At 49.7% G+C, this 71,097-nt stretch overlaps 1 protein-coding gene across 1 annotated transcript; it reads right to left on the bottom strand.

The window, feature by feature from the left end:
- Positions 1 to 25,022: 25,022 nt before the first annotated feature.
- On the bottom strand, positions 25,023 to 30,198 carry LOC144248749 (uncharacterized). The gene is made up of 8 exons (XM_085565026.1): positions 30,120 to 30,198; positions 29,641 to 29,678; positions 28,610 to 29,360; positions 28,324 to 28,387; positions 27,989 to 28,124; positions 26,323 to 26,432; positions 25,359 to 25,568; positions 25,023 to 25,062 (listed from the first exon to the last, which is right to left on the bottom strand). Exons 1-8 carry the CDS (start codon positions 30,196 to 30,198, stop codon positions 25,023 to 25,025), a joined length of 1,428 nt encoding a protein of 475 aa, XP_085421152.1.
- Between the last annotated feature and the right edge of the window lie 40,899 nt (positions 30,199 to 71,097).

Below are 71,097 nucleotides of genomic sequence, written 5' to 3' on the forward strand. Positions count from 1 at the left end.
GATATTCTTCAGGAGGACCCTTACTCTGTTTTTGTTGCCTCTTTTTGAATGATTCCCAGCTTTTATCCTTCACTTGTGGTGAGTCACACTGAATCCCAGGTAAAGTTTTCCAGCAATTCCCTTTTATAATTTGAACAATTAGGGGAATTGGTTCATTGGAGTGGAAACAACAATTTTCAGGCCTAGCCCCCTTAGTAAACACCTCCCACCACTCTTGGATTCCCTTGGTAGGGTCCCGTTCTCTTCTCCAATCCTTAGGACTGACTTTATCAGTTCTCTTTCTAACTGATAACACCTTTACAAATACCCCTAGGAGGAGTGCCTCTGTAACTATGGACCCACCACCGTTCCTGCAAATTTTACAAATATAGCATACAAAAGGGTAACAATCACAATCCTTCTTTGTACCATATACTCTAAAATCATTAGTTATAGGATACCCATAGTCCAATATCTCACTCTACCAGCTGGTTCATACAATACTACTGAGTCCATTCAGTCCATTTAAATGTGACCTTAAGGTCCCCGGGCTGGCTGGTTTTTCTCCAGGGCTCTTCGGCAGCAGCAGGAATCGCTCCCTTTATTCGGCTCGCATGGGTCCACCCCTTCTCGGCGGTTCTGACTGCAGTTTCTGTAGTGAGTAAAACAACATAGGGGGCTTCCCAATTTGGGGGTAGTGAGGTTTCTTTCTAGGTTTTTTATTAACACCTTATCACCTGGATTTATATTATGGATTGCTAGGTCTAAAGGAGGTTGTTGCACTAGTAACTCGGCTCTTCTAAGCCCTTCCCGAGCCTTCACAAATTGCATGACATATTGGTTAATTTGTTGATTACTTATTTCAGGGTGATCTGTAGGAGAATCCATGTCATAAGGCATCCCATAAAGCATTTCAAATGGAGAAATTCCAATATCGGTTCTGGGCAGAGTTCTTATATTTAATAAGGCTAAAGGCAAACATTTTTACCCAGGATGATTGTGTTTTATACATCAATTTAGTTAGTTGTTTCTTAATTTTCCCATTTATCCTTTCCACTTTACCTGAGCTTTGTGGATGTCAGGGGGTATGATATTGCCATTTTGTTCCTAGAGCTGTAACTACTTTTTTAATTTATTTTGAAGGCAAAGAGTGGCCCTCTCTCTGAGTCTATTACTTCTGCTAGTCTGAAGTGGGGGATTATCTCTTCTAATAGTATTTTTACTACTGTTTGTGTAGTTGCCCTGGAGGTAGGGAATGCCTCTACAAAGTGAGTCAAGTGATCTATTATCACCAATAAGTGTTCATACCTTCCTACTTTAGGCAAATCAGTAAAATCTATTTGAACGTGGGGAAACGGTCTATGTGCCAATTCCTGTCCCCCCCATTTCCCACACCACTCAGGATTTCTCACACCTGGGTCTACTCCTGGGTCAGGGGTCTCTTCAGCCCCTCTAGAAATCTCAGCCCTCATTCTAGAGAGACTGCAGACTGTAGAGAGAACGTTACCAGATTAAACACCAGAAAGATGGTCTCTTTAACAGTCAGGGGAAACGGAACATTCTCTAATAGGGAGCTGAGAGATTCAGAGGAGAAGAAGGAAAGCAAAGGCTGAGAAGCCTCATCCCCTGCTTCCCCTCTAACAAACTGGCTGCACAACCATGACCATGAGCCATGCATTCCTGGAACAGACTTCAGCACCTTCCTAAACCCCCTGGATGCCATTACACCCAAGCCCAACCCGATGGATATTCTGGTCAGTGCCCTTCTACTGCAAAAACTACGTATTAGGGACAATACCAGAGCTATTCCTGGATAAGAAAATAAACCTAGGGACCATAGAGTGATTAAGATCTAAAAAAACCCTAGGGACCAGAAACACATACAGGCCTCCACTCTAAAAAGACACTATGAATTCAAACAACATAGCCAGGAACTGCTCCATACTAACACAAAGTAATTGGAACCAAAATATGATTAGAACAGGTTGGTTTTTTTTCACTCTCTCCAGCCATGAAATGGGCAGCAAAATATTTGTCCTAGTTTAGGGCAAATTTGGGAGAAAAACCTCTGGAAGGAGCCACCAGAAAACCAACCCCCATGGCCCCTCCCCACCCACCTGATTTGGGAAGAATTTTCTCTGAGAGAAGTGGAAAAGAAGTTTCTTTAACAAACATAACCCTTCCCAGCACTATAAAAATGAACAACACCAGATGACAACAAAACTCCTTCACCACTCTGCAGAGATGACAAATCCAGAAAGTCTCTCCTGGGGGTGGTCGCCCGGGTCTGGGCACTGGGGATTGCTCTGGGCACTGGGGATGGCTGCTGCAGATCACAGAGCGCAGGCTCTCGGTGCTCCTCGGGGTTTAGAGGGTCCCAGTCCAGAGCAGGCTGGATGGTATTCAGGAAAGGGAAAGGGAAAAGAAACAATGCAGGGAAAGAATTGGACTGCTTAACAAAACTAATTTTAAAAAGCAAAGGCAAAAGCAGAAGCAAGGAAAAAAAGCAAAGCAAATCAAGGAAAAGCCAGCAAGCAAAGCAAAGCAAGCCAGCCAGCACTGGCCTCTTCTAGACAGCAGACCATGGGGGGAGGTGAGCCAGCTGATAACAAGGCAAAACAAACCTTCACTTTCTGAGTCAGTTCTGAAAGCACAGAACAGAATATCAAACATAAACAGAACACACGACTGGAGATACAAACACCATAACATCACCCTCGGACATTCCACCCCTTATCTCCATATCTTCAACATCATGTAAAAACTCCATCAAGTTAAAACTTCCATCTTTCACTTACTCAAACCTTAAACACTTACACATTTCCTTCTATTTCACTTGCTCAAACCTTTGACACTTACACATTTCTTTCTGTCTCATGTCTGTGTGTTTTCATGTACAGACGCTGGCAGTAACATCCAGCAGTGATATTTGCACATGAGTCTCACCCCACAGTCAGATCTCCCTGAGGTACACATCGTGTTGCTCCATCTCTTGCATTATCCACCATGTACAACCTGGTTCCTGAGCAAAGACAATCCCACAAATGGGTTTGTCTGTACCTGAGGCAGAATTGATCCACACTGATTTCCCTAACAAACCTCTGGCATGTGCCACTGGGACTTTATCTCCATCTTCTATATTCAGGGGCTCAGACTGGGCAGGACCTGCTCGATTGGTGGAACCTCGGCTGTTAACTAACCAGGTGGCCTTTGCTAAATGTTGCTCCCAATTTTTGAAAGATCCTCCACCCAATGCTTTTAAGGTGGTTTTTAACAGTCCATTGTACCTCTCCACTTTGCCTGCAGCTGATGCATGGTTTGGGATGTGGTGCACCCACTCAGTGCCATGTTCCCTAGCCCAGGTGTTGATAAGGCTGTTCTTGAAATGAGTCCCATGGTCTGACTCAATCCTCTCAGGGGTACCATGCCTCCAAAGGACCTGCTTCTCAAGGCCCAGGATGGTGTTACGGGCTGTAGCATGAGACACAGGGTCGGTTTCCAACCACCCAGTGGTGGCTTTTACCATGGTGAGCACGTAGCGCTTGCCTTGGCGTGTCTGGGGCAGTGTGATGTAGTCAATCTGCCAGGCCTCCCCATACTTGTACTTGGACCCCTGCCCACCATACCACAGGGGCTTCACCTGCTTGGCCTGTTTGATGGCAGCACATGTCTCACAGTCATGGATCACCTGAGAAATACTGTCCATGGTTAGATCCACCCCTCGGTCTCGTGCCCACTTGTAGGTGGCATCTCTGGCCTGATGGCCTGAGGTATCAGTGGCCCATTGTGCTCATAGCAACAGCCACTGGTTGAGGCTTACAGTCTGGTTTAGCTGCTGGCTTAGGCTCACAGTCTGGTTTAGCTGCTGGCTTAGGATCCCTGTCTGGTTTAGCTGCTGGCTTCAAGCCGGGGCTGTTGGCTGCAGCCTGAGTGACTGGGATCGCTGCTGATTTATCTCCCTGCCCCCCTTCCTCTATCTGCTGCCCTACAGTATCTAGCAGGGTGTGATAAGCACATGCCAGGGCCCAGCTTGCTGCAATGATCCCAAAACTACTTCTCTTCATGGATATAGAGCTTGCCCTTCCCTTTCTCTTTCCCCCCTTGTTAGACTATGAGTAACACAGCAATTTTCCTCAGGGACCGGCTCTGGGATTTCTACCTCTTGGTTATCAAAATCTCCCCCTTGATCTAAATCAGGGTAGACTGCGGGTGGTGCTGGTCGGGGTGGAGGAGGAGGAGGTATGTATGGTAGAGGGAGTGCAGTTGGAACTTCCTCAGGCTTTTTATTTTTCTTTTTCCCTCCATGGGTGCTTAAGGCAAAAGGTTTTGCTCCTGTTTCCCCCACTATCCAGAGAGCAGCATACTTGCTCTCTTCCATATCAAAAGGTTCTCTAGAGTTTACATAAATGTTTAATGCCTGGTAAATCCAGACCTTGAAGTTTCCAACCACTGGCCAAAACAAATTATCACTACAGATGTGTTTTCCTCCCCATTCTTTTATACAATAATGTATCATTTTTGCCCTAGCCTTCCCTTTCCTTGAAAGATATTCATCCCAAGATTTTATCATTAGACCTAACGGACTGTCAGGGGGGATCTGGGGAAGCGTTACCGGGGTCCCCGTCCCCATGGAAGCAGAGGGCTTGCTTTTCCTCTGTCCCATCTCCCAGGACACCTTCAGGCACACACACACTCGCGGCCCCTGTTGGTGCCCAGCCCCTCGCGGGCTCTGCAAACCGCACTACTCAGAGCTCTGCCCGTGCCTCGTCCTACAAGGACGTCTCACGCGTTATGTCCTGGGATCCCAGCCCAACCCAGCGGATCCCCACTTTTATACTCACGCTGTCCTGCATCTTCGCCCGGCTTTGTGCACAAAGATTACGGGGTTACCAGTATCCCTTGTGCTCAATACCGAATTTGGGTTCGTCGGTAAGGGCCTGGGAAGGAAAAGCCTGCACCAGGGCCACTGCAGAGGCAGCGGGGCGCCTCCCTGATTAGGAATTCCCACCCGGTCGCCCTTATCTGAGTCATGGCACCAAATTTGTTATGGACAAATTCAATTGGGGAGGCTAATTATAGATAAATCAATTAACAAGAATTTATTAAGCAAGCAGTATTAAGCAAAAGAAAAGCGCGGGGCAGCCAGGGAGCCTCTGCTCTGCCACGGAGCACCTTCCCCCTTTGACCTTTTTGTTTTTATAGTCCCTTTTTATTTCCAGTTGACGTATTTTCTCTTGATGCACTCTGTGCTGGTGCAATTGGTTCCTGGGTGGGTCTTTTTTTCTGCCCTTGGTGGTCATAGCAACAAAGGCTCCTCATCTTCCTTGCAGATTGTCCTTGGCCTAAAAGTCAACTTGTATATAATTAGTTACACAGTCTTCTATGCTAGTTGCATTCCCTACTCAGTTCAAATTATCTCCTTTAACACTCATTTTGATGAACAACGACCTTTTTATTTATTACACCCACTCTCTCCCAGTGCCCCCCAACGTGTCCATCTCGCTGGTGCCCTCGAGCTCCTAGCCCAGCCCCGGCCGCCTGTTCCCATCCAGCTGAGGTGGTTCCAGGGCCAGCAGGAGCTCTCTGTGGTGGCCACCGACGTGGTCCCCAACGGGGACTGGACCCACCAGCTCCTGGTGCTGCTGGAAACCCAAACCCGGGCCAGGCTCACCTCCACCTGCCAACGACGTCAGCCTGGAGCACCCTGTGAGCCGGAACTGGGGTATGGGGGAGGAACTGGGGGTGCTGGGAGCAACAGGGAGGGAGTTGGAGAGAGCCTGGTTTCAACTGGGAGAGGAGGTTGGGGGTTTAGAAGGGCTAAGAAGGGGTTTGGAGAATACTGGGAAGGGTGGGATGAGGTTCTGGAGGTCCTGTTGGGCACTGGGAGGGCGTTTGGGTGCGCTAGGTTTAAGTGGGAGGGAATAGAGTGAGCCTGAAGGAGCTGGATGGAGATTGGGGATGGAAAAGCAGAGATTGGGATGAGGTTGGTTGTGCTGGGAAGAGACTGGGAGGGCTCTGGCTGAGTCCTGGTGGGGCTGGGAAAGGACTGGGATAGGCTTTAGGGGTCCTGAGGCAGTGGGGGTGACTGTAAGAAGGCTGTGGGATCCTGAGAGGGACAGGTGGGGCTTTAGTGGGTCCTGGGGAGGTCAGGAAGGGATCAAGAGGGAGGTTTCAGGGGATCCTGAGTGGGCTGGAAGCAACCAGGAAAGTGCTTGGAGGGGCTTGGGTGTCTGTGAGTTTTTGGGAGATCCTGACCCCTGCGGACCACCCAGAGATTCTGCTGGATGCTGCCGCAGCAAGATGCTGACAAGAACTGGGGACTCCGAGTTGGGCTTCATCTTCCTGGCACTGGGGATCAAGTTTACCTGCACAGGAAAGGGGGGTCCCGGGGGTCGTGTCCCCCCTCCCCTGGAATGTGAATGCTCCCCCGGGGCCCCCAGCCCTGTGTCACCCCCCGTTCTCTGCCCACAGAGCTCCTGAGCCGCCGGCGGCCACAGCCCCTCCCCGTGACCTCGGGCCCGGCAAGGACCCCCCCACTCCATCCCCACGCTGATTTTGGGGGGGTCGAGTGTCCCCCAGCCCTGCTGCCACTCTGCCCCTGCCCGCCTGCTCCCAGTGTTCCCAGTAAAGCTTCCCAGTTAAACCCAGCCCAGTTCATGGGGGCACTGGGGAGGGACTTGGGGGGACCCCACGGCGGGGCCGGCACTGGGCAGGGAGGGCGGGTCCAGGTGGGGAACACTGCCTGCTGCGGGTCTGCCCGGCAACTGGTGAGTCATCAGCCCCGCTCTCGCTGATTGGCTGACTCTTCTCCACCGCGTTCTCTCATTGGCTGAGGAGAGGCCCGGCAGTGCAGAGAAGGAACGGGAGAGATCCCGCCCCGAGCACCGGCACGGGGACAACAGACCCGGCCTGGGCACAGGGAGGGAATTTATTACCAACCAAACCACGGCAGCACCAGGAGAAGGGAAAGAAATCCCTCCAGCACCTTCCCCCACCCAACGGGGATCACCCACAACAGGGTTATCCACCATGGAGAGACGGGGACATCCGAGTTTAGAACAAAGCCAATTCTATTGACTGTACCAGGTGTTTATACAGGGATTTACTTGTATGGTGCTTATATAGGGCTCTGTTTTTGGTAACAATTTCTCATTCGTTACACATTCTTCGAGACATCCAGTAACCTGGGAACATTTATCTTATCACAAAGGTTTCTGCTCAGTCAGGCCTCAGATATCGGGCCCCTTGATCAGCTCCATTGCTTTACTCTCTGTTTTATTCCCCATACGGGGGCACCAGGGCTCTGCCCAACGGGGGTCACTGGGGATCATCCAGCCCGGATCCTCCCATGGGGGATGGAGCTGCAGCAGCACACCAAGCTCTTCCCTTACTCTCTTCCCTCACTCCAAGCTCTTCCCTCGCTCTCTTCCCTCACTCCAACCTCTTCCCTCACGCGGGGCACTCACAGGGCTTCCCTTACTGGTGCCTCCGTTGGTGCTGGGTCAAGTGAAAGCTCCTGGAGAAACTCTTCCCACACTTCCCACACTCGTAGGGCCTCTCCCCGGTGTGGATGCGCCGGTGCACGGTGAGGCTGAAGTTGTGCTTGAAGCCCTTCCCACAGTCGGGGCAGCGGAACGGCCTCTCCTCTGTGTGAATCCGCTCATGCTTGAGGACACTGGAGCTGGTCTGAAACCTCTTCCCACACTGGGGACACTCATAGGGCCTCTCCCCAGTGTGGATGCGTTGGTGTATTCTCAAGGCAGAGCTCCACCCAAAGCTCTTCCCACATTCCAAGCACTCGTAGGGCCGTTCCCCAGTGTGGATAACCTGGTGCTGGATCAGGCTAGACCTGTCTTTGAAGCTCTTCCCACACTTCCCACACTCATAGGGCCTCTCCCCGGTGTGGATGCGCCGGTGCACGGTGAGGCTGGAGTTTTGCTTGAAGCCCTTCCCGCAGTCGGGGCAGAGGAAGGGCCTCTCCTCTGTGTGACTCCGCTCATGGAGGAGGAGAGTGGAGCTTCTCTTAAACCTCTTCCCACACTCCCCACACTCGTAGGGCCTCTCCCCAGTGTGGATCCTCTGGTGCCGGATGAGGCTGGAGCTCCACCTGAAACCCTTCCCACATTCCAAGCACTTGTGGGGCTTCTCCCTGCCATGAGGCTTCTCCACCAGCTCCGAGCTCCGCCTGGATCTCCGCCCGCCTTCCTGGCTCAGGGGGGCTCTTTCCTCCCCGCAGCTCCCTGAGCTGGGTTTGCAGCTCCTCCTCCTGCTGCATCTCCGGGGCTTTTCCTCCTCCTCCATCCAGCCACGCCCTGGCAATGACAAATCCTGGTTTGGGGAAAAAACAAGAGAAGAGCACCTTGGACTGGAGGTTCCTCCTTGCCCAAGTTCATCTCAGGAAGTCATTGGGAATCTTGTGTCTGTAAGAACCTCCAAAGCACCAAGATTCAGCCCAAAAATCCTGTAAACTTCCAAGACACAGAACAAAAACACCCCAAACATCAAAAGCCAGCAAAAACCTCCTCCAAAAGATAAATATTCAGCTGCCACATAAAACCAAAGCACCAACATTTAATCCAAGAAAGCTCAGAAACACCAAGAATCACCCCGTGAAAATCGTGGATCCCCCTCCACAGTCACCTGCTGCATGTGGGGGGAGCAGCACTCCTGGGGCTGGGGGGAGGCTGCACCTATAAGGACTGGTGGAACCTTCTGCTGCTTCCTCTTTCTGCTCCTCCTCCTCCTCCTGTGTCTCTACTCTTCCTCACACTCCTCTTCCTCCTGCTATTTTTCCTTCTCCTGCACAATCCCACACTCTCCTCTCACATCCATCGTTTGACCATTCTGTTCCTCAGGCCTGCTTCTCCTTCCCTTCTCCTCCTGCCCCCAGGCCCAGCACCCACTGCCGGCTCCCTCTTCCCCCCAGACCCACAGCATCCCAGCGCAGGGGCAGGGATGGAGCTGGGGCAGGTCGGGCTGGGGCAGCGCTGGGCTCTCGGCCGCTCCCGCCCGCACTCGGTCCCCACTGCAGCCGCTCCCGCCAGGACAGCGCGGGGGGGCCCGGCCTTGGCGCTGCCCCACTCCCACCTCCCCAAATTCCCCTCGCGGGGCCATGGGGCCGAGGGGGGGCGCAGGAGGGGTCCAGGTGGGGAATGCTAAGATAACTTTAAGAGTGGGTCCCCAAGAAGAAGAATTGGAATTTGTGGTAGACACAGGGGCAAAAAGAACCTTTATGTTAAATATTCCAAAAGGTTATAGTGTAAGCAAAGATACTGTAAAAGTAACAGGAGCAAAAGGAGAGAGTTTCACAGTACCCATTATTAAAAATGTGGTAATAGAGGGAGAAACTAGATTTTGGATGAGGGATGTTTTCTTGGTCCCAGGGGCAGGTAGCAATTTATTGGGATGAGATTTACAAGTGAAATTAGGAATAGGGGTTGTTCCAGAAGATGGGAAGATGACAGCTAGACTTTTAAAACTAGGCCAGGAGGATGGAAGAAGAATTAACAAGGAAGTTTGGGCTGGGGAGGGAAATAGGGGAAGATTAAATATTGACCCCATAAAGATTACAACTGAGGAGAAAAAAATACATGTCCCATACATGTACGGCAGTATCCTGTATCTTTAGAAGGACGGGAATGTTTAAAGCCAGTAATAGAAGGACTAATAAAGGATGGGACATTAGAACCTTGTATGTCTCCCCATAATATCCCAATACTCCCAGTAAAGAAGCCTGACGGGAGCTATAGACTGGTACAAGCCTTAAGGGAGGTTAACAAAGGAACTCAGACCCGCTATCCAGTGGTACCAAATCCTTATACTCTTTTCAGTAAAGTTCCTCCCCAGCATCAGTGGTTTAGTGTAGTGGACCTTAAAGATGCCTTTTGGGCTTGCCCATTAGCCCAGGAGAGCAAGTTATCTTTGATTTTGAATGGAAGGACCCACTAACTGGAGAAAACAGCAATTAAGATGGACAAAACTACCACAGGGGCTTACAGAATCCCCAAACTTATTTGGACAAGCTTTAGAAACAATACTACAAACTTTCCCCACTCCCCCTGAAATACAAATTATCCAATATGTGGATAATCTTTTACTTTCTGGGGAAGCTGAAGCTGGAGAGGCTACTATAAAGCTTTTGAATTTTCTTGGGGAAAAAGGATTAAGGGTATCAAAAGGGAAGCTGCAATTTGTAGAATCAGAGGTAAAATATCTTGGACACTTGCTTAGTAAGGGTAGTTGGAAGCTCAACCCAGACTGAAACACAGGGATTCTATCCCTTCCCCCTCCCTCTTCAAAGGGGGAAATCAGAAAGATACTCAGATTATTGGGATATTATAAATTGTGGATTGAAGGATATACACAGACAGTAAAATTTTTGAATAAAAAATTGACAGAGGGAGATGATATAAAATGGATCAAAAAGGATAATGAAAAATTAAGAAAAAAGAAGTTAAAACTAGCCCCAGTATCAACTTTAAGCTCACCTTCACTAGCAAAACCCTTTCATTTGTATGTAAATGAAAAAAAGGGGGTAGCTCATAGGGTTTTGTTTCAAGAGTGGGGAGGAGTAAAGAGACCCGTGGCTTATTTATCAAAGATGTGGGATCCAGTAAATCAAGGCTGGCCAGTGTGTATTCAAGCTATAGCAGCTACTGCAATCCTAGTAGAGGAAAGTCATAAACTGACTTCTAGAGGTAAATTAATTGTGTGCACACCTCATGCAGTACTAAATTTCTTCCAATTTGCATTGTGATTTTTATCTTGAAATACATAACTTACTGTACTCTAACATTGAAAAAATAGTTTACAGCTGTGACATAGCAAAACCTGCTATTAATTTGAGTCAATGCAGGCTGTTCAATCAAGTGTTCTCAGTGTGTAAAGTTAAACTAAAGGTAACACCAGCTGCTTGGTAGGTCAAGCAAACAATTTTCCTTCCAACCAGTCCTTTTTCATGTACCCAAATGTGTTTTGCTTTCTTAGTTTTTTTGTTTTGTTTTTTTGCTAGTTTTTCTGGAAGTGCTAACTACTTGCATTGTATCTAGAACAGCAAATAAAATTGTGCATACAAAACACTTGTAAAAAAATAGGGCTCATTTTTTCCCACAATGGGAGGTGGCTACATATAGAAAAGGGAAACTACAAAGCTAAATGAAGAAAAAGTTTCAGTATCTTCTAATGTAAACAATTTGTTACTTCCAGCATCACAGTGGGTGTGTGACACACACATATGAAAAAGATGGTGAGGGAGATCTCTGTTTACTACAGTTTCCTATTTCTTGAATGAGTTAGAGAGCTATGAAGCAATTGTGATTCCTTGTGTGGATTACCCAGGCCTGCAGGGAGGGCTTGGCCATGGTTCCCTCTGTGCTGCAGGCAGCCCTGCAGCGTGGCAGCAGTGGCTTGCCTCTGGTGAGTTTGCAGGCAGGGTGCTCCAGCACTGCAGTGCTCAGGGGCAGTTTCCTATTTTGACAGCAAAGCTTAAATTCAAGAGTACCTCTTCCCATCCAGTTATTGTTTGTACCGTAAGAACCTCTTCAGAGAGTGTCTCCTGGCAGTCAAAAAGAGAGTATTGCAGAGATAAATTCCTTACTTGCTGTCTCCCCCACTGTATCCACATTTTGTCTATTCCCTCTTCAAATTATAGATTGGTAAAACTCATGCTCTGTGTCCTCAGATGCCCTTCCCAAATCAAACCTTGGCTTCTTTGCAAATTATATTGCACTAACAAGCATTGCCTTAAATTTTTTATTGCAGGCAAGATCACTTCAGAAGTAAGTTTTTGTTTACCTTGTTCCTACAACCCTTTCAAGCTTGTGAATGGAAAATTGTGACAGCAAAATAAGTCTTTAGTTTTAGCACTGTCAGCTGTGGGTAGCTGGTAGCCCTTGGTGGAGGGTGCCGTGAATTAAAGGCCTGCAGAACACACATAAAAACAGTAATTAAATTTGTAAGGAAGTTGAAAAAGGAGGGAGAGGTGATTGGCAGACTCACCTCTCCAGGATGTAGGACTAATGTTAGAAAGTGGACTGATATTGGAATGTGGATGTTGAAATGTGAAGAGAGAAAAAGAGAGCGAAAGAGAGAGAAAGGGAGAAGAGAGAAGAAGAGAGAAAAAGAGAAAGAGAGAGAAAGGGAAAGAGAGAGAAAGAGAAAGAGAAAGAGTGAAATACACCCCAAAGTCCCCATACCGTAGCTATTTGTGAGTTCTCCTCTCTGCTAGACAGAGTGACAACAAGGGGAGGGGAGTGAGGAAGTACAGTCAAAGGCAAAGCTGTGAAAAAGAGGGAGAGCTGGACCACCAATAGAGATAAGATCAAAGCAGAGATAGCTGACTCTCACAATGTGCTTTATTTTTTTAAACAAGACTTCTTTTTTTTCCTTCTGATTTTTGTTGTTAAGGAAAGGAGGCTTTTGTTCCGAAGAATGGGTCTGTAAGACTAAAACAGTTGGATGTTGCCTAAAAAGCAAAAAACCAAGAGATGTGATACATCTTGTGTTAAATTTGGGCTAGTCTTTTTTTATTTAACTAATTATAGCTCACATGAAGAAGAATTGGCCTCTGCAGCAATTAGCACAGCTGGATACAAGAAGAAGAAGCAGCTATAGAAAAAGTTTTTAGTTAAACCCAGAAAGTTTTGAAGAAAACTAATGGTGAAAGTTAATGCAGTATTGTTTTTCTTCTTTTAACACTGTGTTATTAAGAAGTCCTTTCCAGGTACTACTAAAGCAGCAATCCCAACCATGGAAAAGAGGGTGAATTCATGCCAGCAAAATAAAAGAATTGGTGAAGAAACGTGAGGAATGGACTATCACATCTAAACCAGGTGATACCAAATTGACTTTCAACCAGGACTGGGTGGTAATGGTTTGGGAAGACCCAAAGGATCCAAGGCAGGTACAAAGAGTAACACCTAACTGAGAAATAAGGCAAACCTTGCATCACTGGTTCTAAGCCCTGCCTGAATAAGCCCTGAGACGCCTCCGACACCTCCTTGGCAGAGGAACACTGCCACTTCAAACAGGAGGATCGGGAGTGTTTGAGTCAAAGAGTTCTGATAGTCTGGCCTTAGCCTGTGACTTGTACAGGGAAGAAGGGAAATTGCCATTAATACTATGCTGTATACTTTATTTGATTCATCCCCATATTGGACATGGCAGCTGGGTTATAAGTGAATGTTTAAATTATGAGAATAATTGGCATTGTAGCTCACAAAATCTATGTTCTCGTGGCAAGAAGTATTGAGTACTGAATCAATCCCCTATACAGAAAGACCTCAAAAATTGAAGTAATAAATTGCTTTTGTAGATGGGGATTATCAATGCCTGTGGACTGAGAGATACCTGAGGAATGGTGGAAAACCACAGTTAAAAGGTGTCAAAAACAATTTGCCTGGAAATGAGTAAAAAAGGAGTGACAAGGGAAACAGAGGGCAAGCCTGGATTGAGCACTGCACTCACCAGCGAGAAGATCACACGTACCTGCTGTGGGCAGCAGCCCCACAGGCAGGGGAGGTGGGGGTATAAGCCATGCCAGACCTCTGTCATTCCTGTTTCTGTCTCTCATTTGTTGTCTTTTCCCTTCTGAGATAGCAGCAAGATCGTGTCACAAATGCTACAGAAAGTATCACATGGAAAGAAACCAAAGTTCCTTTTTAGTACACACACCCATGTCAACAGCCACTGTTATAACCCATCCAAATTAAGTACCTGCAGGAAAAAGGGGGAAAATTATCACATTACAAAGAATTTAGGAAAAAGTAGTAATACTTGGGGCATGGAATGTCCAAAAGGAGAGAGATGGATTTGTTTTACATTTGATCTTAGAAATATAGTCCAAGATTCGGTAAAGAGACAGTTAGTAAAAAAAAAAGGTAAAACAAGCACAGCAGTCTAGCTCTGTGTTAACCCCAAATTATATCCTGAGTCATATTAAATGACTCCAAGCAGTTATAGAGAAGATAATAAACAAAGCTGCCCAGGAATTGGAATTAATATTGAGTCTGCAAAGCCAAACATCACCTGCAGTGCATTAAAATAGGTTGGCTTTACGCTAGTTATTGGCTAAAGAATGGGGTGTACAGATTGTTGAAAATAGATGGCAATGAGGATGTCATCCTGGAAAAAACAAAGGATATCAGAAAAAAATTATGACCCAGGTATCAGTCCAAAAATGGGAAAATAACGTTAAAAACTAGCAGGTGGGGTAATGTATTGAGAATGGGATGGTGGAAGAAATTAGGATTCTTCCTTTTATGTGTTGCAAGTGTTTTGATATTTCTTCTTTGTTTAATCCCATGTTTTATTTGATTACCAACAGAGTCCAAAGAATGCAGGAGGACAGGAAATATTCTTTATAAATCATTTGGCTTGAGCAGTAAGAGGTGGGATTGTGAAAAATGCATATTTATGATTGGCTTTTCACAAATGTTACAATGAATATTATATGTGCAATGTTAGAAAGTTATGCTGTATTAATTCCCTTACATATTGTGTTAAGTGTAGTTTTAGGTTACAACATAGTGTTAAAATAGAGACAATGTATGTGGGGGGAGTTTTCTTTTTAGGAATGAGATGCTCCCTTCGAAGAACACCTAAATCTTCCAAAGGAGAGGAATTTATGGCTTCTTATCAGGAGAAGCTAATTTCTTCAGGCCTTGCTCAGACTTGAAGACACCAGGGGATTAAAGGGAACAGTTGACATACAACAGAGTTTCTTGTTTAGAACAGAATGTATGCATAACCATGAAGGATGTATGAATATGCAACAACTGTCTTGGTTTAAGGGTGATTCCTTTGTTCACAAGTCAAGCTTTTCTTGACTTAGGGTCCGAGAGCATCTGGACATCCGTAATTCTTTGCTCTTTTTGTCTTGTAATTGTCTTAACTCTAATTGTATTATTATTTTTATAACCATTTTATTATTATTAAACTTTTAAAATTTTAAAAACCAAGTGATTAGAGTTTTTCAAAATTTTCAAAACTAGATGAGATTTAAAGGTGACCCTTTAACTCATAAACAATAAATAGATGATTTGAAGGAAAACAAAAAAGCAGCAGGTTGTGGGGGGGGCACAACTGAGGCTGCTGAAGGCTGCTGTGGAAGAGAAGCTGCATTCCAGGCACCCAGGAGGAGCTTCAGAAATGCAAATTAACACTGCTGGGGCAAACTGGGGACAATGTACCTGGCTCTTCTTACCTGGGGAAGGAATTGGCTGATTCTCTCTGCCCCTCACCCCAAGCTCTGCCTGCTTGCACAGATGGAATCTGCACAGCTGAAGGCAGAGCCCATGCTGAGGATCTCTGACTCTGCAACAGAAATGGCTGAAGCTGCAAAGGGAAACAGCAAATGGAGAATGTTGTGAAAACTTCACTAAAATAAGGCGGAGATCATCCCTCTGCCCACTCCAACATCTGCTGTCACTGTCTGTGCTGTACAGGGTGTATCAGAGCACTGGGGGTTTTGCTAGAACAAGTTCAGGGAAATCAGTTGGAATTCAAGTATATGATGAAGGAGTAAGAAAAAAAATGGTCAATTGATGCAGCCCCAGCTTGAGGGAGCGCCCAAACATGGGGAAAAGATGAATGGCCACCAGAACAAATCCTACAACACCATGGACCAGCCCCTGGGAACCAAAATGATTTTGTGAAAAATGCATGTTATATGGCTCTGTGCAGATAGTAACTACATGTATTATGTTATATTGATAACTTGTGCTGTATGAACATCTTAATAGTATGGTAAACGTAGCTTTGTAGATAAAATGAAGCTTTAGTAGTTAAAAGAGAAAATATGCATGTGTGTGTGTGTGTGGGGTGGGGGGGGGGGTTAAGGAATGAGAACACCTAAATTCGCTCAAGGAACACCTAAATTCTCCAGAGAAGAGCAATTTATGGATTTCTTACTAGAAGAAGTTAATTTCTTCAGGCCATGCTCAGACTGGAGCATGCCGTGGGGATTAAAAAAAATAGCTGACATACAACAGACAGAGTTTCTTGTTTTAAATAAAATGTATGCATAACCATGAAGGATATAAGAATATGTAACAGCGTATTTTTTTAGGGGCGATTCCTTTATTCACAAGGTATGCTTGTTATGGCTTAAATGCCCAAGAGAGCATCCGGACATCTGTAAGTCTTTGCTTTTTAATGTCTTGCAATTGTCCTAACTCTAAATTTTTTATTAGTCTAATTGTATTCCTACTTTTAGAACCATTTTACTAGTATTAAACTTCTAACATTTTAAAAAACAAGTGACTGGCGTTTCTCACAAAATCAAATAAGGAGACAGAGAACCCATTTATCATTTCAATGGCATCATTACATTACAAGCTGTCCTCGGAATAAGAACCAACCAGACAACTCCAGCTCCTGACCTTCCTGCCGACCAAGCCACCGAAAGAGGAACACAACATTTCACCAGGGGATGGGATCAGATTATCTCTTAGCAGAAAAAGCAGGAGTTTGTGGAAAACTAAATGGCTCAAACTGCTGTTGGCAAAGAGATGACAAAGGAAAAGTGCTGAAAAAGATAAGAAAGGAAATAGGAGAGCAGTTTATGTATTGGTCCAAACATGGAAAGGATGGATATAGGACACAGTTTCGTGGCTCCCTGGCACAACAGGGGTTAAACGAATGCTGCTTCTCCTCTTCTGTGCTGCAGCAACTCTCATCTTTTTACCATGCTCCACACCTTGGCAGTGCAGCTCATCCAGCAGCTGAGCCAGGGCATGCAGGTGGCAGCCAGGCCTCCTGATCCACAAACGGCTACAAAAGGACAGGGAATGAGGGCACCGAGAACAATCCCAAAACCAAAGAGGACCCGGGAAGAACAAAACAGAGTCAAGGAGTGAATCTGCCTGGAGATAGGGCCAGGGAGTTGTAGATAAGAGGAGAAACCATCCGTTCCAATAAATGTTCCAAATTGACCCAGACAGCTGCTCAAAGTCCCGCTACATTCCCGAAATTCGCCGAGAAGAACAAAGACTTAACAGAGCCATGAATATCGGCTGCTATACAAAAGGAGGGTGCACATTAACGAGGACAGGCTCCAGGCGCATCGGGAAGTCGGAACCTTCCAAGGAACTCAGCCGGTGGGCAAAGGCAGAGGGAGATCGGCCGGGAAAATGAGGATAAAAAGGAGGCTGCGGACTACAGCCACGGCAGAGAGCGCACGGCAAATGCCCCACGGCCTCTGCCCCTGCTCGGCAATAAAGTCACTTTGACAGGACTCCTCGCTCTCCGCCGGGCACACGAACCTCCGGCGACGGGAATTTCCCCGCCCGCTCCCGGCCGCGGGGCAGCCCCTCTGTCCTACCCACAGCAGCCGGGCCGAGCCAGCGCTGCTCCGGCAGCGGCTCCTGCCCGGCCCCGGCGGGAAGGAGACCGCGGGCAGCCGCTCCCGCAGCGCCCTCAGCCCGGGGCCGGCACGGGCCGGACACGGCACCGGCGAGCCGCCGGAGCCCCCTGCCGCCCCCTCCGCCCGCAGCCAGCCCCGAGCCCCCGCAGAGCCCAGCGCGGCTCCCACCTGCGCCGGGGCCGCCTCCGAGCTCCGCCGCCGCCGCCTCACCGCGCTCCGGCCGCTGCCGCCGCTGCCGGGCCCGCACAGCCGCTCGGCCAATGGCGGCGCTGCGCGGCCACGGCCGCCCTCAGCCCGCCGCCGGGGCCGCGCCGCGCCCCGCTCCCACCAATCAGCGCGCCGCGACCGCGACTGACGGCACCGGCGGCCAATGGCAGCGAGCTCGGGGCGGGCTCTGCGCACGGCCCCGCCTCGCCCCGCGCTCTCGGCGCCCCCGGGCTGCGTGAGGGGAAAGCCGGAGATGAGGAACAGCCCCGGCACGGGCCCGGGCCGAGCCGGGATTGAGCTGCCCACACAAACAAACTTCTCCGCGCCTCCCGCCACGGCTTTCCCGGCTCTGCGCCTCCCGTGCCTCCGCCTCTGCGGGAAGCCCAGGAGCCTCACTTCTCCTGCCCCTCGTTAGCGCATCAGAGCTTCGCTTTGATTTCCCCCGAAAAGGGAAACCTGCCCGAAGCCCTGTGGGTGGGTGGGGCAGGGGAGAGATTTCTGGCGGAAAACTCCAAAGACTCGGAGCAGGAGAAGGAGAAGCCAGTGCAGAGCCTTAAATGCAGCTTTCCCCACGCCTCCCTGCTCCCAGCTGCACCTCCTCCCCCGGCAGGGCAGGAGACAGGGAATGGGGCCATGCTCAGCTCATCCCCCGGGGCTTCTCCCTCTGCTCAGGGACAGGAGTCGTTCCCTGCTGCACCCTGCGCTCTCTCCCGGCCGAGACTTCTCCAGGAACTTCTCGGAGCGGAGTCCATCCCCTGGGCACAGCCCCCTCCGAGTGCTGCAGCGTGGGTCACTGTGCCACGGGCTCAGTCCTGCCAGGACAGGCTGCTCCAGCGGGGCCCCTCTGCCCGCGGGCTCACAGCCTCCTCTCAGGCATCGCCGAGCTCCAGCCCGGCTCCTCCAGGGGCTGCAGGGGATCTCTGCATCCCCATGGACCTGCAGGGGGATCTCTGCATCCCCATGGACCTGCAGGGGATCTCTGCATCCCCATGGACCTGCAGGGGGATCTCTGCATCCCCATGGACCTGCAGGGGATCCCTGCATCCCCATGGACCTGCAGGGGGATCTCTGCATCCCCATGGACCTGCAGGGGATCCCTGCATCCCCATGGATCTGCAGGGGATCTCTGCATCCCCATGGACCTGCAGGGGGATCTCTGCAGCCCCATTGTAATATATGTTATGGAATAATTCGTGCTTATGTAAAATATACATCAAGTCAGTTGTCCTTGTACAAAAAGATTCTTAAAGTTTTAAATGACCGGTGGTTGCATCCCGGGCTGGAGAAACCACAGATGGCAGAGAAAGAAAGACCTAATTTACAAATGAAAAAAGGTGTCTCTGCAGAGATGGGCTCTTTCCGGGGACAATCCAGGAGACACCCAACGTTTAACCCCTGGTCTGCCGGGGAGCCAGGAAACCGTGTCCCATTCCCATCCTTTCCATGCTTGGACCAATACATAAACTGCTTTCCTATTTCCTGTATTATCTTTTTCAACACTTTCCCCTTGTCATCTCTTTGCCAACATCAGTTTGAGTAATTTAGTTTTTCACAAACTGCTTTTTTTTCTGCTAACAGATAATCTGATCCCATCCCCTGGTGAAATGTTGTGTTCCTCATTTCAGTGGCTTGGTCGGCAGGAAGGTCAGGAGCTGAAGCTGTCTGGTTGGTCCTTATTCCAAGGACAGCTTGTAATCGAATGATGCCATTGAAATCATAAATGGTTTCTCTGTCTCCTGATATGAATTTGTGAAAAATGCCAATCATTTGGTTTTTAGAATTTTAAAAGTTTAATAATAATAAAATGGTGAGAAAGATAGGAATAGAATTAGAGTGATAAAAATTTAGAGTTAAGACAATTACAAGACAATAAAAAAGAAAGAATATCTGAGGTCCAGATGCTCTCAGGCACTTAAGCCAAGAGGAATGTACCTTGTGAATGAAGAAATCACCCCTAAAACAATACACTGTTGCATATTCATATATCCTTCATGGTTATACATACATTATATTTGAAACAAAAAACTCTGTCTGTTGTATGTCAGCTGCTTTCTTTAATTCCCACGGGGTCTTCAAGTCTGAGCACGGCGTGAAGAAATCAGCTTCTTCTAATAAGAAAACCATAAATTGCTCTTCTCTGGAGAATTTGCGTGTTCCTTGAAGCGAGTATCTCATTCCTTAAACCCCCCCCCCCCAACACACACATACATAGTTTCTTTTTTAACTACTAAAGCTTCATTTTATCTACAAAGCTACATTTACCATACTGTTATATGTAGCAGATATAATTGGCACCATTTCTAATATGATATATGTGATATTGAATGTTTGTTAGATTTGTTAGAAAACTGTAACACTCTACACGTTTGTATAAGCATTCCCTCCCCCACCCTCGCAGGTGAGACCGGGTGTATATTGGAAACTGATTTACAAGTAAGAAGGTGTGGCTCCCCACGAGATGGGCCATGGCTGGGGAGATGCAGGAACCCCCGGTGCTGATCCTTGCCTGAAGGACCCGAGATGGATATCATGGAAATCCTTGGGCAGACACAGGTGAATGCAGCCTTCCCTCCCGTAAATTTCATCAAGGGATTCAACAAACTCCAGACACTGAATTGTTCTCCCTCATCACCAAAGCAGAAAATCTTATTAACATGTGGACTCTGAAGAGAAGAAAAGACTGATTACTGAAACCTTGCCCTCAGGCAGAATTTTCCCTATAAAAACCGCTTGTGCCAGGATGGAGGTGTGTAGGCATAGAGGAAAACCTCTGCTGAGGCTGACCTCTTTGTTGCACACCCAGGGCCGACCCCAGGCTCGGCTCTGTTCTTTCCTTGTGGCTGGCCTAGATAGAATTTGATTGCAAAATAAATATTTTATTTTTTCATATTAATTTGGCTGGACAAATTTTCATTTATAACAGTTGTAATACATAAAAGGAAGAATCCCCATTTCTTCCACCATCCCATCCTCAATACATTACCCCACCAGTTAGTTTTTAACACTGTTTTCCCATTTTTGGATTGGTGTCTGGGTTGTTTTTTTCTAGGATGACCTCCCCGTTGTCATCTATTTTCAACAATCTGATATATTAAACTTTCCACAAACACCCCCTTCATTAGCCAATAAACAGTCTAAAGCCAGCCTATTCTGGTACACTGCAGTTTTTCCCCATTTTCCCTGCAGGTACTTAATTTGGATGGGTTATAACAGTGGCTGTTGACATGGGTGTGTGTACTAAAAAGGAACTTTGGTTTCTTTCCATGTGATACTTTCTGTAGCATTTGTGACACGATCTTGCTGCTATCTCAGAAGGGAAAAGACAACAAATGAGAGACAGAAACAGGAATGACAGAGGTCTGGCATGGCTTATACCCCCACCTCCCCTGCCTGTGGGGCTGCTGCCCACAGCAGGTACGTGTGATCTTCTCGCTGGTGAGTACAGTGCTCAGTCCAGGCTTGCCCTCTGTTTCCCTTGTCACTCCTTTTTGCTGATTTTTCTATGCAAGTCCTTTTCAACACTCCTTTGGTGTGTTTTGGTGTTGCCCATTTTAGATGTGATAGTCCATTCCTCACGTTTCTTCACAAGTCCTCTGCCTCTGTTTCCCACTTTCTCTAACAACCTGAATACCACCTTCTTTCAACTACTCAGAAAGTCCTTTCTCTCACAATACCATTCAACACAATCCACCTCCCTCCAAGGAGATAAAGTAAAGCTCAAAAATAAACAATCTACATTATATATACTTCCATTAATCTACATTTACTCACTTTTATTTTTCACTCACTCTCACATACAAGGTACCTTTTACTTTCAAACAGTCTACATTACATATCTACACCCTGAGTGCTCATGGAATGTTAATCCATCAACCCAGCAGGTTTAATCCTGGATGTCTCTCAACCCAGCAGAATTTTAGGTGTTACTGTTTTCCAACCCCAGATCCCCTTGGATATTTTTAACCCTCAGTCCAGCTGTGTTGTCCAACCCCAGATCCCCTTGGGCATAACCTCAATCCGCAACCCTGAGTGCTCTTGGAATGCAAATCCCCCAAATCCTCCTCTGGAAGGAGCCCCCAGAAAACAAACCCCCACGGCTCCTCCCCACCCACCTGATTCGGGAAGAATTTTCTCTGAGAGAAGTGGAAAAGAACCTCTTTATTTAAAAAACAAAACACTCCCCAGCACTAAAAAAAAATGAACACCAGATGACAACAAAACTCTTTCACCACTCTGAAGAGATGACAAATCCAGAAAGTCTCTCCTGGGGGTGGTCGCCCGGGTCTGGGCGCTGGGGATTGCTCTGGGCACTGGGGATGGCTGCTGCAGATCACAGAGCGCAGGCTCCCAGTGCTCCTCGGTGTTCCCAGGTCCCAGTCCAAAGCAGGTTGGATGGTATTCAGAAGAAGGAAAGGGAAAGAAACAGTCCAGGGAAAGAATTGGACTGCCTAGTTAAACTAACTAACAGGAAAAAGCAAAGGCAAGAGTGGAAGCAAGAGCAAGCAAACAAAGCCAGCAAAAGCAAGCCAAGCCAGCCCGCACAAGCCTCTTGTGGAGAACAGACCATGGGGGGAGGTGAGCCAGCTGATAACAAGACAAAACAAACCTTCACTTTCTGAGTCAGTTCTGAGAGCACAGAACAGAATATCAAACATGAACAGAACCCACGATTGGGGATACAAACACCAGAACCTCACCCTGGGACACCTGGGTTTCCACATCAGCAGGAGACAGTTCCTGACAGTCGAAGGGTCAGCGGCAGGGTCCTCAGCACACCCGTTCCTTAAATGTTATCTGGCCATACAGACGGTTTTAGCTACTTCCACAAGTACTTTAAATCAACATTGGCTGTTTCACAAATACCTCTGAGTTATTACTGTCAGTTAGTTACAAAAATAAAAGCATTATTTATTATTTCACAACTACAGCTACTTCTGCAAAAGTTAACATTCTATTGCACAACACACGGCATCCACTTCAATATTTTGCAAAAGCCAAAACTAGTATGTATGTTTTTCACACTGTGCACAAACTAAACTATCATCCATGAATGATGTTCTGAGGATATGAGCTACACAGGGGCCAGGGCATTGGCAACAAAAAGCTGACAAATTATACTAAAGCAAAAGCAGTTAAAAGTGATTACAAACTGTACTGTATCAAAATCGTTGTGATTAAGAATAAGTTGCAGAAGTCAAGACATAAAAGCAAAAGCCACCAACTACATAGTTCTCTATAACAAACCCAGGGCAGGTGTTTCCCTTGCAGGGAGCACTGGGGCCTTCCCCGGGCCCCTTCTGCCCTCTGGCAGAGCCGGTGGCATTTTCCAGCACACGCAGTTTGTAACCAAGAGTCGGGTGCAGCCCAGAAGGCTCCGAGCGCCTCCTCCCAGGCTGACTCTGCAGATCCGAGGCTGCTCTGGGCTCTGCCAGGGCTCTGCTGGGGCTCAGCTCTGGGCCAGGCTGGGCCCGCTCTCCCCTCACATTGCTCCGGGCAGCCGAGTCACAGAGGGAGGAGGAAGGGACACCTCAAGGGAGTTGAGGTTTAAGAGAGTTTTTATTCAAAAAACTGCCATACCAAACAGGCTGTCATAAGAGCCGTAACAAACAGGCTGTCCTAACTACCATAACCAACTAGCACTGCTAACTACCATCACTAACTAGTTGTCCTAACTAACTACTGTAACTAAAAGCTGTCCTCCAGTGTTTCATCTCCTCCGCTGCTCCCTCAGTTGCTTTGCTGCGGTGATCAGAGGGGTCAGGCTGGAGAGAGGCTTGGCTGATGATAAAAATGGGTGCTGCCCAAAGGATAAAAAAGAAAGAAATGAACTGTTACTTTCCAGAGTCAACTTCCTCACAGGCTCTGTTGCAACAGGACAAAGGGAAATGGTCAGAAACTCAGGAGAGGGAAGCAGGCTCAGGTTAGATCTAAGGCAGAATCTTTTTGCCAGGAGAGTGGGGAAACACTGACAAAAGGTGCCCAGGGATGTGGGAGGTGCCTCCTCCCTGGGAACATCCAAGCTCAGGCCAGGCAGGGCTCTGAGCACCTGACCTGCCTGAAGGTGGCCCTGCTCCTTGTGGGGCACCAGGGGCAGATGCCCTCGAAAGGACCCTGCCAAGCCAAACCCGGCAAGGATTCTGCTTGCTTTGCGTGTGGAACGCAGTGAGGCTGGAGACTATCGGAGGGGCCCCAGCAGAAAACCCCTCCCTGGCACTGCTGCTTCCCCTCGGCCGCTCGGCATTCACCTGCAGCAGCTCCTGGGCAGACCAGCGCTGCTCCTCGTCCGGCTCCAGGCTGCACTCGAGGAAGTCCCGCAGCAGAGCCGACAGGCGCCGGGGCTCCTGCAGCTGCGGGGTCCCGTTGTGCCGGATCAGAGCGCGAGCCTGCAGGAAAAGCAAACTCAGCACTCTGCCAGCTTCCTTCCCACCCACAGGTGCTCACAGCGACCCCGGGTTCTCAGCCCCAGCTCCAGGAGCACTTTCCTCCCTGGCAGAGATGCTGCTCACAGCTCATTTTCCTGTGCCAACCAAAAAACCCAAACCCTGGTGCTGCCACAGCCATTGGAAAGAGCTGATGTACTTGCTTCAAATTTTCAGGTCATCCTTACAGACAGAAGAGCTGGAACAGCATAAATCCCAAAGCAAATTGTTGTTGGAGACTGCAGAATATTTGTCTGTGTTGAGGTTCAAGTGCTCTGGGAATTCCCTTCCCCAGGTGCAGAAACCTCCAGCTGCTGCTCCCAGTGCAGGGTCACCCTGTGCTCACAGGGCTCTGCAGCCCCTGGAGAATTTGCCTCTTACCATGGCCCTCGTTTCCTTGAAGTAAGGAGGTTCTCCTTCCACCATCTCAATGGTCACAATGCCAAAGGACCAGATGTCCACCTTGGGGCCATAAGGAGAACTGGTCACAACTTCTGGGGCCATCCAGTGAGCAGTGCCCACCATGGAGCTGCACCGGTCCTGCTCAGAGCTGAGCTGAGCACAGAGGCCAAAATCAGCTGAGGACAGAAACAAACACTGTCAAAGGCAGCTGGAATGAGGAAACCAAGCACCAAGACTCCCCATTCTCAGTCTGAGAATGGAGTAGTGAAGTGAGCTGGAAAAGTGCTCAGGGCTGTAGCCAAGGGAAGGTGGAACTGGACCCTTAAAGAAACCCTCAGCTTTCATGCAGTGGCTTTTACTGATTCCCTTGAATCTTTAGATTCCAACTCTTGCCCCTCTGGCAGGGCCATACCCAGAGCAAAGCCACCCCTGGCACCCTGCTGCTCTCCGGAGCTCTCTGCAGGGGCAGCCGCTCTCAGCTGGCAGCAGGGGCCGGGCAGTGCCCCCAGCAGCCCTTGTGGGGCTCTGGCCGGCACTGGGAAGCAGCCCCACAGCCGCACCCGGGAGCGCCGTGCCTGGCCAGGAACACCCACCCAGCTTGACAGAGCCGGCCATGCCCAGGAGGATGTTGGAGCTCTTCAGATCTCTGTGGATCACCTGGTTCGCATGGAGGAAATCCAGGCCCTGCAGGCACTGAGAGAGAACAAGAAACACCAGGACAAAAACCAATGGCCGGAATCTATCACACAAGAAAGGACAGGTCCGAATTCTGCCAGTAGCAGCTTTGCTGTGACAGGCCAGGAGTGCAGAGCAGACAGGCTCCAGGCAAACGGTTCAGGGCAAAGCTGAGAACAGCACATCAAATCCAGAACAGACAGAGAGTGCCACAACAGCAGGAAAGAGAGCAAGAACAGAGCAGAAGTGCAGCAATACTGGCAGGCCATTCACTGCAGAGGCTCTTTCTTCTCCAGCTCATGAAACCAACAAACAGAGCCCTGAGCATGGAGCCACTCCTGTTCTCACGCCTGTATGGAAGGACCATCGTGTCCAAGCCGTGGCAGCCACAGGCAGAATCCCTCACCTCCCGACTGACAGCTGCCATCTCTCCTTCAGCCATGCGTGTCTGTCTGACAACGTCCTGCAAAGTTCCTCCATCCATGTATTCCATCACCAGCCAGAGATCTCCGCCAACAAGGAAGCTGGAAGAGGAAAGCAGTGGCATGGAGTTGAATGTGCAGTGCTCAATTCCCCCATGGAAAAGCCTGGAGTGGAGTTTTGTTTCCAGGTCACTTGTCCATGAGGACAGAATCCCATGGAGAGACATTCCTGCAAGGCTGCAGAGTCCTTGGAATCTGCACAGTCTAAAGGAAGAGACACCTGTGAGAAAGGAGAGTCCTTAGATGGCAAGCAGGTGAAAAATGCAGTTTAGCAACAGCCCAGATCAGTGTGGAACCACAACACTGGCCCCCAGCTGGTTCAGCTTCTGAGCTCATCAGTTCCACCATTCCCTGCAGAACAAGGCAACACAACTCCCAGGGTTATCCAGGGGAGGAGGCTGTGCAGCACTTGGGACAAAAGCAATCAGAAAACCTTTCAGAAAGTCCCTTCAGAAACAGGCAAGGCCAGTGCAAAATGGGCAAATGAGGCATTTCTGGAAACAAGGACCTGGTCTTCCTGGCATCCGCAGCAATGGAAAAGGGCTGGGAAGAAGAAACCAAGGGAAATAATTTCTGCTGTGGTTTATCAGCACTTGTTGTAAGACACAGAAAACAGGGTCAGCTTGAAGGAAAAACCAAACCAAAGCAACCAAAGCACACGGAGGGAGCGAACTGCCAGGCTGTTGTTTTGGGAAGATACGGCTGGGTCAGGCATTTTCAAAACAGGCTACAGACTACAGGTGCCAGGAAAGGTTAAGGCAGGGCCCGTGCACGGGGTGAGGCCTGGAGCACTCACCTGTCCAAAGAGTTGACAATGTTGGGGTTCTTCTTGTCCTTCAGGAGCAGGAGCTCATTCACAGCGCGTTCCCCGTTCTGCCCTCTGAGACTCATTTTCTTTATGGCCACCTGAGGGGACATTGCAGACCTTTAACTGGAGGAGTCTGTGGCAGGAGGCCACAGCCAACACGGGGCGAGGCTTTTTGGAGCGACGGAGCCGGGCTGTGCCAAACTGCCCTGGGATGGGCACCAGAACTCAGCAAGGGCCACTCCCACAGCCCATTGCTCTGCTCGCTGGGGCTGCTTACAGGACACATGGCCAGAGACATTTGGCCTTGCAAGCTCTGCAGAAATGGCCCCTCAGCTGTCAGCCTCCCAGCTCTAACCACATTCTCTGCACCTACAGTCTTCTCAAATGGCCTCAACACTCTCATTATTATTCAAATACATTTTGCAAGCAGGAGGTAATTCTGGTTCTGTGAAAACAGAGCAAAACAGCCGGGAACCCTTTAGCAATTGCATGGGATTTGGTCATGATTTCAGATGCAGCTGCTCTGTTTGGGATTGCACAACAAAGCAAACACACACATCCATTGCTCAGGTGATCCCTGTCACAGGCTGTCACTGACCCCAGACCCAAACACAACTGCAGGGTTTAGGAGAGAGCTTTGCTCTGGACATCCATCTTCTCATTTCTGTCCCTCTCTCTCTGTGGACAGCTGAAGTGGAACTAAAGTCCCAAATTGAGCCCAAGCAGGATCTCACCCTAATTAGGCCTTGAGGTACCCTTTGAAGATGAAAGGCAGGATGGAAAAACTGCTAAATAGTGTTCCTGTCTGCGGCTGGGGTGAAGATAAATTGGGCCTCAGTCTCCAACACTGATCCATTCACACTTTTAGATATGAAGAGCAAGCCAGCATGTCCTGCTCTGACAGACACTGCTGCCCTCCTTGCATCCCTTTGGGCACTCCAGAAGGACTGAGTGTGTCCCAGCTGTGCTCTGCAGGCTGACACTGCTCTGCCTTCAGAGGAGCAGCCTGTGCAGGAAAGCTCTGCTGGCCCCCAGAGCTGCAGCCACAGCTCCCAGCAGAGGGGAGAGCCCTGGAGAGCTGCCAGACGTGCTGGGCGTGTTGGCACTGACCTCTCCTCCAGTGGCCCTGTCGAGTCCTTTGGAAACGGTTCCGAAAGCCCTGGAGACAAAACAGCAGAGAAGAAAGAAGCAGTGCTTGAGGCCCTGGGAGTGAAAGCTAACCCAGACAGGAGATCTCTGCTGCCTGCAGCGCTCACAAACACCTGGGTGCATCGACCCTTGCAACAACAGCGCAGCAGCCACCAGCCCTCTGCCATGCCAGGTGTGCAAGAGAAAACTGAGACCCAACACGAAGGAATTGGGCTGGAGCAAATCCCAAATGTCCATGCTGAATTGCTTTAGTTCAAAACCTGAGGTGAGCAATGGGTGTCTAAAGAACTGGAAAAGAATGCATTTCATCCTTTTCCATTTCCTGCCTAAGACCTGCAGGATCCACAAGGGCCCTGCCATCAGGCAGGTGATGCATTTTCCCCCAGAGTGCACCAGCTCTGTGTCTGTTCCTGAATGTATGGGCTCTACGAGTTGTGCTAGAATAGAGCACTCATTAGTTCATCTCTGGTTCCTGTTTCTAAACCTTTAGGTTGTTAATTCTGACCGGAAGATATTTTATGAAGTAAAATATTTGAAAGAAATCTCCTTGAGAGATGTTGTCTGACAGTCTCCAGATGGTGAGTGGCTCTTTTAGGCAATCCAGTTCCAGACACAGAAGATCTTCCAGGTCCTGCTCCTTGCTGCAGGCAGGACACTGCCAGCTTCAGGGGCCTGTGACGGCTCCTTCTGACCACAGTTCTCAATTCTGATCAGGACTGAGAGACAGCAGGATGGCACCCCAGTGTCTGAAGGTGTTTGGAGCTCTCCTGACTTCTCCCTTGATCCTGCACCAGCACAGCCCCTGGGCTGCATGTGCAGAAGTAGCTGCCGTGCACTTACCCTTGGCCAATCTGCTCCACTTCCAGGTATTTCTCGGCAGGCTCCGCCACGCTCACGATGTTCCCTGAAAGAAACCACGTGGAAGAGGCTCCCTCCCAGAGCCAGACCCCGCCAGAGCAGAGCCAGAATGCAGCCCCACTCCCTGGGGCCGTGAGCCCCTTGGTCTCAGCTGGGGAAGGACAATAAATGCCCCTGTGACATTCAGCTGCAGAGCAACGCTGGCTGCAGCTGATGCCAAGACACGCACACAGCCCCTGCTCTGAACACAGGAACAGAGCAGACGTACTCAGCTGCACCAGGCACCACTCCCCTCTCCCCTCTGGCTGCAGGGCTGTGCTGCTGTCAGAACCTTCAGCCCAGGATCCCACAGCGGAGGGAGGTTCCGTGTCCTCTTCCCAAGCACAGGGAGGTTCAGTGTCCTCTTCCCAAGCACAGGGAGGTTCTGGGTCCTCTTCCCAAAATGCTGCAGGTTCGCCATCATCTTTCCAAGCCAGGGGATGTTCACTGTCCTCTTCCCATGCTGGGAGAAGTTCAGCCTCCTCTTCCCAAGGCACAGGATGTCCTCTGTCCTCATCCCACAGCGGGAGATGTCCTCTGTCCTCATCCCACACCATGGGGGCTTGGCCATCCTCGTCCTGCACCAGGGGACATCCACTGCCCTCGTCCCACGCCGGGAGATGTCCACTGTCCTTGTCCCACGCCGCGGGAGCCTCGCTGCTGTATTCCCACAGCGCGGGATGTTCGCCCTTGTCTCCCAGAGCAGCGGGAAGTTCACTGTCATTTCCCGGCACCGAGGGAAGTTCACCAGCGTCCTCCAGAACAGCGGGGAGCTCACCGCTGTCTTCCTCCTCTTTGGCCTCCTCTTTGGGAGCAGAGGGAGCCAGAGGAGGGGCTGGTGCTGCTTTTGTGCCCTGTGGACAGATGGCAGCGTGAGGGACGGGAAGTTCTATCTCAGTGATCACCTTATTTACCTTCAGCTGCACATCCAGCTGCACAAAGCAGAAATTGGGTTTGGAGTCCTTCAAACTAACAATGGGCTAAAGTCGACATTGCCACTTATTGTTGGGAATTCCATATTCCACCGTGGCTAAAGCCAGCAAGCAATCCTCTGCCTGCAAAACCAGACCTGCAGCTCTTCAAAAGCTCAGCAGCAGAAAAGGAGAAATCTGCTGGGGATCCCTTTGCTGCTGCTGCTGCTGCTGCAAAGACTCTGACAGGAACTTTCCTTCAGCCTCCTAAGCTGGCACTCAGCTGCCACACGCCGAGCTCACAGCTTGCTGCACAATTCCAAACACCAAAGGTTCCTTTCTCACTCACCGGAGGAGGAGCTGCTCGGAATCCACACATGAGGTGCCCTGCAACAGGAGAGGGAACATGAACCAGATGCTGTCAGGAAAAAACTGCCTGTGGTGGGAAATGCCACAGTGCAAGGCAACCCCGAGAGAGCATTTTGCTTTCCCAGCGTCCCTCCAGGAGCCACAGTCCCTTCCCACAGCAAGAGAACAGCACAAAATGCTGGGCTGGGTCAGTTCTTGGCTGGACAGGGAGTTCCCGGCTCTGCTGCCACAGACTCCCCGCTAGAGGGAACAGAACCCCCCAGGGCTCATTGCAAATGCTGTGCACGCCCCGCTGGCTGCAGACACCCCCTTTTTCAGCTGCAGCTGCTGGCAGGAGCTCTCCCAAAGCAATGGTGCCTTCATGGCCATTTGGTTACAAAGTCAGCTCGGGTCCAGAGGAAGAACAGAAAGCACACAGCAAGCCCAAAGCCACAGCACCGAGAGAAAACCTCGACTTACGTGCCAAGTGGGTTAAAAAATATCCCGAATAAGCCACAGAGTACAGCGTGCAAACTGCAGCAGCCACGTGCTGGATCATTTTGGCTGCGCTGCACACGTCTGCAGACTGCAGCCCTGCAAGCACACAAGGACACCCGTCAGGGCTGGGCTGGTGCTGAGAATGCCTCGGGCAGGAGGATCCTCCGGCAGGGAGCAGTGCCCAGAGCCACTGGGGACACTGAGGCCTCCGTGTCCCACAGCCACGGGAGCACCTCGGGGACGTGGCAGTGCTCCTGTGACATCACAGCAGCAGCTCACGCAGAAACCGCCCGGAAGGTTCTCCTGGGTCACAAAGGAGCACAAAGAACCCTCCCAGGGCACAGCCTATTGCCCAAAGGCTCCAGGAGGAGCTCTGAAAATGCAGCAAACAGGGACACCCCAAAGCCCAGCCTGAACACTGAGGAGGAACAAGGACGGGAGCACAGCAGAGGAAACAGGACCTTTAGTCACCGCTACTTCTGACTAAAGCCAGCAAGCCGTGTTCCCGCTGGGATCTTTGTTCTCGCTCTAAAAACAAGCAAGGTGCTGCACTCGAAATATACAGAAGGCAGGAACTGGGCAGGAGGTGGGATTAGGAAGGAGGAGGAGGAAGATGAGGATGAGGAGCAGGAAAAGGAGGAGAAACAGGAGGTTCCAGTGCCCCCTGAGGCCGCAGCACCCTTGGCCCCGGGACCATCGCCCCCAGCTCATCCTGCAGGTGAGAGGGGAGGGGGAGCTTGTCCCAGATATATCGGGGAGTCTCTGAGAGGGTTTTTTATTGGGGTGTGTTTGGAGCTTGCAGATTGTGGAATTGAGCCCCAGATGTTGTCTGGGAGGCCCAAATATACCCTGGGAGGTTTTTTTCTCTGTGTGTGTGTAGGTTTGGATCTTGCAGGACCGCAAAGCTGAGCCCCTTGGGGGATCTTTGGGAGTCCACGTGGCCATTGCCCAGTGTCACCAGGGGGAGGACATTGGTCCTGGGGACCCCCGGGGGAGCAGAGGAGGGGAACCCCTGGGACCCCCGGAGTGGGGAGAGCAGAGAGGGGCGATCCTGGAGCTGGGGGACCCCCGGCTGGCTGGAAAGGGGGGGAGCCTGGAGAGGAGGAACCCCTGGGACACCTGGGATCTCAGAGTAGAGCATCAGGGGAAAAGGGACCCCATGGAGCCCCAACAGCCCCTGGATCATCCCTAAGCAGGACACCTGAGAAGCGGGAACCCCTGGAGCCATTGGACCCCCATCATCCCAAGGAAAGGAAACCTCTGGAACCCCAAAAGTGGAGAGATCAGAGATAGGGAACTCCTGGGAGTGTTGTTTTGGGCTGAACCTTGAGACTGTGGAGATTTTCATGGACACAAGAGTCCTACTGAGTTCTAGGGATGGACTTGGGCAGGAGGAGCCTCCAGTCCAAGGTGCTCGCCTCTTGTTTTTTCCCCAAACCAGGATTTGTCATTCCCTGGGTGTGGCTGGATGGAGGAGGAGGAAAAGCCCCGGAGATGCTGCAGGAGGAGGAGCTGCAAACCCAGCCCAGGGAGCTGCAGGGAGGAAAGAGCCCCCCTGAGCCAGGAAGGCGGGCGGAGATCCAGCCGGAGCTCGGAGCTGGTGGAGAAGCCTCATGGCAGGGAGAAGTCCCACAAGTGCTTGGAATGTGGGCAGGGTTTCAGCTGGAACTCCCACCTGATGGAACACCAGAGGATCCACACTGGGGAGAGGCCCTACGAGTGTGGGGAGTGTGGGAAGAGCTTCAGTGGGACCTCCGACCTCACCAAGCACCACAGGATCCACACTGGGGAACGGCCCTATGAGTGCTTGGAATGTCAGAAGAGTTTCAGGTGGAATTCAGAGATCATCACTCACCAGCACTTCCACACCAGGGAGGCCCTGCGGGTGTCCTGAGTGGGGGCAGAGCTTCGTGCGCTGCTCCAGCTCCATCCCCATGGGAGGATCCGGGCTGGACGATCCCCAGTTGTTGCAGCCTGAGCTGCTACAAGGAGAGTCCACGGTAAAGAAGCAGAAAAGGCCTTTGCATGGTATCCACAGATGTCTGAATCAGCCATGCCGTGAGATGTTCAGGGTTTTCCCCAGCACGCCCATCCCCCTGCTCCAACTCTCAGCTCTCCCTGTCCTGAGGAGTCGGGGTGGGGGTGACCCTGGTCCCTGGGCAGTACAAAGATGAGGCCCAGTCAGGGAACAGGGAGGGAGTGGCCCAGGGACACAGGAACAGACACAGGAACAGGGCAAGGAGCAAACAGAGTCCAACAGCCCCTTGAGGGAAGCCTCCCGCATCTCCCCAAACCAGGGAAATGCCCCCCAGGATCCCCACAATTCCCCTTTTTATATTATTAAGAAAGCTTCTCTGGAGGATCAACTGATTCAACACAAAATGACAAAATCAATCAAAAGCGCTCATACGACAATTTTCAAAATGCAAACAATTCTGAGTCTCTAATGTCCAAATAGATTTTCTTAGAGCTGGCAGGAGGGATGTGGGGTTTTCTTAGTCCGGTTTATCAGGAGATGGAATCAGGAGCCTTCAGTAGGGACTGGTTCTCTGGCCCCTGTGGCAGTGCTGCTGGCTGTGACAGACTCTGTACGAGGTAATGTAGGTGGTGGTGTGCCTGTTGGAAACTCCAAATAGAAATCATTACTTTTTAAGAAAAAGATGGTTAATTTAGGAAAACTTTCCTTTCTTCCCCCCCAATTACACTCCTTCAGGTATTATGAAGGAACTCTGGGGAAAGGGACTAGTGGAGGGAGGCCATGGAAAAGGGGAAAAGGAGGTAGGAATTTGTGGGAACATAAAAAAGGGGTAATAGGACAAGGGAAAGGAAACAGGGAAAGTGGGAGGGGGGCAGGGAGGCCACAGGAATTGGGGAAGGGTATTAGAAGAAGTGGGACTTATCAGACAGGAAAGTTGTTTTGATATGGAGGTGGAGTCTTGGATGGAAGGTGGCTTATCGGTGTTCTGTGCTCTTTCAGCTTTTGGGCTGTTGCTGGGATTTGGCTGCTGGTTTTGGGTTTAATTTCCCCGGTAGGAGTGTGGAGGACTTCCATGACATGGGTAATATTTCGCAGGTTTGCAGTTTGGTGCATGTTTGCTACCTTGCACTGGAACTCCACCAGGTCCTGTCACATCTGCTGCTTGGGGGCTTTTTCTTCCTTGTATTATATTAAATTCCACAATTTCTACATCTCCTAGACTGTGGAGTTATTTCCTGGGGTTATTCTTTTTTATAGCAGTCTGTTGAACAAACACATCTTGTTTGTTATCATTCAGGGTTATGAAACCGTATCTGTTTTTGACATTGAACCATTTCCTGTCCCCAGAACGTTCATGGCAAGGACTTTTTCACCTTGGCCAGCGGGTTTGCGTGTGTGTTGGTGATGCTGGACGTGGCGCCGGTGCTGGGGCGCTGCCGTGCGGGGCTCGTCCCGCTCCCGGCGCTGGCGGCCGCGCCGAGGCTCGGCCCCTTCTCCTTCCCGGGCTCTGTCCCGGCCGGTGCCCGCGGACACTGCGGGCGCAGGAGCTCCGGAGCAGCAGCGGGGTGGGGGCGGCAGTTTCGCCCCAGGACTGCGGTTCTGAGCCGCCCCCGGCGGGGCTGCCCGCCCGCCGGCCTCGCCCGCCCGCCCTCGGCCCCGGGGCCGCGGCTGCCGCTCGTTGTCTCCGTGCGGGACCGCGCCGCGCTCCCCGCCCGTTTCCCGGACGCTGCGAGGGCTGATCATTTCTAGGTGTTCTGGAGAGGGCAGCGAGGTCAGTTAAAGTGCACAGGAGGCCAGTGAGGGCAGTTTGCTTGGAAATGGCCGAACTGGCCACAGTTCAAGCACCTCACGTTGTTAATGGGCACCACTGCCTCCCCCACCCCTTTGCTCATGGCCAGGGCTAAAGCAGTTTCTGAAGAAGAGGCCTTAGTGCAGGTGTCGACCATCTGTGGGATGAGTGGCTCTGGATCTTGGGGAAGAGCTCCGAGAAGCTTTTTGGTTTCCGGGTTGGCGTTAGACATTGCCATTTTTCCCAGGAGTTCATCCCTGGCCTCTACATTATCAATTTGGCGATCAATGGCCTCTGGGAGGTGGTCAACAAACTTAACAAATGTCTCTTCAACCCCCTGATGGATTGAAGAAAAGTTTTGGACAAGGGTGGTTCCATCAGGGATTTTTAAAAGAGCAGTCTTTGCAGCAGATTTGATGTCATCTAAGACATTGTTGGGCAGCATGACCTCATCCTCTGGTCTGCTAAATTCCCCCTCTCCTGCCAAAGCCTCAAGGCCTTTCTGGCCTTCGTTAAAACTTCACTCAAGTCATACTTGGATAGGATTGGCTTTAAAAGTTTTTTCCACTGCAATAGTGCAGTGGTAATGTAATGGAAGGCATGGGGAATTAAGGTATGTCCTGTGAAAGTTTAGTCCAATACATTTTTAAAATATGGAGAATTGCGGCCATAGTCTCTGGCCGCTTTTCTCAACTCCTTCCCCTCAGTGTGAGGAATCCGCTCCCATCGCGGCTCCTTTCCCCGTTTAATGACGACAGGCGCCGCAAGGCAATCGAGATCTCTCACCAAGTCCAGGTCCCCATCCCGCAGGGCTCCTCCCTGATCCGTGTCCAGCCTCCTCCCGGCCTGTTGTTACTGCCGGGGTGCCGCCGTCCTCATCCTCTTCGGAAGGTGGGTCGGGGCGGGCTGGAGCGCGCAGCCTCCGGCGGAGCGGTGGGGCCCGGTGACTCGGGGCCTGCAGGCCAGCATGGCGGGCTTCCAGCCAGGCCCGCGTTCGGTTCCGCGGCGTGGGAACCGGGATGGGCTGGAGAAGGAGGGAACCACCCTCAAGGGCCCACTCGGGGATGTGGGCAGGGGACAGAAGGGGCTGGTCCCGACGGTGACACCATCGACGCAGCTGCGAGCGCAGGGGAGGGACCCGAGGCGGGGCTGTACAACTGACATTCCTGGAGCTGGGGACCAAACTGGGGACAGGGCAGTCGGGGACAAGGGAGCGGGGAAGGCTCTGCTGGAGTGGCCAGGGCCAGCCCGAGAGAGGGACTGAGTGGGGCAGGAGGCAGCAGGGAGTAGGTGACAGCCCTGTACCCGTGGGCAGGGTCTGGCTCCCATCCCACCCATAGGGGAAGCAGGGTTAGGATCAGGGAGGGAGGAACACAGGGAAGAAGAACCAGGGACCCAACTTTCTCCCTTAGGCTTTACTAATTTAAAAATCAAATTGAAAATAGGATTAAACTTGCCCACTTTATAATTCCCCCCCACTTGTATATCATAAATGCATCACCAAGCTTTCCCCCAGAACGAAACTGACAAAACATCTTCCTGGGAAGCCTCAGGAAAGTGCTCAAACAAAAACCGAACAAAAGTTTTTTAAATGAAACATTCCCTAGTACTAAGGTTGCTTTAATCTGAATATAAATCTCTCATTGAGCTGGGGATAAATGATTGTCCATGTTTCCCAAACAACCCAAAATTCCCCCCCACGAGGCAAAAGGATGAACTTAAGATAAATGTGTTCATGTGTAGTGCTCTCCCCCGGGCACCTGGCAGCCCACGCTGCGAGTACTCACCAATGCGAGGGACACAAAGGAAAAGCGAAACCTCGAGGGGGCTGGTGGGCTCCTGCCGGTCCTTTGGATTCTGAAAGCTTCCCTTCCAAAGCGGCAGCCTTTCCTCAGAATTCCAAAGGGGTGCCGACAGGCCAGGAGAAACAGTCCTCACAAAGCGAAGGAAGAAGCTGGTCCCAAACGACGCTTGAATTCCCAAAGATCCCGGATCCGATGACCTTCAGGAGACGCTCTCCGGGACTGGACAACTGCCCAAGGTCCCTGTTCTGGGAGCCATTTGTTCCAGCCTGAACTGCTACGAGGAGAGTGCAGGGTAAAGAAGCAGAAAAGGCCTTTGCATGGTATCCACAGATACCACGGGACAGATACTCCAGGGACAGCAGCCAGGTACTGCAACAGCGACCCGCACGTTATGGAGCAAAGAAGGACTGCGGTGGGCTGGCTCTGCCGGTACAACCACGAGTATCTCAGGCCGTTCCTCACGGAGCGCCGAGGTGAGCGTGGGGCACAGCGTGTCCCCTCGAGCCCTGCTCTGGCAATGACCCTGAGGCCCCTCAAAACCTCCCTGGGAATCGCCCCAGAGCCCTCAGCCCTCCTTGTGCCCATCCCCGAGACCTTCTGTCCCTGCCACTGACCCCCGTGGCTCTCCCAGTCCATCCCAGTCTCTCCCAGTGCCTCCCGGCTGTCCATCTCAGCCTGGCGTGGCGCTGCCGCCCCTCAGCCAATCAGAGCGCGAGTCTCTGATGACTCATCAGTTGCCAGGCAGACCCGCAGCGCCGCGTGCCCCGCACTGGACTCGGCCTCCCAGTGCCGCGCGCTTCATTCCCAGTTCCTCCCAGTGCCGCCCCAGTCCCTCCCACTCCTTCCCAGCCCATTCCCAGTTCCTCCCAGTGCCGCCCCAGTCCCTCCCACTCCTTCCCAGCCCATTCCCGGTTCCTCCCCAGTTCACTCCGAGATCTCCACCCTCTCCGAGTGCCCCCCATCCCCTCCCCTCTCTCTGAGTATCATCCCAGTCTTTCCCAGTTCATTCCAAGTCCCTCTCAGTCCATTCCCAGTCTGCCCCAAGGCCACACCACCCCTCCCCTCTCTCTCCCAGCTCCCCCCAGCTGATCCCAGTGTGTCCCCGCTCTCTCCCAGTGACCCCCAGCGTGTCCATCTCGCTGGTGCCCTCGAGCTCCTAGCCCAGCCCCGGCCACCTGCTCTGCTCCTTGGTGGATTTCTACCCGGCCCACACCCAGCTGAGGTGGTTCCAGGGCCAGCAGGAGCTCTCTGTGGTGGCCACCGACATGGTCCCCAACTGGGACTGGACCCACCAGCTCCTGGTGCTGCTGGAAACCCCAACCCGGGCCGGGCTCACCTCCACCTGCCAGGTGCAGCACGTCAGCCTGGAGCACCCCTTGAGCCAGCACTGGGATACAGGGGAGGAATTGGGGGCACTGGGAGAGCCATTGGGATGTGCTGGGAGCAACTGGGAGGGAGTAGGAGAGAGCCTGATTTCAACTGGGAGAGGAGGTTGTGGGTTTGGAAGGGCTAAGAAGGGGTTTGAAGGATACCGGGGAGGGTGGGAAGGGATTCTGGGGGTCCTGGTGGACACTGGGAGGGAGTTTGGGTGTGCTGGGTATGACTGGGAGGGATGTGAGTGAGCCTGGAGGAGCTGGATGGAGATTGGGGATGGAAGAGCAGAGATTGGGACAAGGTTGGTTGTGCTGGGAAGAGACTGGGAGGGGTCTGGATGAACCCTGGTGGGGCTGGGAAGGGAATGAGAGAGAGTTTGGGGGTCCTGGAGCAGTGGGGGGCAACTGGAAGGAGGCTGTGGGATACTGAGAGGGACAGGAGGGGCTTTGGTGGGTCCTGGGAAGGTGAGGAAGGGATCAAGAGGGAGGTTTCAGGGGTCCTGAGTAGGTTGGGAGCAACCAGGAGGGTGCTTGGAGGGGCCTGGGTGCCTGTGAGAGTTTCTGGGGGGTCCTGACCCCTGCGGAGACCCCAGAGATGCTGCTGGATGCTGCCACAGCAAGATGCTGGCAGGAACTGGAGACTCCGAGTTGGGCTTCATCTTCCTGGCACTGGGGATCTGGTTCTACCTGCACAAGAAAGGGGGGTCCCGTGAGTCGTATCCCACCTCCCCCAGAATGTGAATGGTCCCCCCGGGGACCCCAGCCCGGTGTCACCCCCTTTACTCTGCCCACAGAGCTCCTGAGCCACTGGCAGTGAAAGCCCCTCCCCGTGGCCCCGGACCCGGCCGGGATCCCCGCTCCATCCCCACGCTGATGTTGGGGGGGTCGAGTGTCCCCCAGCCCTGCTGTCACTCTGCCCCTGCCCCCTGCTCCCAGTGTTCCCAGTAAAGCTTCCCAGTTAAACCCAGCCCAGTTCATGGGGGCACTGGGGAGGGACTTGGGGGGACCCCACGGCGGGGCCGGCTCTGGGCAGGGAGGGCGGGTCCAGGTGGGGAACACTGCCTGCTGCGGGTCTGCCCGGCAACTGGTGAGTCATCAGCCCCGCTCTCGCTGATTGGCTGACTCTTCTCCACCGCGTTCTCTCATTGGCTGAGGAGAGGCCCGGCAGTGCAGAGAAGGAACGGGAGAGATCCCGCCCCGAGCACCGGCACGGGGACAACAGACCCAGCCTGGGCACAGGGAGGGAATTTATTACCAACCAAACCACGGCAGCACCAGGAGAAGGGAAAGAAATCCCTCCAGCACCTTCCCCCACCCAACGGGGATCACCCACAACAGGGTTATCCACCATGGAGAGACGGGGACATCCGAGTTTAGACCAAAGCCAATTTTACTGAGTGTACCAGGTGTTTATACAGGGATTGACTTGTATGGGGCTTATAGAGGGCTCTGTTTTTGGTAACAATTTCCCATTGGTTACACATTCTTCATGACATCACATCACCTGGTAACATTACCTTATCAAAAAGTCTCACACCATATTGCCTGGTCAGTGTTCTTGCCAAGGGAGACTTAAAACTGTGTCTGTGTCTCCCACAGTTTCTGCTCAGTCAGGCCTCAGATATCGGGCCCCTTGGTCAGCTCCATTGCTTTACTCTCTGTTTTATTCCCCATACGGGGGCACCAGGGCTCTGCCCAACAGGGGTCACTGGGGATCATCCAGCCCGGATCCTCCCATGGGGGATGGAGCTGCAGCAGCTCACCAAGCTCTTCCCTTACTCTCTTCCCTCACTCCAAGCTCTTCCCTCACTCGGGGCACTCAGTGGTGCCTCCGTTGGTGCTGGGTCAAGTCTGAGCTCCTGGAGAAGCTCTTCCCACACTTCCCACACTCGTAGGGCCTCTCCCCAGTGTGGATGCGCCGGTGCACGGTGAGGCTGGAGTTTTGCTTGAAGCCCTTCCCGCAGTCGGGGCAGCGGAAGGGACTCTCCTCTGTGTGAATCCGCTCATGAAGGAGGAGATTGGAGCTGGTATGAAACCTCTTCCCACACTGGGGACACTTGTAGGGCCTCTCCCCAGTGTGGATGCGCTGGTGTGCTTTCAGTTGGGATCTCCACCCAAAGCTCTTCCCACATTCCAAGCACTCATAGGGCCGTTCCCCAGTGTGGATCACCTGGTGTTCGAACAGGCTAGACCTCTGTATGAAGCTCTTCCGACACTTCCCACACTCGTAGGGCCTCTCCCCGGTGTTGATGCGCCGGTGCACGGTGAGGTCAGAGCCTTGGTTGAAGCCCTTCCCGCAGTCGGGGCAGCAGAAGGGCCTCTCATCTGTGTGACTCCGCTCATGAAGGAGGAGATTGGAGCTTCTCTGAAACCTCTTCCCACACTCCCCACACTCGTAGGGCCGTTCCCCAGTGTGGATCCTCTGGTGCCGGATGAGGCTGGAGCTCCACCTGAAACCCTTCCCACATTCCAAGCACTTGTGGGGCTTCTCCCTGCCATGAGGCTTCTCCACCAGCTCCGAGCTCTGGGTGGATCTCTGCCCACCTTCCTGGCTCAGGGGGGCTCTTTCCTCCCCGAAGCTCCCTGGGCTGGGTTTGCAGCTCCTCCTCCTGCAGCATCTCCAGGGCTTTTCCTCCTCCTCCATCCAGCCACACCCTGGAAATGACAAATCCTGGTTAGAGGGAAAAACAAGAGAAGAGCTGCTTGGACTGGAGGTTCCGCCTTGCCCAAGTCCATCCCTGGAAGTCATTGGGAATCTTGTATCTGTAAGAACCTCCAAAACACCAAGATTCAGCCCAAAAGTCCCACAAACTTCAAGACACAAATCAAAAACTCCCTGAACATCACAAGTCAGCAAAAACCTCCTCTACAAGATAAAGATTCAGTTCCCACATAAAACCAAAGCACCAACATTTAGCCCAAGAAAGCTCAGAAACACCAAGATTCACCCCGTGAAAATTGTGGATCCCCCTCCACAGTCACCTGCTGCATGTGGGGGGAGCAGCGCTCCTGGGGCTGGGGGGAGGCTGCAGACACAGGGAGGGGTGGAACCTTCTGCTGCTTCCTCTTTCTGCTCGTCCTCCTCCTCCTGTGTCTCTACTCTTCCTCACACTCTTCTTCCTCCTGCTATTCCTCCTTCTCCTGCACAATCCCACCTTCTCCTGCCACCTGCATCGTTTGACCATTCTGTTCCTCAAGCCTGCTTCTCCTTCCCTTCTCCTCCTGCCCCCAGGCCCAGCACCCACTGCCGGCTCCCTCTTCCCCCCAGCCCCACAGCATCCCAGCGCAGGGGCAGGGATGGAGCTGGGGCAGGTCGGGCTGGGGCAGCGCTGGGCTCTCGGCCGCTCCCGCCCGCACTCGGTCCCCACTGCAGCCGCTCCCGCCAGGACAGCGCGGGGGGGCCCGGCCTTGGCGCTGCCCCACTCCCACCTCCCCAAATTCCCCTCGCGGGGCCATGGGGCCGAGGGGGGGCGCAGGTGGGTCCAGGTGGGGAATGCTGAGATAATTTCAAGAGTGGGTCCCCAAGAAGAAGAATTGGAATTTGTGGTAGACACAGGGGCAGAATTAACCTTTATGTTAAATATTCCAAAAGGTTATAGTGTAAGCAAAGATACTCTAAAAGTAACAGGAGCAAAAGGAGAGAGTTTCACAGTACCCATTATTAAAAATGTGGTAATAGAGGGAGAAACTAAATTTTGGATGAGGGATGTTTTCTTGGTCCCAGGGGCAGGTAGCAATTTATTGGGACAAGATTTACAGGTGAAATTAGGAATAGGGGTTGTTCCAGAAGATGGGAAGATGACAGCTAGACTTTTAAAACTAGGCCAGGAGGATGGAAGAAGAATTAACAAGGAAGTTTGGGCTGGGGAGGGAAATAGGGGAAGATTAAATATTGACCCCATAAAGATTACAACTTAGGAAAAAAAAATTGTCCCATACATGTACGGCACTATCCTGTATCTTTAGAAGGACGGGAATGTTTAAAGCCAGTAATAGAAGGACTAATAAAGGATGGGACATTAGAACCTTGTATGTCTCCCCATAATACCCCAATACTCCCAGTAAAGAAGCCTGACGGGAGCTATAGACTGGTACAAGACTCAAGGGAGGTTAACAAAGGAACTCAGACCCACTATCCAGTGATACCAAATCCTTATACTCTTTTCAGTAAAGTTCCTCCCCAGCATCAGTGGTTTAGTGTAGTGGACCTTAAAGATGCCTTTTGGGCTTGCCCATTAGCCCAGGAGAGCAAGTTATCTTTGCTTTTGAATGGAAGGACCCACTAACTGGAGAAAACAGCAATTAAGATGGACAAAACTACCACAGGGGCTTACAGAATCCCCAAACTTATTTGGACAAGCTTTAGAAACAATACTACAAACTTTCCCCACTCCTCCTGAAATATAAATTATCCAATAAGTGGATAATCTTTTACTTTCTGGGGAAGCTGAAGCTGGAGAGGCTACTATAAAGCTTTTGAATTTTCTTGGGGAAAAAAGATTAAGGGTATCAAAAGGGAAGCTGCAATTTATAGAATCAGAGGTAAAATATCTTGGACACTTGCTTAGTAAGGGTAGTTGGAAGCTCAACCCAGACTGAAACACAGGGATTCTATCCCTTCCCCCTCCCTCTTCAAAGGGGGAAATCAGAAAGATACTCAGATTATTGGGATATTATAGATTGTGGATTGAAGGAAATACACAGGCAGTAAAATTTTCGAATAAAAAAAACTGACAGAGGGAGATGATATAAAATGGATCAAAAAGGGTAATGAAAAACTAAGAAAAAAGAAGTAAAAACTAGCCCCAATATCAACTTTAAGCTTACCTTCACTAGCAACACTCTTTCATTTGTATGTAAATGAAAAAAACGGGGTAGCTCATAGGGTTTTGTTTCAAGAGTGGGGAGGAGTAAAGAGACCCGTGGCTTATTTATCAAAGATGTGGGATCCAGTAAATCAAGGCTGGCCAGTGTGTATTCAAGCTATAGCAGCTACTGCAATCCTAGTAGAGGAAAGTCATAAACTGACTTCTAGAGGTAAATTAATTGTAATTGTGTGCACACCTCATGCAGTACTAAATTTCTTCCAATTTGCTTTGTGATTTTTATCTTGAAATACATAACTTACTGTACTCTAGGATTGAAAAACTAGTTTACAGCTGTGACATAGCAAAACCTGCTATTAATTTGAGTCAATGCAGGCTGTTCAATCAAGTGTTCTCAGTGTGTAAAGTTAAACTAAAGGTAACACCAGCTGCTTGGTAGGTCAATGAGAAACATTTTTCCTTCCAACCAGTCCTTTTTCATGTACCCAAATGTGTTTTGCTTTCTTCGTTTTTTTGTTTTGTTTGTTTGCTAGTTTTTCTGGAAGTGCTAACTACTTGCAGTGTATCTAGAACAGCAAATAAAATTGTGCATACAAAACACTTGTAAAAAAATAGGGCTCATTTTTTCCCACAATGGGAGGTGGCTACATATAGAAAAGGGAAACTACAAAGCTAGATGAAGAAAAAGTTTCAGTATCTTCTAATGTAAACAATTTGTTACTTCCAGCATCACAGTGGGTGTGTGACACACACATATGAAAAAGATGGTGAGGGAGATCTCTGTTTACTACAGTTTCCTATTTCTTGAATGAGTTAGAGAGCTATGAAGCAATTGTGATTCCTTGTGTGGATTACCCAGGCCTGCAGGGAGGGCTTGGCCATGGTTCCCTCTGTGCTGCAGGCAGCCCTGCAGTGTGGCAGCAGTGGCTTGCCTCTGGTGAGTTTGCAGGCAGGGTGCTCCAGCACTGCAGTGCTCAGGGGCAGTTTCCTATTTTGACACCAAAGCTTAAATTCAAGAGTGCCTCTTCCCATCCAGTTATTGTTTGTACTGTAAGAACCTCTTCAGAGAGTGTCTCCTGGCAGTCAAAAAGAGAGTATTGCAGAGATAAATTCCGTACTTGCTGTCTCCCCCACTGTATCCACATTTTGTCTATTCCCTCTTCAAATTATAGATTTGTAAAACTCATGCTCTGTGTCCTCAGATGCCCTTCCCAAATAAAACCTTGGCTTCTTTGCAAATTATATTGCACTAACAAGCATTGCCTTAAATTTTTTATTGCAGGCAAGATCACTTCAGAAGTAAGTTTTTCTTTACCTTGTTCCTACAACCCTTTCAAGCTTGTGAATGGAAAATTGTGACAGCAAAATAAGTCTTTAGTTTTAGCACTGTCAGCTGTGGGTAGCTGGTAGCCCTTGGTGGAGGGTGCCGTGAATTAAAGGCCTGCAGAACACACATAACAAAAGTAATTAAATTTGTAAGGAAGTTGAAAAAGGAGGGAGAGGTGATTGGCAGACTCACCTCTCCAGGATGTAGGACTAATGTTAGAAAGTGGACTGATATTGGAATGTGGATGTTGAAATGTGAAGAGAGAAAAAGAGAGTGAAAGAGAGAGAAAGGGAGAAGAGAGAAGAAGAGAGAAGAAAGAGAGAAGAAGAGAGAAGAGAGAAAAAGAGAGAAAAAGAGAGAAAAAGAGAGAAGAGAGAAAAAGAGAAAAAGAGAGAAAAAGAGAGAAGAGAGAAAAAGAGAGAAGAAGAAAGAAAAAGAGAGAAGAGAGAAAAAGAGAGAATAAGAGAAGAGAGAAAAAGAGAGAAAAAGAGAGAAAAAGAGAGAAAAAGAGAGAAAAAGAGAGAAAAAGAGAAAAAGAGAAAAAGAGAAAAAGAGAAAAAAAGGAGAGAAAAAGAGAGAAAAAGAGAAAAAGAGAGAAAAAGAGAGAGAAAGGGAAAGAGAGAGAAAGAGAAAGAGAAAGAGTGAAATACACCCCAAAGTCCCCATACCGTCGCTATTTGTAAGTTCTCCCCCATTCCTGCTAGACAGAGTGACAACAAGGGGAGGGGAGTGAGGAAGTACAGTCAAAGGCAAAGCTGTGAAAAAGAGGGAGAGCTGGACCACCAATAGAGATAAAATCAAAGCAGAGATAGCTGACTCTCACAATGTGCTTTATTTTTTTAAACAAGACTTCTTTTTTTTCCTTCTGATTTTTGTTGTTAAGGAAAGGAGGCTTTTGTTCTGAAGAATGGGTCTGTAAGACTAAAACAGTTGGATGTTGCCTAAAAAGCAAAAAACCAAGAGATATGATACATCTTGTGTTAAATTTGAGCTAGTCTTTTTTTTATTTAACTAAGTATAGCTCACAAGAAGAAGAATTGGCCTCTGCAGCGATGAGCACAGCTGGATACAAGAAGAAGAAGCAGCTATAGAAAAAGTTTTTAGTTAAACCCAGAAAGTTTTGAAGAAAACTAATGGTGAAAGTTAATGCAGTATTGTTTTTCTTTTAACACTGTGTTATTAAGAAGTCCTTTCCAGGTACTACTAAAGCAGCAATCCCAACCATGGAAAAGAGGGTGAATTCATGCCAGCAAAATAAAAGAATTTGTGAAGAAACGTGAGGAATGGACTATCACATCTAAACCGGGTGATACCAAATTGACTTTCAACCAGGACTGGGTGGTAATGGTTTGGGAAGACCCAAATTATCCAAGGCAGGTACAAAGAATAACACCTAACTGAGAAATAAGGCAAACCTTGCATCACTGGTTCTAAGCCCTGCCTGAATAAGCCCTGAGACGCCTCCGACACCTCCTTGGCAGAGGAACACTGCCACTTCAAACAGGAGGATCGGGAGTGTTTGAGTCAAAGAGTTCTGATAGTCTGGCCTTAGCCTGTGGCTTGTACAGGCAAGAAGGGAAATTGCCATTAATACTATGCTGTATACTTTATTTGATTCATCCCCATATTGGACATGGCAGCTGGGTTATAAGTGAATGTTTAAATTATGAGAATAATTGGCATTGTAGCTCACAAAATCTATGTTCTCGTGGCAAGAAGTATTGAGTACTGAATCAATCCCCTATACAGAAAGACCTCAAAAACTGAAGTAAATAAATTGCTTTTGTAGATGGGGATTATCAATGCCTGTGGACTGAGAGATACCTGAGGAATGGTGGAAAACCACAGTTAAAAGGTGTCAAAAACAATTTGCCTGGAAATGAGTAAAAAAGGAGTGACAAGGGAAACAGAGGGCAAGCCTGGATTGAGCACTGTACTCACCAGCGAGAAGATCACACGTACCTGCTGTGGGCAGCAGCCCCACAGGCAGGGGAGGTGGGGGTATAAGCCAAGCCAGACCTCTGTCATTCCTGTTTCTGTCTCTCATTTGTTGTCTTTTCCCTTCTGAGATAGCAGCAAGATCGTGTCACAAATGTTACAGAAAGTGTTACATGGAAAGAAACCAAAGTTCCTTTTTGTCACACACACCCATGTCAACAGCCACTGTTATAACCCGTCCAAATTAAGTACCTGCAGGAAAAAGGGGGAAAATTATCACATTACAAAGAACTTTGGAAAAAGTAGTAATACTTGGGGCATGGAATGTCCAAAAGGAGAGAGATGGATCTGTTTTACATTTGATCTTAGAAATATAGTCCAAGATTCGGTAAAGAGACAATTAGTAAAAAAAAAGGTAAAACAAGCACAGCAGTCTAGCTCTGTGTTAACCCCAAATTATATCCTGAGTCATATTAAATGACTCCAAGCAGTTATAGAGAAGATAATAAACAAAGCTGCTCAGGCATTGGAATTAATATGGAGTCTGCAAAGCCAAACATCACCTGCAGTGCATTAAAATAGGTTGGCTTTACGCTATTTATTGGCTAAAGAATGGGGTGTACAGATTGTTGAAAATAGATGGCAATGAGGATGTCATCCTAGAAAAAACAAAGGATATCAGAAAAAAATTATGACCCAGGTATCAGTCCAAAAATGGGAAAATAACGTTAAAAACTAGCAGGTGGGGTAATGTATTGAGAATGGGATGGTGGAAGAAATTAGGATTCTTTCTTTTATGTGTTACAAGTGTTTTGATATTTCTTCTTTGTTTAATCCCATGTTTTATTTGATTACCAACAGAGTCCAAAGAAAGCAAGAGGACAGGAAATATTCTTTATAAATCATTTGGCTTGAGCAGTAAGAGGTGGGATTGTGAAAAATGCATATTTATGATTGGCTTTTCACAAATGTTACAATGAATATTATATGTGTAATGTTAGAAAGTTATGCTGTATTAATTCCCTTACATATTGTGTTAAGTGTAGTTTTAGGTTACAACATAATGTTAAAATAGAGATTATGTATGTGGGGGGAGTTTTCTTTTTAGGAATGAGATGCTCCCTTCGAAGAACACCTAAATCTTCCAAAGGAGAGGAATTTATGGCTTCTGATCAGGAGAAGCTAATTTCTTCAGGCCTTGCTCAGACTTGAAGATGCCAGTGGATTAAAGGGAACAGTTGACATACAACAGAGTTTCTTGTTTAGAACAGAATGTATGCATAACCATGAAGGATGTATGACTATGCAACAAGTGTATTGGTTTAAGGGTGATTCCTTTGTTCACAAGTCATGGTTTTCTTGACTTAGGGTCGGAGAGCATCTGGACATCCATAATTCTTTGCTCTTTTTGTCTTGTAATTGTCCTAACTCTAATTGTATTATTATTTTTATAACCATTTTATTATTATTAAACTTTTAAAATTTTAAAAACCAAGTGATTAGAGTTTTTTAAAATTTTCAAAACTAGATGAGATTTAAAGGTGACCCTTTAACTCATGAACAATAAATAGATGATTTGAAGGACAAAAAAAAAAAGCAGCAGATTGTGGGGGGGGTGCACGACTGAGGCTGCTGAAGGCTGCTGTGGAAGAGAAGCTGCATTCCAGGCACCCAGGAGGAGCTTCAGAAATGCAAATTAACACTGCTGGGGCAAACTGGGGACAATGTACCTGGCTCTTCTTGCCTGGGGCAGGAATTGGCTGATTCCCTCTGCCCCTCACCCCAAGCTCTGCCTGCTTGCACAGATGGAATCTGCACAGCTGAAGGCAGAGCCCATGCTGAGGATCTCTGACTCTGCAACAGAAATGGCTGAAGCTGCAAAGGGAAACAGCAAATGGAGAATGTTGTGAAAACTTCACTAAAATAAGGGGGGGATCATCCCTCTGCCCACTCCAACATCTGCTGTCACTGTCTGTGCTGTACAGGGTGTATCAGAGCACTGGGGGTTTTGCTAGAACAAGTTCAGGGAAATCAGTTGGAATTCAAGTATATGATGAAGGAGTAAGAAAAAATATGGTCAATTGATGCAGCCCCAGCTTGAGGGAGCGCCCAAACATGGGGAAAAGATGAACGGCCACCAGAACAAATCCTACAACACCATGGACCAGCCCCTGGGAACCAAAATGATTTTGTGAAAAATGCATGTTATATGGCTCTGTGCAGATAGTTACTACATGTATTATGTTATAATGATAACTTGTGCTGTATGAACATTTTAATAGTACGGTAAACGTAGCTTTGTAGATAAAATGAAGCTTTAGTAGTTAAAAGAGAAAACATGCATGTGTGTGTGTGGCGGGGGGGGGGGGTTAAGGAATGAGAACACCTAAATTCGCTCAAGGAACACCTAAATTCTCCAGAGAAGAGCAATTTATGGATTTCTTACTAGAAGAAGTTAATTTCTTCAGGCCATGCTCAGACTGGAGGATGCCGTGGGGATTAAAAAAAACAGCTGACATACAACAGAGTTACTTGTTTTAAATAAAATTTATGCATAACCATGAAGGATATAAGAATATGCAACAGTGTATTTTTTTAGGGGTGATTCCTTTATTCACAAGGTATGGTTGTTGTGGCTTAAGTGCCCAAGAGAGCATCCGGACATCTGCAAGTCTTTGCTTTTTAATGTCTTGCAATTGTCCTAACTCTAAATTTTTATTAGTCTAATTGTATTCCTACTTTTATAACCATTTTACTAGTATTAAACTTCTAACATTTTAAAAACCAAGTGATTGGCGTTTCTCACAAATTCATATCAGGAGACAGAGAACCCATTTTTCATTTGAATGGCATAATTTGATTACAAGCTGTCCTCAGAATAAGAACCAACCAGACAGCTCCAGCTCCTGACCTTCCTGCCGACCAAGCCACTGAAACGAGGAACACAACATTTCACCAGGGGATGGGATCAGATTATCTCTTAGCAGAAAAAGCAGGAGTTTGTGGAAAACTAAATGGCTCAAACTGCTGTTGGCAAAGAGATGACGAGAAAACTCCTAAAAAAGATAAGAAAGGAAATAGGAGAGCAGTTTATGTATTGGTCCAAACATGGAAAGGATGGGAATGGGACACGCTTTCCTGGCTCCCCAGCACACCAGGGGTTAAAGGAATGCTGCTTCTCCTCTTCTGTGCTACAGCAACTCTCATCTTTTTACCATGCTCCACACCTTGGCAGTGCAGCTCATCCAGCAGCTGAGCCAGGGCATGCAGGTGGCAGCCAGGCCTCCTGATCCACAAACGGCTACAAAAGGACAGCGAATGAGGGCACCGAGAATAATCCCAAAACCAAAGAGGACCCGGGAAGAACAAAACAGAGTCAAGGAGTGAATCTGCCTGGAGATAGGGCCAGGGAGTTGTAGATAAGAGGAGAAACCATCCGTTCCAATAAATGTTCCAAATTGACCCAGACAGCTGCTCAAAGTCCCGCTACATTCCCGAAATTCGCCGAGAAGAACAAAGACTTAACAGAGCCATGAATATCGGCTGCTATACAAAAGGAGGGTGCACATTAACGAGGACAGGCAGCAGGCGCATCGGGAAGTCGGAACCTTCCAAGGAACTCAGCCGGTGGGCAAAGGCAGAGGGAGATCGGCCGGGAAAATGAGGATAAAAAGGAGGCTGCGGACTACAGCCACGGCAGAGAGCGCACGGCAAATGCCCCACGGCCTCTGCCCCTGCTCGGCAATAAAGTCACTTTGACAGGACTCCTCGCTCTCCGCCGGGCACACGAACCTCCGGCGACGGGAATTTCCCCGCCCGCTCCCGGCCGCGGGGCAGCCCCTCTGTCCTACCCACAGCAGCCGGGCCGAGCCAGCGCTGCTCCGGCAGCGGCTCCTGCCCGGCCCCGGCGGGAAGGAGACCGCGGGCAGCCGCTCCCGCAGCGCCCTCAGCCCGGGGCCGGCACGGGCCGGACACGGCACCGGCGAGCCGCCGGAGCCCCCTGCCGCCCCCTCCGCCCGCAGCCAGCCCCGAACCCCCGCAGAGCCCAGCGCGGCTCCCACCTGCGCCGGGGCCGCCTCCGAGCTCCGCCGCCGCCGCCTCACCGCGCTCCGGCCGCTGCGGCCGCTGCCGGGCCCGCACAGCCGCTCGGCCAATGGCGGCGCTGGGCGGCCACGGCCGCCCTCAGCCCGCCGCCGGGGCCGCGCCGCGCCCCGCTCCCACCAATCAGCGCGCCGCGACCGCGACTGACGGCACCGGCGGCCAATGGCAGCGAGCTCGGGGCGGGCTCTGCGCACGGCCCCGCCTCGCCCCGCGCTCTCGGCGCCCCCGGGCTGCGTGAGGGGAAAGCCGGAGATGAGGAACAGCCCCGGCACGGGCCCGGGCCGAGCCGGGATTGAGCTGCCCACACAAACAAACTTCTCCGCGCCTCCCGCCACGGCTTTCCCGGCCCTGCGCCTCCCGTGCCTCCGCCTCTGCGGGAAGCCCAGGAGCCTCACTTCTCCTGCCCCTCGTTAGTGCATCAGAGCTTTGCTTTGATTTCCCCCGAAAAGGGAAACCTGCCCAAAGCCCTGTGGGTGGGTGGGGCAGGGGAGAGATTTCTGGCAGAAAACTCCAAAGACTCGGAGCAGGAGAAGGAGAAGTCAGTGCAGAGCCTTAAATGCAGCTTTCCCCACGCCTCCCTGCTCCCAGCTGCACCTCCTCCCCCGGCAGGGCAGGAGACAGGGAATGGGGCCATGCTCAGCTCATCCCCCGGGGCTTCTCCCTCTGCTCAGGGACAGGAGTCGTTCCCTGCTGCACCCTGCGCTCTCTCCCGGCCGAGACTTCTCCAGGAACTTCTCGGAGCGGAGTCCATCCCCTGGGCACAGCCCCCTCCGAGTGCTGCAGCGTGGGTCACTGTGCCACGGGCTCAGTCCTGCCAGGACAGGCTGCTCCAGCGGGGCCCCTCTGCCCGCGGGCTCACAGCCTCCTCTCGGGCATCGCTGAGCTCCAGCCCGGCTCCTGCAGGGGCTGCAGGGGATCTCTGCATCCCCATGGACCTGCAGGGGGATCTCTGCATCCCCATGGACCTGCAGGGGATCTCTGCAGCCCCATTGTAATATATGTTATGGAATAATTTGTGCTTATGTAAAATATACATCAAGTCAGTTGTGCTTGTAGAAAAAGATTCTTAAAGTTCTATATGGCCAGTGGCTGCAGCCGGGGCTGGAGAAACCACAGCTGGAAGAGAAAGAAAGACCTAATTTACAAATGAAAAAAAGTAGCTGGGTGCAGAGATGGGCTCTTTCCGGGGACAATCCAGGAGACACCCAACGTTTAACCCCTGGTCTGCCGGGGAGCCAGGAAACCAGGCACACGGGCATCCCGCCCTTCCAGCTGCTGAGGAGGCTGCTGGGCTGTGCTTCAGCAGAGGAGATGGAATGTGGCTTACCACTCTGTCCTTCTCTAAAAACGGAGAATGGGTCAGGAGGTTTGGGCTCTGAGCACACAGCAGCCTGGCCCAGGCACAGGCCGTGGTGGGACAGGGGCACAGGAGCCTTCTGTGACTGACCGTGGCTCTCTGGTTTCTCTCTGCAGGCTGCCAGCTCCTCATGCCATGGAAACGGCCCCACTCGGCCTGCCAGTCTGGGAGGGCTGGAGGGCTGTGGGTACTCATTTGCTGTCAAAAATAAATTGTGTTTTTTTGTCATTGTCATCATCAGAATATTTCTTTCATCCTTTTCCAAGTTTTTGGCCCCTCCAGGGTAATATTTTTGTGTCCTTCCTCAGACAGTTGATGGCATTTGGATGGGGGGGGGGGGGGGTAAGCAATGTGAAAAGTTCAACAACAGCTCCAGTTGCCAACTGCAGCAGCCCCTTCAGGAGCCCTGAGCTACCAGCGAGGTCCACGTGTGCCTTGCAAAAGGGAGTGGTTTGCAGCGATGGGGTTGTTGCCCTGCTGCAAAAGCTGGGAGCAGATCAGAAGTGGCAAAATGCCATTTTGGCTCAACCCCCACCCAGGTTCTTTATCTTTTCCCTCTGCTTGGTGATAGGCAGACAGGGCTGGATCCAGCGAGGTTCAAGTTCTGGCTGCTCCCTGGCATCAAAGGGATCAACTAAACTCTTGTATGCAGTGACTGCAATAGGGCTACTGAAGGAAAAAAGGGAATGTCATGAGATGGGGAATCCTTCTTGTCTCCTTTGTCTCCCCAGGAGCCCCTTGGAAAGGGAAATACCCACTGGGTTTATCTGACTCCTTCCCAGCCAGCCCTTCCCTCGCTCCCGGGTCTCATTTGCTCCACAGGATTCACCAGCTCGCTCAGCTCAGAGGAGCTCTCAGAGGAGAAAACGCTGCCTGGCGTGGGGCTGCCTGATCCCTGTCTCACCTTGATTCCATTTGCCCCCTCCCTGCCCCATCCAAGAGACCGAAGGATCCCCCACAGCCCCACGGTCCTGCAGCAGATCCCAGCACGTTCCCTGCTCCGCTCCTTGGTGCCCTGGGAGGCTCCAGAGCCCTCCCTGTGTGCGGGACAGCGGCTGCAGCACCGCTGCGCCCGCGGGCGAGCAGCGCCCAGGAGCAGCTGCGCCAGCTCCGAGCCTGAAGGGAATCCTCAGCGCACACAAATGACAGCTGGCACTTCAGGGGCTGGCAGGAGAAGCTCAACCCATCTGCTCGCTGCCCTTCCCAGCCATGGCCACGCTGGTGCAATTGGAAGAGTCGCCCCTGCCCAGGAAGCTCTCAGGTCAAAGAGAGGAGCAAAAGCCACGGGTTTCTGAGGTGTTAGCTGCCACTGCCTCTGGTTTTCCTTCCAATTCCTAAGGGGTTTTGACTGGTTTTACCATTTCAACACTTACTGTGTAGAATGCTTATTTTATGATTGGCTTTTCACAAATGTTACAATGAATATTATATATGTAATGTTAGAAAGTTATGCTGTATTCATTCTCTTAAGTAGTGTGTTAAATAGAGTTTTAGGTAACAACATAATATTAAAATAGAAACTCTGCGATGTAGGATTTTTTTTACTTGCTCAAGCAAGAGATGAGATAATCAATAAACTCTTCACACAGGGATGGCGTTGACTTGGGGCACATAAAGAGTTACAACCTCCTTATCAGAAAAGACAAACATTCTTCCATCTTGTCTCCATCTTTATGGAAGCACCAGGATTAAGGGAAAGAAGTTGACAAAATCCAGAAAAGTTCCTAATTTGCAAGGAATTTCTGCATCATGTATGAGATACATGAATATGCAATAGGCTATTGCTTTTAAGGTTATTCCTTTGTTCACAAGGCATGCTTGTCCTGGCTTAAGTGTCCGAGAGCATCTGGACGTCTATAATTTTTTTGCTTTTTATTGTCTTGTAATTGTCCTAACTCTAAATTTGATTACTCTAATTGTGTTACTATTTTTATAACCATTTTATTATTATTAAACGTTTAAAATTTTAAAAACCAAGTGATTAGCGTTTTTCACAACGTTCCAGGCTCCCGGGGACCCCCTTATCGGTCTGTCCGACCCCGCAGGCTGCAGAGGGTCCCCCAGCTCCGGTGCCGCCCTTCTCCGCTCCCCAGCCCCGCCCCGCCGGTACCGGGCGATCCCCGGTGGCTCCGGGCTGACGATGCAGCGCCTGCCCCGGGCAGCCCAACCCCACCGCGGGAGGGTCCCACGCATCCCCGGCCCAGCGCCGGGGCTCTGCCGGCAGCCAGCACCGGGACCCCAAAATTCTGCTGTCCCGGGGCCACCGAGCGGGCACCCGGCCCTTGGCCCTGTTACAGATACATATTATAATATTGGCTTTTTGCAAATATTCCATTGGATTTTATATGTGTGGTGTTACAATAACTTTGTTATATAGTTTTTATTTCTGTTGTTCATTGATTAAGCTCAGACATAGTAGTGCCATAGCTGATAGAAGCATGCTTGTGTTAAAATTCCTGCTTGGATGGGATAACATGCAGTGAGCACAGGATGAGGACACCTGTACAGATCTGCCAACCATCAGCACTCACCGTCTGAAGGCAGTGTGGGCCGGGGCCAAAACTGAAGATGAGATAAAAAAGGACCAAAACCACAACCAAGGAATACACATGCCCTAAAAAGGTGGAACCGAGGAGGAGCCATGCTAAACAGTTCTTGGAATATGTAAACTAGCTTGGGAAAAAGTTTACTATGCATAAGGGACTATGAATATGCAACCGGCTGGTGTAAGGGAAAAGGTATTCAAGGGGTATCTCCGGAGATAACCGTGTGCTCTTGGCTCAGTGCCGAGATGCACCCGGCCGCAACAACCTTTGCTCTATGGCCCTTGTCTCCTCTTGTCCTGTATTAAACTTTTTAAATGTTCCCAGGGCAGTGAAGGTGTTTTTCCCAGCCCCGAGCAGAGAGCTCTGCCCGGCGGCTCCCGGGAAAGGCGGCGGCGCTCGGCAGCGGCCCCGGCCCGCCCGGCCCGCGGGAATTCCCCGCAGCGGGACAAAATCCTGTCCCGAAGGAGCGCTCGGAACGCCGCCTGCGGCTCCTCCGTGCCCCGCAGGTGCCGCAGCTGCCCCGCTGCGGCAGGCGCGGCTCTGGAGCAGGGAGGCTCTGCGGGACCCCCGGGCTGTGCCCCCTCCCGGGCCGTGCCCCGGGGCTGATGCTCGGCCCGGGCTCTCTCGCTGTCCCGGCTCCCGCAGGCTCCCGGCGGGAGCGGCACCGCCCGCCCGGCGCCGCAGGGCCGAGCCCTGCCCAGCAAAGGCTCCGTGTCCACGGCCGGGCCCTGCCGGGGCTGCGGCCGCTGCCCGGCCCGGCACAACCCGCAGCGCCCGGCGCGGCTCCCTCCAGCCGGGCACTGCGGCTCCAACCAGGCGGAATATTCAGCGCACGGAATCTCTGTCAGCGCTGCTCACATTGCAAAACCAGCTGCTGCCGAGGCAATCCCAGCTCCCACTGAAGCCTCCCACCCAAAATGCTGCCTTCAGCTCGGACACACCGGTAAGAAACCCAAGAACAAACTGAAAGCTCATTAGAGAATTTTGCACAATCACATCCAAAAACATTTTGTTATAAAATCACAAATATTAACAGAAGCTGAGAAAGTCAACAATGTTAGAAAACAAGCTTCCAACAATGGGACTCAAAGAGCTAAGGGCATGCGTTTGAATGGAATGAGCTTTCTCTTTCTGACATGTGAGCAATGCCATGGAATTTCCCAAACCAGAGAAATAGGGAGGCCTGGCAGCAGCAGCTTCAGACACAGACACAGCAATGACACAGAACAGGGCAGGGCAAGAGGCTGACAAAACTCTAGCCGCTACTTGCAATGAAGTACCTTTGTTTCCAGTTCTAATCTAGCCACTATTAATATATATAGAGTCCAAAAGACTAAAAATACTAGTAATAATAATAACTGTACCATTAATAGCAAAAATAGAGGTAATAGAAATAATAAGAATTAATAGTGGTAATAAAAACTCTACCATACTTATACCAGGTTTGCATGGCCAGGTTTTGGTAAGGGAGGAGCTCTAGAAGCAGCTTCTGTGAGAGCAGCTGCTCCTCTTGTCCCACAGAGTCAATTCCAGCTGGCTCCAGGACAGACTGGCTGCTGGACAAGGCTGGCCCAGTTAGAAATGGTGGTAACGCCTTTGGGATAAGAGATTTAAGGAAATGGGTGATCCTGGAATTGTGGCTGTGAGCAGGGAGGAACAGGGTGAGGACCTGTGAGAGGAACAGCTCTGCACACCCCCAGGGCAGGGCAAGGCAGGAGGGGCAGGAGCTGCTCCAGCTGCTGGAGCTGATTGCCCTGAGATTCCCTGGTCAGTCCCTGGGGAGGCAGCTGGGCCCTGCAGCCCATGGAGGGCACGGAGGGCAGAGATGCACCTGCAGCACCTGGAGGAGCCCGTGCTGGAGCAGGGGGATGCCTGAGCGGAGGCTGCGACCCCATGAGAAACCTGTGCTGGAGCAGGGACCTGGCAGGGACCTGCAAACCCCTGGAGAGGAGCCCACGCTGGAGCAGGGCCCTGCCAGGACTTGTGAGCCCATGGAGGAGTGAGCCATGCTGCAGCAGCTTGTGGAGAACTGCTGTCCGTGGGATGAACTCATCATGGAGAAGTTCATGGAGAAGTGTCTCCAGGAGGGACCCCTGGCACAGCAGGGGAACGACTCCTGCCCCCGAGCAGCAGGAGAAACAACAGGGGATGAACTGACCAGAGCCCCCATTCCCTGTCTCCCTGCACCCACTGAGGGGGGGAGGTAGAGATGGGAAGGAGGGAGGAAAGGGCAGAAGGTGTTTTTAAAGCTTTGTTTTACTTCTCACTATCCTGCCCTGATCCAGATAGCAAAAATTCCATTAATATCTCCAATTTTGAATATTTTTTGCCCATGATGGCATTTGCTGAGTGATCTGTCCCAGACCTTAGCTCTACCCATGAAGCCTTCTTTTGGTTTTCTCCCTCCTGTCCATCTCTGGAGGGGAGTGAGAGAGCAGCTTTGGTGGGTGCCTGACATCCAGCCAGGGTGAACAGCCAACACTTCCTTTCCTTCATTCATTCTTTCTTTCCAGAGGTCACTGTGAAGGGGTTGAGTGGGGCTTTGACGGAGGGAGTGAAGGTGGTGGGGAATGGTGGAGACAGGAGCCACAGGGACGAGGGACAGGCAGAAGAGGGGCCTGGGCAGCTGGCAGGGGGCACAGCCTGTCCCCTGGCCCAGCAGCAGGGGACAGGGGGCACGGCCTGTCCCCCTGGCCCAGCAGCAGGGGACAGGGGGCACGGCCTGTCCCCCTGGCCCAGCAGCAGGGGACAGGGGGCACGGCCTGTCCCCCTGGCCCAGCAGCAGCCCCGTGCCCTGCCCGAGGCGCTCCCAGCAGGGGCTGGGCCCCAGAGGCAGGGGGAGACCCCAGTCCTGGGGCAGCGTTTCTGCCCCGTCCCCTGTCCAGCCCAGCCTGCCCCGTGTGCGCAGTGACCGCTGGCACGGGCTGCCCTGGACACTGTGACCTGCTGGGGACACTGAGAGCTGCCCCGCTGTGACACTGCCCTTGGGATTGCACAGGCACCAAACAAACCCCAGCCAGCACCGCCCCTTGTCATGTCCCAGGCACCGGAGAGCATCAGAGCCAGCCCCGTTCCTGGTGATGTCCCAGGCACCAGAGCACATCCCAGCCCCGCTCCTGGTGATGTCCCAGGCACCAGAGCACATCCCAGCCCCGCTCCTGGTGATGTCCCAGGCACCAGAGCACATCCCAGCCCCGCTCCTGGTGATGTCCCAGGCACCAGAGCACATCCCAGCCCCGCTCCTGGTGATGTCCCAGGCCCTACGAGTGTCCCAGGTGTGGGAAGAGCTCATCACACAGCTCAACCTTGACCCCAAACCAGCAGAGGCACCACGAAGGGCAGCCCTGCGAGTGCCCCAGTGTGGGAAGAGCTCCGTGCGCTGCTCCAGCTCCATGCCCCACAGGAGGATCTGTGCTGGATGATCCCCAGTGAGCCCCGGTGGGCAGAGCCCTGGTGACCCATGGTGCTGCTGATCCATGTTGGGAAGACACCCGGCTGGGGGGCTCCACATCCTCCTGGCTCCCCGTGGCCTGGATTTTCTTTTCATTTCTCTTTGCCCTTTCAAAACTCTTAAAAGCAGGTAAAAATAAAGATGTTGAGCTAAGACAAGGATGGGGACATGGGGGGGGTCTTGCAAGGGATGTGGGGGATGCTGGGTTTGAAGGACTTGGGGGTTCCTGGGAGGGACCTGGGAGTTGCTCAGGGCTTTGGGCACCCCAGGCTGAGCGGCTCCAGTTGCCCTGGGAGACCCTGGTGGAGGTTCTGGGCAGCTGGTCAAGGACCCCCTGCCCTGGAACTGTCCCCATGTGCCCCATCCCAACGCCTCGTCCCCTGCAGCAGCTGCCCCATTCCTTACTCCCCTTCCATACTCCCCTTGCCCCTGCCTGTTCCCGTGTCCCCCCTGTCCCATTCCCATCCTGCTCCCATCCCAATCCGGACCCCATTCTTGATCCCTGTACTGTATTCCCTGTCCCTGTCCCAGTCTTATTCCCTGTCCCCATTCCTGGTCCCTGTCCCAAATCCCTGTCTCTGTCACCACTCCCAGTCCCTGTCTCCATTCCCATTCCCCATTCCCTGTCCCCATTCCCATTCTCTGTCCCCATTCCCATTCTTTCTCCCCATTCCCGGTGAGACATTAATTTTGAAGAATTAAGAATTTCAGGAAAGTTAAGATGATAGTTAAATTGGATGTTGATGACTTAGTGGAAGTAGATAAATCGGCTTTGTTCATGGTTAACAGTAGTTGGATCTTAGATAAGATATCCAGGATCTATTAACTCATTGCTTGCCAGCTTTATGTTTGGGTAGCTGTGCTTATCATGAGAAACAGAATGTGATAAACAGATTTCAGGGACACAAAAACAGTTGCAGTCTTCCCATACTTTAGGAATCCTTTAAGCACAGGAAAACGGCAAGGATTCATTTCTCATGTATGCATGGGAAAGGCAGAAAGGTCAGAATGAGGAAGACTTATTTTACTTCCTCATTTTGGAGACCCCTCCCCAAAATGGACCCCGACTCATTTCAGCAAACAGAACCACACATTTCTTTTGAATGTGCTATCTACTAACCTGACTTTACTAAAAGAATTTAGATTGGAGCGGGCCTAGGTATCTGGCTAATACACTGGCTTCCTGCCTTCATCTTAAGCTTTTTTCTTTCTGGTAGGCATAGAAAAACTCAGTAGTCTGGTTAAAAATGAAAACGTCGTGACACCTAGTGGTGAATTAAACACCAATAATTTCTCTTTCCCTTAAGATCTGCGAGTGTTTTAGGCATGTTGTCCTTGGTCAGACTGCAACAAGAGAGAGGTGGGTATTACCCTCATGGCTCCGGACACCCAAGCAACTCCTCATTTCTATGCAGTCTCTGGCAATGTGTGTGTGTGTGTGTGTGTGTGTGTCTCTGTGTGTGTGTGTTTGTGTGTGTGTGTGTCTCTGTGTGTGTGTTTGTGTGTCTTGTTGCATCAGATTCTGTGTGTCTCCACAGAAGGTGGCATTGTCAAAGCCCTTGTGCAGCCCCTTATTGAACGCGATATTAGGATATATTTAATAGTCATTTATACTGAGATCACTTCAAGTGTCTTGACTTTGGAGACAAAGGGAGCATGGCAGAATCCTGGCATAAGACCAGCTGGAAATTTCAGATCCATTTTCTTGTCAAGTACTTATTCATCAAGGCTGTTTTCAGATGGTGACTCAAAAATTGATTGTATGGCATGCTACAAATTCATGGTAGGCTGCTTAAAGTGACTCAGTTACTGGCAAATTCTTTGGCTTTTGAAGATTTCTCAGAGTCTGCCTTGGTCAGCAGCAGTCAAAAAGTACATACTGGCTGTTACCAGCTGGCTGATACCATAACAAGAAGTCACACTGAAAAGCAGTAAACCAGTCTAGATATGTGCAAAAAAAATTATAGATTCTTTCCAAACAGTGGCAAGCCTTGGAGATTTTTTAATTTATTTTTTTAGGGAAGCGGAACAATGCGCAGTTGTGCTCGCAGTAACTAGGCTGCAATCACCAAGTGGCCAGTTTTCTTGGCTTGTTTAGCTAACTGGCTGGGGAGTGACCATTTTTTATCACAAGAATGAGCTTCAATGCAAAAAAATTTCAAGTGAAAACATCACTGTAGGTTGTTCGGGAATCTGAGTGCATGCTTCTTTGCATCTGTAAGGGCAGTGAGCAGTGCAGCCTCACAACTTCATGTCCATATTTGTGCATGCTATATCAAGCACACTGCCTTCAATGAGACAAACTCCTTCCTCCTCCTCTGTCATGCAGAAGAGATGCATGACAAAATTGCATGTTGTAACTGAGAAATGGAAACGAAATTATTTGAATATACAAGGTTTGCTTCATCTAAAGATTTATTTTACCACACGTATTAGAACCTGACTTCCTCACTTTGCTGTCTTGGGTATAATTAACACTTATACCACCAGAGTGTCTGGATATAAGGCAAGTGAATATAAAAACATCCGTTCTGTCCAAAATGTTCCAGTTTCTATCCCTTGAATCATCAGTATGTGACTTGTTCTGTGCCAATATTAATAACCATTGCTCATGTCTTTCAAAAAACTCAAACTATTTAAAAATTAATTCTGTTTACAGTGCCTTCTAGAGGAAGTATTTTGTAGAAGTGAATAACTCAAACTGACTAGTGGCTACCCACAAAATATGACTATCCAGCAACAAAATGAATCATTTAGAACTTAGTTGGCAAGGGATGGACATCTTGTTGAACAAAATGTAAAGTGGAGATCAGATACAGCAACAGGCACCCCTGGGTTCTTTTTCCACTATACCATACATTTCCTATGCTGCTCTGACAAAAGCAGGTTTAGCCTTTGTCATCCCAATTCCCACTGTTGGCTTTTTTTGCACAGAGCTGCAACCTGTGGGAGTGACATTCAGCTGTCACTCCTTGAAACTCCCATAGCCATGAGCTGGAGGCCATGGATTATATTTTGACTTTGGTTTACCCTCTAAAAAAGGGAGATGGCCACCAACTGGTGTGTGACAAGGTTGTTTGAAGTTGCTGGTGTGGGCCAAAGGCTAGTATTTCTTCAGTTTTCATTGAAGAGAAACAATACATAATAGAAAGGCAACACTAATGCTGGCAGCTCTGTAACCTGAAATAGGTAATGCAGTCATGGACAGAACCAGTGCAGGCAGAGTTTTTGACGTGCTGAATTGAAAATGTGACTTTGGTCCATAGATCCAGCAACAATGATGTATTTGGTCATTCTTATGCCAGGTAGGACAATCTGCTGCAGTCTGTGTTATGTGGGTACATATCCTAGAACCTCTTCTGTGGGAACCCCAGGTTTGGTCTGGGGTCTCGTGTGCTGGTAAAGTCTCTCCTCCAACCCGTGCTTCCAAAGAAAAGCCCCTCAGCCTCTTGTTGTTCGGCCTCAAGGCAGTTTCTTGTGAGTTATCTAAAAGATTGTCTTCTCGGGTTGCGGCTGTTTGGTCAGCAGCCCAGGCAGAGAGACACACACACCCTGACATCCTCTCTGTCTGCTGTCTTCTTCTTCTCTCCCCCAGCCCAGGGCTGCTGCTATCTTTTATATGATACATTATGTATTACATGTTTATACTTTTCCCCCAATACCTACTACCTATATTACAAAGTGCTTTTCTACTCTAAACCAATCTGTGAGTGCCAACATCACCAAGAACATGGAGGCAAGGAAGAAGAAGGAAGAAGAACAGGATCAGCCCACTTTCCTCCATCTTAGAACTTCTTGGAACTTAGAACCATGTGCAAAATAAAAACCCCCTTGTACAGGTGCTAAAACCCCCCTGTACAATACTAAAAAAATTTTCCCTCTGTTTTGTAACTACTTTTACTGTACTATCTAACCCTTTGTGACTGCTTGTTCCACCTTCAAAGTTGGTAACTCATTCCATGGCTCAAACTCAAAATCACAGCTGTTTCCAGCTGCCTGCCAAGGTCTAAAATACTCCTGACCAAGGCCTGGAACCTCTAAAAATGTCTGAGAGACATTTTGAGTTCCAGCACTCTTCTAGCTCTTGCTTTTGCATTTTCATGATTCTCCTTCTGACAGATAGGACACAGAACTGTAAGGTAGAAAGCAGCTGCCAGAGACACACTGAGGAGTAAATTTGTAGGTGATATTCACTCGCATAGGAGTTGGAATGCTCAGCTGTCTGTATTGAGTGCAGCTGAGACGTGGACAATGAATCCCCAGTGTATCACACTCACTTGCATGGCTAAGTCTGTAATTGCAGAATTACAGAATGGTTAGGATGAAAAGAAATCTCTAGAGTTTATGTAATCTAACCCCCCTGGTCAAAGCAGGCTCAACTGCAACAGGTTGCTCAGGACAATACTCAACTGGGTTTGAATATCTTCAAGGACAGAGACTGACAACCTTACAGGGCAACCTATGAAAATCCTGAATCATCCTTCAGTTAAAAAAAAATAGCTTTCTGGTTCAAACAAAATCTCTTGCATTTCAGTTTGTGCTCATTGCCTCTTGTCCTTCCACTGGATACCACTGAGAAGAGTCTGGCTCTATTTTCTTTACACCCACTATATCAGGTCTCCATCCATGCTATTAAGAATTCCCTCTACTCCTACTCTTACCAAAGTCAAACAATCCCAGCCCTCAGCCTTTCCTACTATGTCAGATGCTCCAATCCATTTGTGATTTTTGTGCTGCTTCCCTGGACTGGCTGAGGTATACTCACATGCTCACATCCCTCCTGTAGTGAGGAGCCCAGCACTGGGCCCAGCACTCCAGGTGGCCTCACCAGGCTGAGTGAGGAACCACCTTCTTTAAGTTTCTGGCCATGCTCTTCCCTTACACAGCAGCAGCAGCCACCTTTGCTGCAAAAGCACATCTCTATATGTTCAACTTGTTGTCTACCAGGATATCCATCTGATGTCCAGTTCCATATTAATGGCTAGTTTCAACTTCCTTTAGCTTCATTGATTTAATGGCTTGAGTTTCTCTTTAATACAAAGGTAAACATGCCTGCTCTGTTGTACATCATGGACTGTTTCTACATCAGTTCTATTTAATTATTCAGTAACACTGGGAGCTCTACTAAGGCCTCCAGGCTGTAGACCAATTCAGCAGAATGGAGTCAACCGCCTAGAACCAGCAGCACATAACTGTGATTTCTGGTGAACCAGGGTAATACCAAACCTCTTGCTGTGCCATAAGCTCCGCTGGTATCCTAACACTATAGAATAGCTTGAATTGAGGGAGGAGCTGCTTTTGCTAGTAATCTCATTGTTGTCCTTGTGGATAAAAGAATTCTGTGATCTCTACGTACATACTTGGGGCACCTCTCAGGCCTACACGTCTTTACCCTACAGCAGGAAAGAAAATTCATCCCTTCCATAGTAATTGAGTGAAATTCTTCTACAAAGAGCCCAACTGCATTCTCCAAAAGGCAATAAAAATGGACAGAGTTAACACTCCAAAAGCAGGAAATACCCTTAACCAACACTCTATGTCATCACATAACCTAGATTTCAGTTGAGAATTTGGGTGTTGTTTTAGATAACAAAATACAACATGTGTTCACCATTAATCTTCTTGAACATTTGTTTGGCCAGAAACTATTTCTGATCAACTCGCTTATGTAAACAGGTCTGTGCTTCAGACTGAAGTGGTAAAATGTTATTCCAAGGGCTTGCATTGCAGGGAATCTCTCCTTAACTCTAATGAGATTCACTTAATGACAGCCTCAGTGTCTGTACTTCAAAGACTTTTATGTTCAGTTTACATTTCAGAATTTAATAAAAAATCTTCCCTCAAAGGAGAAAAGCACAACCTCTAAATATCTACCATTTGTCCCTACTCTATTTGCAGTTTCAATATCCAATGTTTTTGCATCTGGCTTGTGAAGAAACAAAAAGCTGTTTCTTCTTTCATGACCAAATGGCAGATGCATTCTTTGCAGTGGAACACCCTGGAGAGGCATCCATTTATCATGTCATTTTTTTACAATATACAATATAGGACCATATAAAAACTTAAAGAAAAAATGAGGAAAATAAGCTTGGTTTATTTAAGGAAAATAAATGGTACGTCTCAGTTGTGTCAGCTAGTTCCAGGCACAACTGATGTATTTAATTTACGTTTGAAAATGTAGGCACATAAACGATCAACATTTTGAATTGCAGAATACTGGTACAGGAAATTAAAACATGCAATTTCCTACAAGCTCTTGCTCTCCACAGTTGGTCTCTTCATGTCTTTTTGTTTCAGACCAAAACAAGAACATGCAAACAGCTTCAGTCTGGCCAGGCCAAAGGCAGTATGTGAATGGGGAGCAAGGCTCTCCTGGAGTTACGATCACTGCAGCTTGTTACTGATTGTGAACCTTGCCCAAACTTTTCTCTCTTCCAAGAGCCATATACTTACTCATGTCTGGGGAAGTTAGCTCTTCACAATCAAAAACAGTTAATGCTTTGATTGCTTGAAGGTTAATCCAAGGCCTTAAACTGTCTGATAGGAATCCATGTCCAGATAGAAGGAGCCCCAAGTTTTCAATAAAGATAGCCATTAGAAATATTGATCATTGAGTCAAAGCATTGAAGAGGATTAGTCTCAACTGCACCAATGCCGGAAGACAGTATCTTAATTGCATTATGAATTTTGGACACTGTCCTGAAATGCTTCTGTTAAAGATAAAGAACTCTTGAGATATGGTTTCGTTTTGCTCTTTAATCTGTAATTTAGTTTACCCAGGATGAAAGTTTTAGGGATTTCTTACAAAGTTTTGCATTCAGTAGCTGGGAAAATGGTACAGAAAAAAGTGTGCTCAGAGACATGCAGAGTAATAAGGAAAGTACAAAAGCTAGAAAAGACAGAGTCAGGGGAATAAAAGACAACTAAACTGGCTCTTAATATTTCAAATCCCTGAAGGGAAGAGAATAGAGTTACTTTTGTAGCTGCAAAGATAATTTGGTAACTTTAGAAAGCTATCATCTGGTAAAAATGACATAGCTTCTTCTCTCTGCTTTTGGCAGAAATTGTACCCTTCAGAAAATGTGCTTCCATTCCACTGCATTTTAATGCTTTTAAATGCATTTAAAAGCTATATCTGCCATTCTGAAAAGCTTGCCATTAAAGAATCAGAAATCCCGACAAATTAAATGAGCTGAAATCAGACCCCCCCCTTCCAATTCCAAAATCATTAATGCACCCCTTTTTTCTTTTGGACTCAGTCCTATTATACTGAACTGAACAGTTGTAAGTCTCCAATACACTGATTTTTTTTCTGCCAAGTATTGCTCTGAAGCCCCTCCATCTATGCAGTTTGGCCTGCCACAATGCTCTCATGACAAAGGTTCCTTCAGAGATTTTATCTTATTATAGCTACAAGTGATTGAGATCCATGGTGTCAGAATCTGTGGTATTGATGAATCCGAGATTGTAGAAAGTCTCTGTCTTTCTGCCCCGTTGCCAAAGAAGAAGCAATCATTTGTCTGTGCTGTTTTCAAGATTGTTTATTCTTGCTTATCTCTAACATGTTCTGCTGCCCTGCCGCAGGTCTGTCCTGCAGGGCAGCGTGTGGAGCTCTGCCCTCAGTGGGATGTTACAAACATTATATACCAGAAACTACCTGCGCTATATTTACAATAACGTGCCATTATCTGTCACCTACGTTGAACAGTGTGTCCCCAGCCTAAACCAATAGAAAAATGCCAACACTACAGTGAAACATGGAGGGCATGAAGAAGAAAAAAAAGGACAAGACACACCCAATTTCCTCCATCTTGTCCCCTTTGACCCCTAACTAGAATCCTAAAATTTTACTTTTGCACCCATGCCACACTTAATTATTACTTATATCAAACACTCAGAGCTTGTAATTCATCCTGTAAGATTGAAAACTCTTTTCCATGGACAGAGATCACAGACAGTGTCTCTGGGGGCTCTGTACAGAGGGATTCCTGACCCCTTGTCAGGGTCCCAGACCTTCCAGGGCAGCCAGAGGGAAGCTCTGCATTCCCACACATAGAAGTCTAGATGGGTTGTCTGGAGTTGTTATAAATTACGAAAAAAACATCTTAGCCTATTCTATAAACTTGTTTTGAAAGCAAAATGAAATTAGAAGCAGATAGGTTGACTTGTATAAAACAGATAGGTTAAATCAATTGTGATAGTGAATACTGAGAGCTATTTTGTCATGCAACGATTACAACAATGAGTAAAACAGGAGGAAATATTTGTAGCTGAAGTCACTAAAATGTACCATAAGTAATGTTCCTGGAATGTGTTTGTCAGATTTCATGTTGTTTTTCTGAGGGTCACTGAACAGAGACAGAGGAAAACTGACTGGGGAGAGCTGTTATCATCACAGATGTCATCCTAGAGTGTCTCAGAGGGATCCATCATTACATTAACACTCTTATAATAGAAGCCTGCTCTGGTGATAACCTGGATGTTGGCTGCTTTTACTAGGTGAGAAAAACTCCCTGGAGGCCTCATTTTCTGAGTCACAGCTTTGCAACACTATCTGAATAGCTCTGGGGATGACAATGTTAAAGGTGCAGCAAGTAAGGTCTCGAGCAATTCTTTTTCAGACTCTGGACAGCTTCAAGGCTCCCTCTTGCAATTTGAAAACTCAGTCTTGCAGGATTCATTCTTTTTAGACTTCAAATGTATGTAGAAGTTTAAGAACGTAGACAGAGCCAAAGATCTCTGAGTCTGCAGTCAAGATAATTTTCATTTGATACTGTCAAAATATAGTGTTTAGATTCTCAGATTTTTTATATTTTCTCTTGCAAAACCAACTTCAGATTTCCTGTCCTTCCTTCTGAGGGGTATTGTTTCCTTTTTCCTGTCCACTCCATCACTCTTCAGTTTCCATCCTAAAGGAAACCATGACTGTGGAGAGCTCCACAGTTCAGCAACATGGAATCCCAGAATAATAGAATGTTATGTGTTGGAAGGGACCTTAAAGATCATCCAGTCCCAACCCTCAACATGGGAGGAGTGGAATCATCACAAGAGGACCAGTAAACTGATGCAGAAATGCTCTGAAAGAATCTGGATTCTTTGGAGATACTATTTTAGCCGCGAAAAGCCTTCTCTGTAATGGGAGAAGAAGTAAGCTGGGCAATGACCAGTTTAAATGCTTTTGGGTTTCTCTTACACATGACACAATTTCTTTGTATTCTGCTCTGTCATGGATAAAACTACCATGATCTTCATACCAAGATTACATCTGGAGGATTGTGGAAATCTTCTGGTTGCTCTGTGTTTCAATAGCCAAATACTTACAACAGATTTTTTTTTTTTAATTTCTCTTATCTTCTGTGTAATTTATGAGGGAACCAAAAGAGTTACAAAATGTCAGGAGGGGATTGGATGGAGTATTTACCTAAAGTAGTATGAACGTGTATGTTGTGTGAAAAACTGAGATGATGTGAAATATAGACTGAGCAAACTGGGCCTGAAACTGTTTACAAACAGCTGCATTCTCAGCTTTGAAGTTATCAGTTCTCAAAGTGATCTAGATATGAGATGCACAGTGGGGGAAACTAATTTATTTTCTCCTCTGTAATGGGGGTGATCTGAATTTATTTCACGTTTATTCTGCACACAGTACTGGTAGAAAAACATAAACCCATTTGATGCTGTATCTGAATCCACTGCCCATTTCTAAGTATCTTTTGAGTGTTCAAAGCTGCAATCTGACTACTCATCCAACTTTTGCAAGCAGGCCAGCCTCTCCAGTGGGCCACTCTGTGATCAAACCCAAAATCGTGACTCCATCTTTTCCTGTTTTGAGGACATTTCCCTGTTAATATATGAATTTTACTTCATGAGCTTGCCATGTCTGTCTAGTGCTGATAGCAGATACCTTTCTATTTTCCAGGAGCCTTATCTGTGCTCAGAGGGAGCAGCCAGATTGAGAACGAATTTCCCAGAAGGGCCTGCATCAGCACGAATTCAAAACCCAGGAAAATTGTCCTGGAACACCTTCTATAGAGCATGCCAGCTGTGAATTGATGGGTTAGGGAGCTGCAGCCACCATCCTCTAGCAGCCCGTAGGCTGTGCACACAAGTCCGGTGCTCTGCGGCTTCGTTCTTCGCCCTCGTACACGACACCGCTCTCTCCGGCTCCCGGAGCAGGGGAAACGGCTGCTTCGCGCACACAACAGCGGAGCTTCGGGCGAAAGACGCCGGGGAGCGGCACTTCCCCCGGAACAGCAGCAGAGAGCCGTACTTTGCGTCTGCACTAGACTGCATGATAACGAAAAGCTTTGCCAGTATGTCTCGCAGGGAGATAGCTTAGAAGCGCAGCGCACTTATGCCTCCCTTGTCCAGAAACACGGATTTGCTGCACACTCCAAAAACAGTGCTCTTTCCTGGGCGATATGTAAGCTCCTTTCTGACGGCCGTGATCTTTCGGCTACTCTTGCCCAGCTCGTCGTTTTAACGTGCACATGCCGTCCCGGCATTCAGTGCACAGTGAAAGCAATCGCAAAAGTCCAGCAGCTGCTGACTCCCAAACGAATTTCCCAAGAGGGGCTTCATCAAAACGAAGTCAAAACCAGGAAAGTTGTCTCGGAACACCTTCAATAAAGCATGCCAGCAGTGCATTGAAAAGGCAGGGAGCTATAGCCACTGTCATCTAGCAGTCCCAAGCCTGTGCACAAAATTTCGTCTCCCTGCGGCTTCGTTCCTCGCCTTCGTACAAGCTACCGCTCTGTCCGGCTCCCGGAGCAGGAGAAGCGGCTGCTTCGCGCACACAACAGCCGTACGCTCCGAAGCGCTGCTTCAGCCGAAAGATGCCGGCGACCGGCGCTTGGCTTCGGACAGCTCCGGAGAGCCGTAGTGTGCGTCTGCACTAGACTGCATGATAGCGAAAAGCTTTGGCAGTGTGTCTCGCAGGGAGATAGCTTAGGAGCGCAGCGCACTTATGCCTCCCTTGTCCAGAAACACGATTTTACTGCACACTCCAAAAACACTGCTCTTTCCAGGGCAATATATAAGCTGCTTTCTGACGGCCGTGATCTTTCGATTACTCTTGCCCAGCTCGTTGTTGTAACGTGCACATGCCGTCCTGGCATTCAGTGCACAGTGAAAGCAATCGCAAAAGTCCAGCAGCTGCTGACTCCCAAACACAAGGCGCTGGCTAGGTTCTTGCTTCTCGACAACTCAACGCAGCCCTTCATTTCTGCAGTTGCCATCGAGGTCTCTGCATGTCGGAGCCTCAGAGGACGAGCACGAGTTTCCCAGGAGGGGCTGCATCAGGTCGAATTCAAAACTCAGGAAAATTGTCCTGGAACACTTCCATAAGTATGCTAGAATGGAATTGAAGAGGCAGGCGAGCGGCCACCACGGTCCTCTAGCAGTCCTTAGGGTGCACGCAGAAGTCCGGTGCTCTGCGGCTTCGTTCTTCGCCCTCCTACAAGCTACCGCTCTGTCCGGCTCCCGGAGCAGGAGGAGCGGCTGCTTCGCGCACACAACAGCGGAGCGGCAGCCGTACGCTCCGAAGCGCTGCTTCAGCCGAAAGACGCCGGCGACCGGCGCTTGGCTTCGGACAGCTCCGGAAAGCCGGAGTGTGCGTCTGCACTAGACTGCATGATAGCGAAAAGCTTTGGCAGTGTGTCTCGCAGGGAGATAGCTTAGAAGCGCAGCGCACTTATGCCTCCCTTGTCCAGAAACACGGATTTGCTGCACACTCCAAAAACAGTGCTCTTTCCTGGGCGATATGTAAGCTCCTTTCTGACGGCCGTGATCTTTCGGCTACTCTTGCCCAGCTCGTCGTTTTAACGTGCACATGCCGTCCCGGCATTCAGTGCACAGTGAAAGCAATCGCAAAAGTCCAGCAGCTGCTGACTCCCAAACGAATTTCCCAAGAGGGGCTTCATCAAAACGAAGTCAAAACCAGGAAAGTTGTCTCGGAACACCTTCAATAAAGCATGCCAGCAGTGCATTGAAAAGGCAGGGAGCTATAGCCACTGTCATCTAGCAGTCCCAAGCCTGTGCACAAAATTTCGTCTCCCTGCGGCTTCGTTCCTCGCCTTCGTACAAGCTACCGCTCTGTCCGGCTCCCGGAGCAGGAGAAGCGGCTGCTTCGCGCACACAACAGCCGTACGCTCCGAAGCGCTGCTTCAGCCGAAAGATGCCGGCGACCGGCGCTTGGCTTCGGACAGCTCCGGAGAGCCGTAGTGTGCGTCTGCACTAGACTGCATGATAGCGAAAAGCTTTGGCAGTGTGTCTCGCAGGGAGATAGCTTAGGAGCGCAGCGCACTTATGCCTCCCTTGTCCAGAAACACGATTTTACTGCACACTCCAAAAACACTGCTCTTTCCAGGGCAATATATAAGCTGCTTTCTGACGGCCGTGATCTTTCGATTACTCTTGCCCAGCTCGTTGTTGTAACGTGCACATGCCGTCCTGGCATTCAGTGCACAGTGAAAGCAATCGCAAAAGTCCAGCAGCTGCTGACTCCCAAACACAAGGCGCTGGCTAGGTTCTTGCTTCTCGACAACTCAACGCAGCCCTTCATTTCTGCAGTTGCCATCGAGGTCTCTGCATGTCGGAGCCTCAGAGGACGAGCACGAGTTTCCCAGGAGGGGCTGCATCAGGTCGAATTCAAAACTCAGGAAAATTGTCCTGGAACACTTCCATAAGTATGCTAGAATGGAATTGAAGAGGCAGGCGAGCGGCCACCACGGTCCTCTAGCAGTCCTTAGGGTGCACGCAGAAGTCCGGTGCTCTGCGGCTTCGTTCTTCGCCCTCCTACAAGCTACCGCTCTGTCCGGCTCCCGGAGCAGGAGGAGCGGCTGCTTCGCGCACACAACAGCGGAGCGGCAGCCGTACGCTCCGAAGCGCTGCTTCAGCCGAAAGACGCCGGCGACCGGCGCTTGGCTTCGGACAGCTCCGGAAAGCCGGAGTGTGCGTCTGCACTAGACTGCATGATAGCGAAAAGCTTTGGCAGTGTGTCTCGCAGGGAGATAGCTTAGAAGCGCAGCGCACTTATGCCTCCCTTGTCCAGAAACACGGATTTGCTGCACACTCCAAAAACAGTGCTCTTTCCTGGGCGATATGTAAGCTCCTTTCTGACGGCCGTGATCTTTCGGCTACTCTTGCCCAGCTCGTCGTTTTAACGTGCACATGCCGTCCCGGCATTCAGTGCACAGTGAAAGCAATCGCAAAAGTCCAGCAGCTGCTGACTCCCAAACGAATTTCCCAAGAGGGGCTTCATCAAAACGAAGTCAAAACCAGGAAAGTTGTCTCGGAACACCTTCAATAAAGCATGCCAGCAGTGCATTGAAAAGGCAGGGAGCTATAGCCACTGTCATCTAGCAGTCCCAAGCCTGTGCACAAAATTTCGTCTCCCTGCGGCTTCGTTCCTCGCCTTCGTACAAGCTACCGCTCTGTCCGGCTCGCGGAGCAGGAGAAGCGGCTGCTTCGCGCACACAACAGCCGTACGCTCCGAAGCGCTGCTTCAGCCGAAAGACGCCGGCGACCGGCGCTTGGCTTCGGACAGCTCCGGAGAGCCGTAGTGTGCGTCTGCACTATACTGCATCATAGCGAAAAGCTTTGGCAGTGTGTCTCGCAGGGAGATAGCTTAGGAGCGCAGCGCACTTATGCCTCCCTTGTCCAGAAACACGATTTTACTGCACACTCCAAAAACACTGCCCTTTCCAGGGCAAGATGCCAGATGCTCTCTGATGCCCGTGCTCTCTTCCTCTTCTTGCCCACCTTGTTTTTTTAGCGTGCACATGTCTCGGCATTCAGTGCACAGTGAAAGCAATCGCAAAAGTCCAGCAGCTGCTGACTCCCAGACACAAGGCGCTGGTTATGTTCTTGCTTCTCGACAACTCAACGCAGCCCTTCTTTTCTGCAGCTGCCATCGATGTTTCTGCATGTCGGAGCCTTAGGGGACGAGCATGAATTTCCCAGGAGGGGCTGTATCAGGACGAACCAATAAGCAATGAAAGTTGTCCTGGAACAGCTCTATAGAGCATGCCAGCTGTGAATTGATGGTTTAGGGAGCTGCAGCCACCTTCCTCTAGCAGCCCGTAGGCTGTGCACACAAGTCCGGTGCTCTGCGGCTTCGTTCTTCGCCCTCGTACAAGCTACCGCTCTCTCCGGCTCCCGGAGCAGGAGAAGCTGCTGCTTTGCGCACACTACACCGGAGCTAGCAAACAGAATTAGGGCCTTAGATGTGGGAATCTAGGTCCCAAATTCCCGTTCTCCATTATCCCATATCCTTTGGCACTGGTGTTGATTTTGTTTGAGTGCCACAGTGTGCTGGTGCCCTTCTGTCATGAGAAGATACTTCTGGTTTCAAATGCTGTAACACGTTTTCTCAAGCTACTCTTTCTCTCTCATTCTTTTGTATTTGTTGTTTAGATCTTCTTTGTAGGCTCTCAGCAGCCCTGGTACTCTTTCCAAAAACAAGGGTGA

Source organism: Lonchura striata, chromosome 35 (genome assembly GCF_050655825.1).
Source record: "Lonchura striata isolate lonStrDom1 chromosome 35, ASM5065582v1, whole genome shotgun sequence".
Lineage (NCBI taxonomy): Eukaryota > Metazoa > Chordata > Aves > Passeriformes > Estrildidae > Lonchura > Lonchura striata.

Coding starts and splice junctions, on each gene's coding strand:
- LOC144248749 (XM_085565026.1), bottom strand. CDS start 30,198: ATGATCCAGCACGTGGCTGCTGCAGTTTGCACGCTGTACTCTGTGGCT. Junction 26,433..27,988: donor ACTTCATAAAATATCTTCCG/GTCAGAATTAAC, acceptor ATGTCCCCTCAG/GTGGCCATAAAGAAAATGAG. Junction 25,569..26,322: donor ATTGTCAACTCTTTGGACAG/GTGAGTGCTCCA, acceptor TTCCTCTTCCAG/CTTCCTTGTTGGCGGAGATC.